The following is a 72,089-nucleotide window of genomic DNA, read 5'->3' as shown; positions in this document are numbered from 1 at the left end:
CATCCACGTCTCGATCCCTGAGTCAACAGATGGGGACGTTTGCAAGACAACAACCATCTGCACCAACAGTTCGACGGCGTTTGCAGCAACATGGACTGTCAGTTCGGAGACCATGACTGCGGTTACCCTTGACGCTGCATCACAGACAGAAGCGCCTGCGATAGTGTACTCATCGACGAACCTGGGTGCACGAATGGCTAAACGTCATTTTTCGGATGAATCCAGGTTCTGTTTACAGCATCATCATGGCCACATCCGTGTTTGGCGACATCGCGGTGAACGCACATTGCAAGCGTGTATTCGTCATCGCCCAACTGGCGCATCACCTGGCGTGATTGTACGGAGTGCCATTGGTTACACGTCTCGGTTACCTCTTGTTCGCATTGACGACACTTTGAACAGTGGATGTTACATTTCAGATGTGTTACGACCCGTGGCTCTACCCTTCATTCTCACCCCGCGAAACCCTACATTTCAGCAGGACAGTGCACGACCGCATGTTGCACGTCTTGTACGGGCCTTTCTGGATACAGAAAATTTTCGAGTGCTGCCCTGGCCAGCACATTCTCCAGATCTCTCACCAATGGAAAATGTCTGGTCAATGGTGGCCGAGCAACTGGTTCGTCACAATACGCCAGTCACTACTCTTGATGAACTGTGGTATCGTGTTGAAGCTGCATGGGCAGCTGTACCTGTACACGCCATCCAAGCTCTGTTTTACTTAATGCCCAGGCGTATCAAGGCCGTTATTACGGCCAGAGGTGGTTGTTCTGGGTACTGATTTCTCAGGATCTACGCACCCAAATCGCGTGAAAGTGTAATCACATGTCAGTTCTAGTGTAATATATTTGTCCAATGAATATCCGTTTATCTTCTGCATTTCTTCTTGGTGTAGCAATTTTAATGGCCAGTAGCGTAGTTATGTTCGGCTACGTGGAGATCATTTGAGGCCCTTCGAGGACATCATCTTCCCAAACAGCGGCGGAATTCTTATGGTTGATAATGCGTCATGTTACCAGGCCACAACTGTTCGCAACTGGTTTTAAGAACATTCTGACGATTCGAGTGATTGATTTGCCCACCCAGACCACCCAACATGAATCCCATGGAACATTTATGAGACGTAATGGTCAGTACCTGCACAAAATACTGCACCCTTGCAGCTATACAGACAGAATGGCCCAATATTACTGAAAGGACTTCCAGCGACTTGTTGAGTATATACCACATCCAGCTGTAGCACTACGCCGAGCAAAAGGAAATCCAACACGATATTTTGAGGTATTCCCTGACTTTTGTCACCTCATAGTATTGACTATGGTACGAGGGGCGGTGAAATGAGAACCAAAAACGCCCCACAACGGGACCACGGAATGGTTCCATTGAAAAGTAATCACCACACGCTTTTAAGACATTTGTCCGCTGGGAGACGACACTATCAATTTCCGTTTGTAGAAAGCGACCGGCCGCTGACGGATCCACAATCTCATGCACTCCTGCAATTCCTCGGACGGCTAAAATCTACATCCAAGTATGTCTTTCTTCAGGTCGCCAAAGATGTGAAAATCACGTGAGAAAATATCCGACTGTACGGAGGATGCTGTAGTGCTTCCCAACCAAATATCTGATGAGTAGCCTTCATCCAGTTGTGGTTTCAAGCCCGGAGTCCGTGTAGTGCAAGACTATTCTCTCTTTACTGTTGGGGTGGCAGTCACTGAAACAAAGGCGTTCTTCTTTGCGGCGAGATCTATTTACGAAATTTCAGTGACCAACTTTCTCTTCCAAATGCGAAAGTATTTTGCTGACATCCACCTACGTAGGGAGAAATGATGATCATAACAAAATAAGAGCAATCAGAGCTCGAACGGAAAGATTTATGTGTTCCTTTTTTCCACGCGCGATTCGAGAGTGGAGTGGTAGAGAAGTAGTATGAAAATGGTTCGATGAACCCTCTGCCTAGCACTTAAGTGTGAATTGCAGGGTAACCATGTAGATGTGGATGAGTAGAATGTAGAATAGCATCAGATAGTTTTAAAACGCTCGCCCACGTATCATCTCTGGATTCCTATGCGAACAATCAGAGATAGAGATAACGCAACGAACACGACCTCAGTAAGATACAAACGCGATCTACATAAGATACATTACAATACATGTATTAACACCTTATCGATTTCATTTGGTTTTTATAGTGTACTAGTGGCCCGTCCCGACTTCACCAAGACAGCACTAAGCGTTTAGGGCCCGCGTTAGTACCTGTGGTGTCAGCCCGCCAGATTGCTAACTGAAGGGACTCGGCCTCAATTCCCGGCCGAGTCGGAGATTATCTTCGCTCGGGGACTGGGTGTTATGTTGTCCTTATCTTCGTAACTGACACGAAAATTGCCTAAATTGTGACACGGGACAACTCTTAAGCCTATCAACGTTGTACCGTACCACTATTGAGATGGTATAACCGAAGGAACAGTGGCAGCTGTGAACTACCTGGATATTATTGCCGACCAGTTGAATCCCTTCATGTTTGATGTTTTCCCCGAAGGCGAAGCCATCTTCAGGATAACTGCGTTACAAGGCCAAAATCGTGCGGCAATGGCTTGAGGAGCATGATACCGAAGTCATCTGTATCGTTTTTCCATCAGATTCGAGTCGTTTAAACCTGATGGATCACATCAGGGATGCTTTCGGTATTTTCTGGGAACTCTGTAATCGCATCTCTACCCGAACAATTGACGTCCATACCTTCACTATGGAAGGACCCGATTTCGTTTCCCCACAGAACTCAGATTTTTTTTCTGGGCTAAGGAAATCTGGTACAGGGTACACACAGTCACTGCGAGGCGAAATGAGCAGCTGCTTAAGCACAGAAGTATCTACTGGAGGGATTGGCGATATGCTGGTCACGTCCCTCTTGATCACAGATCGCACTTCATACTGTTTAGTAGTTAGCAGTCGGCCTGTCGGAGGAGGCCTAAGGCCTAACCCGTGAGTGGCGCTTACATTGCTGATTTGTACGTAGACATCTGATGTCACATTCCTTTGGAAACCAACGCCAAATCGGTGCAACGGAGTATCGCTGCTGTATTGTATTCCAAAGATATACCAACACACTACCAAGCAGATGATTAAACTATTTCGTTTCATCATTGGAAACAGCTCGTTTGGTTCAGCTTTTCTGATGTAACAGGACGTGAACAACCGACCAGATTCGCCAATTCTGAAATTGTCGTTCCCAGGCGCAAGGCCATAACAATCTGTCCTTTGTCAACGTAGCAGGTATGGTGGCGATAATAATACCCCATTCGTCTCTGTTCCGGTTATATACAATCCTTGTCACACCGTGTTCTCTTAACACCACTATTTGGCATTCATTCTCATGGTGGACATTGGTCGTATCATATTGGCTCGTCTTTATAAATTAGTTAATTAAAAAGTTATAAGCTTCATCTGAACTGCACAAAATGGCGTCATGTTAAAAAAAGTGTTGTGAATACTAGAGTATTACCAAAAAATTGATCTGGTACGAGTAGAGCCCGCTCTCCGAGGGTTCTGTCTGACCTTAATTATGTATATGGACAGTTAATTCTTCCCAGGAATCGAGAAGCTCGATAATGTTTGGCTCTTATCGATATTGATACTGGCAAGATATCGGTTCCGTGAATTGCTAGACTTTCGAGAATGTTTTCATTTTGAAGCCGGGTAACAAATGACAAAAGAAATATTTTTGTGTGTCATACACCGTAATAACAAATCAACAATTTTGGACTTTCCCCTTTACGTATATACTGAACCCTTTCTTCTTGTAAATTGTTATGATTCTACGTCTACTGTCGTACAGATTCTGATGAGTGAGTTTACGAGCATCAAAATATGACCATATATTTCATAGCATTGACTTGGAAGCTTACGTTTTTTACACTGCCGAGGGACGACAGGCCTTAGTGTGTGACGTACGTTTTAACTCGATATGTGTACACGTTCCTGAGAACAAACGGGCAATACGAGATGGACAAACAGACAGTCAGACAACAAATGACAAGAAAAATATTTTTTCTTGTTATATAATTACACATCAACACTTTTCAGATCTTTTCCTTTACTTGTAGTGTAAAATGTTGCTTCTTGCCAGATTATACGATTCTAGGTCGTCGGGGAGTACGCTATAAGTTTTCATGAGTGAGTTGACGTGTATCGAAATATGTTACGTAAATGGTTGTATTTCTTAGCTGCATTGAGTTAGATGCTTCAGATTTTTGCATCGCTAGGGGACCGTAGACCCCAGTAGGCGACATAAATTTCAATTTGATACGCCTACCTGTTCTTGAGAAAAAGGGTTTTTAACAGACAGACAGACGGACTGACAGATCGACAGCAAAGTGATTCTATAAGAGTGCCGTTATTATTCATTGAGGTAAAAAGGTATGACTCCGATACCTATAACTGCCGGTATTCCTCAATGCTGATGCAATATTTATCTGCTCACACACTGTATTGTATCCAGGATGTCTGACAGTACTATTGCCTGGACCATCCACTGTAAGCACGGTGTCCTAAATACTCTGTCACCTAACCCAGACCAGTGCTAGGTTTTTAAAAAAATGGTATTTAATCCTAGTTTATCCTGCAAAAATTGGCCTACAACTTTATCCTGAGAACTGGCTAACAATAACACTTTTTTTCTATTCACTTCCTTCCATACATTTTTGTTCTTGAATTTACAGCTGAAAGTTGGCCGTGCCCTTTCTACACCTCCATCTACCTGAGGCTCCTCAGCTTCTAACTCAAGCAACAGGTCAAATGTATTTTTCATATTCATTTTAGAGCAGTCAGATGAATTTCTAAACTTGTTTCTTTCGTTGCCATTGCCGCTTCCCACTTCTCTTTACCCTTTTCCTCCTTAACATGTCCTGATCATCCCTTGCCTTATATGAAGAGCAAACATTTTCCCCTCCTGTTCCAATGTCTTGTTGTCTCTACTGGATAGTCGCAGGTTCGAATCCTGCCTCGGGCATGGATGTGTGTGATGTCCTTAGGTTAGTTAGGTTTAATTAGTTCTAAGTTCTAGGCGACTGATGACCTCAGAAGTTAAGTCGCATAGTGCTCAGAGCCATTTTTTTCTCTACTGGATATTCTACAAAACCAATGAAGAGTCTCATTTGGTCATCCTATTCTCAAGCTGCTACTGCCACCCCGATGAAACACCTGCAACATCAGTTACCCCAAAACTATGGAAAGACAGGCACCTGTCACTCATGGCAAACCAATATTTTAGTTAGAATAAGCCAACTGAATTACAACTAAACAAGAAAAAGCATTTACAAAAATTTCCTCTGTTACACAACTGTATGTAATCAAACTACTTGTCCGAAGTCTCTGAATCATGAAACTTAAAATTTACACTGCATCCTAGAAATATGAATTAAATAATGAAGTGATACGCTGTGCTTCATTTACTGAAAAGTAAAAATAAAAAATGAAATGAGAGTCTCTAAGTTTATGGTGGGAAAACGGAGACAAAAATACGACTACAACATGACTGAACAATACTGATTTGTGTTTCCTGGAATAATACGAAAAAGTAAGTGAATCCTTTAATAGCGCTCTTAAAACACACAGTAATAGACATATTTACTGAGTCATCTGTACGAAAGTGTTATTACAATCTAAATAAATTGGTATTTACTTAATGACTATTCTGGAAGCAAATCAAGCAATTTCTTTAAATGTTTCCTACACAATACTTTCGAAATAGTGATTTTTATTTAGCAGCCTTGAGTATCCAAAATGCAACTGTTTAGTCATGTAAATCCTATCTCCCATTATTTTGTACACAGTCATAAACTTTTTGTGTATAGTGGAAAGAGAGAGAGAGAGACAGAGAGAGAGAGTTTTTCGTATACCTGTTAACAGTCTCACAATTTGCTTAGATGTATTTCATTTTTCTTACGATACTCTACACAAATTTTTTCACAGTAGAATTGTGCAAAATTCAGAAGATCTTTAGTTTTAAGTTGTCATTTAAAAAATGCAGCTTTCGCTTCGTAACAGCAACATTGTGCAACTGTTGTACAATGGGAAGCATATTCGTATTTCAGAGACAGAATTCAGTACAGAAGCTGCTCTCCTTGCACTGTATGAAACTATATGTCTAAACTATCTGCTACGTCGCATCTGTAATTTCTCTGGTTAATTCATTTAATTATTAAAGGAGCAAGTCACATTCTAACCTCTTGGCCGCCTCACAAGCTGTTGCACGAAATCGCTAATGCTTACTGCCAAAAATAACCAAGGAAAAGGCGCCTTTCACCTGATGATGACGGTTAACCGTCGAAACTGGCAGTTGACGAAATATAACATCGTGAATCTCTGTTTATCGGAATGGAAAACAAAGTGTAATTCTGTGTCACAGTCCTCACAAAACATTCCATTATATTTGTGATGGATGAAAACTTGCTACTGAGTTTCACGAGAGCATTCCATTCTTCATTTGAGTGTTCCATTCATCATTAAACTGTCCGCTTTGTCGCTGCTAAATAGGTGAGAGACGTAATTTCACGAGGAAAATTTGACTTCAGCTAGAGAGAGAAACGAGCGCTTTATACTTCTGCGAGGGCTCTGTTCTTAAGTGCGGGTACTCGTAAATTCCCGGTCTGGAGTAAGGAGTGACAGGCGCCAGGGGCGCTGCGATAGCCGTGAGGCGGTGGCTCGTGTGGCGGATAACGTTTACGATCCATTTATCTGGGCCGCGCGGCTTCTCCTACTCGCCGCGATTGGAAGTGGAGTGGAGGAGCGCCCATCGCTGATACCGTCTGCCGGGCTTCCGCGCTCTGCCGCCTTATGTCGATACCGATATCGATACCGTCCGACTCCCCGTCCCCGAGGGTCGCGGCCGAAGGCCCAACCTACGCTTCGAGAACAGAGTGGACCTGAGTGATTGAGTAGAACCCATATATCTAATAGAAAGTTATACGAGGGCTGTCCAGAAAGTAAGTTCCGATTGATCGCGAAATGGAAACCACAGCGAAAATCAGAAATGTTTTATTTGTAACAGTTATCCAGCTACTTCTCTACTTAATCGCCGTTCTGACTTAGACATCTGTCGTAGCGCTGTATCAGGTTTCCAATACCCTCATCACAGAAGGCAGCCACCAGTGCTTTCCGTCAACTCTCTACGCTGCCCTACAGCTCGTCGTCTGTGTCAAAATGTTGTCTTCATAGCCAGCGGTTCATGTGGGCAGAGATGAGACTCAGAGGGAGACAATTACAGGCTGTAACCAAACAGTTCCAATTGAAAACGATGCAGGAGCATCTTCACTACGCCTGCAGAATGCGGCTGAGAATTGTCTTGAAGAAGAAACCGCACGACAGTTATGTAATGTTGGCTGCATAGCTTAAGGCGAAATTTCTCACCAGGCCCTCGTACTTGCTGGGAGACACTATTTTCTAGACATCTTTACGCACTTACTGTGAGCTCAGAAATGAGAAGAGCGACGTGATGCTGTCTAGGATCGTACTAGAGACACTGGCCGACAGATCTGTGCAAAGGTTTATCGGATTTTCATAGTCGTTTCCATTTCGCGACCGATCGGAACTTACTTTCTGGACACCCCTCGTATATCGGACGAATTTGTGGTACTCACGTTATACTTTGGTAGAATTCTCTACGATCTGTCTACCTCAGAACCGAGCAGCGTGTACGGGGCAGAATTTGACACTTTCCACAGAGAGTGGTTCTACGAACCACAAACCAACGATATTGTGCAACTGATGTACAGTAGGGAGCATGTTCGTATTTCAGAGATAGAATGCAGCACAGGTACTGCAGTTCTTGCACTGTATGTACGAGGGCTATCCACAAAGTACATTACGTTTTGGAATTAAAAATAAATAAAGTATTGGAAAATTTTTTTATTATATACAGATGAAAGCCACACTTAAATGCTACTTTTCTACATAGTTGCCATTTAAATTAAGGCACTTATCGTAGCGATGGACGAGCTTGGAAATTCCTTCGTCGTAAAATTCGGCCGCCTGCGCCTTCAACCACGTAATGACTGTCTTTTGGGACAGAAAAGGTGTGATTTTTGTGGATTTCTTGGAAAGAGGCACTACAATAAACTCTCAAAGGTATTGCCACAACCTTAGAAGAGCAATACAAAACAAGCGCAGTGGAATGTTGGGATCAAAGATCTTGCTGATTCACGACAACGCCCGGGCCCACACGGCAAATGCCACTCGTGAAGTTCTCGAATCTTTTAAGTGGGAGTTGTTTCCTCATCCGCCGTACAGTCTCGACCCTGGCACCGAGCGACTTCCACTTATTCCCAGCAATGAAGAAGTGGTTGGCTATGCAGCGTTTTCATGACGACGCACTGCTTCATGAAGAGGTAACCACGTGGTTGAAGGCGCAGGCGGCCGAATTTTACGACGAAGGAATTTCCAAGCTTGTCCATCGCTACGATAAGTGCCTTAATTTAAATGGCAACTATGTAGAAAAGTAGTATTTAAGTGTGGCTTTCATCTGTATATAACAAAAAAATTTCCAATACTTTATTTATTTTTAATTCCAAAACGTAATGTACTTTGTGGATAGCCCTCGTAAATATATCTCCAAACTAGCGGCTACGTCACATCTGTATTTTTACTGGCTACTTCATTCAATTACTAAAAGAGCAAGCCACACCTAACCTCTTGGCCGCCTCGCGTTATACTCTGGTAGCATCCTCTGCGATGTATCAACCTCCAAATTGACCGGCTTGTCTGGTGCAGAATTTGATACTTTCCACGGAAGGTGGTGCAACGAACCACGATCTTCTGTGACGGTAAGGTATGTGCGCCATCTTTAGGTGTTGCGAGATATTAAAAATTAACTGCTGTAAGATTAACGCTGAAAATTGAAAAGGTGTTGTGTAATATGAAGGGGAGACCGCTGTTAGACTCGCATAATTGAGGCCTTCGTAAAAAGGAAAGCCTCCTAGGAACCAGTACTGAAACACAGTTAGTTATGTACGAGAGTATCCCAGGGAATAATGCACCGTATTTTTTTTCTTCAACAATTTTTTATTGAACATAATGAAAATTACACACACGAAAGAATAGTGTTTTATCTACACACCCTATTGTTCCACGTCATCTCCATACTGTTCTACGGTCTTCCTCTAGCGCGAAACACGGACATTTGTGCCCTGTCACTACCAGTCCTTGTCCTGGTGCCGGAGCCAGTGCTTCAGTTTGTGAATCACCTCCTCATCGTCCTCAAAATGTCCTCCACGAATGGCATCTTTTAACGGCTCAAACAAGTGGAAGTCCGAGGGGGTTAGGTCAGGTGTGTCAGGTGTGACAGCCATCGATGGTCTCCCCGACCGCTGCAAATCATGAAGCTCCACCGAATCCCCTTCTGATGACATCACCCTCCGTGCCCAGTGACTAACTGTACCTCTGTCGACAGCAGATGCTCCAGAGACTTTGCACAAGTGTTTGTGAATATGTGAATTAATTTCTCATCAGTGAGACGTTCAATGACGGCACGTTGCTTATAAGTTACTAATCAAAAAGAGTTTCGCATCACCTGCGTTCCGATAGTTCCGGAACCTATACAGAAAACTGGAATAGAGATCAACATAAACATCATTTCCGCCCTTTTTACTGCTCATGATAACCACACATTGCATGATGTACCACCATACAGCGAGACCTTCGGAGGTGGTGGTCCAGATTGCTGTAACACCTTTAATATCCAGTAGCGCGGACTCTTGCATTGATGCATGCCTGTATTCGTCGTGGCATGCTATCCACAAGTTTGTCAAGGCACTGTTGTTCCATTATCCCACTCCTCAACGGCAATTCGGAGTAGATCCCTCAGAGTGGTTGGTGGGTCACGTCGTCCATAAACAGCCCTTTTCAATATATCCCAGGCAAGTCCGATGGGGTTCGTGTCTGGAGAAAATGCTGGCCCTTCTAGTCGTTATCCTGGAGGAAGTCATTCACAAGATGTGCACGATGGGACGAGAATTGTCGCCAATGAAGACGAATGGCTCGCCAATATGCGGCCGATATGGTTGAACTATTGTTCTGAGGATGGCATTCACGTATCGTACAGCCGTTACGGCCCCTTCATGACCACCAGCAGCGTACGTCGGCCTCACATAATGCCACCCGAAAACAGCACGGAACCTCCACTTTGCTGCACTCGCTGGACAGTGTGTCTAAGGCGTTCAGCCTGACCGGGTTGCCACCAAACACGTCTCCGACGATTGTATGGTTGAAGGCATCGGTGAAGAGAACGTGATGCCATCACTGTGCGGTCCATTCGGCATGTTGCTGGGTCCATCTGTACCGTGTTGCATGGTGTCGTGGTTGCAAAGATGGACCTTGCCATGGACGTTGACAGTGAAGTTGCGCATCGTACAGCCTATTACGCATAGTTTAAGTCGTAACACGACGTCCTGTGGCTGCACGAAAAGCATTATTCAATATGGTGCAGTTGCTGTCAGGATTCCTCCGAGCCTTAATCCGTAGGCAGCGGTCATCCACTGCAGTAGTAGCCCTTGGGCAACCTGAGCGAGGCTTGTCATCGACAGTTCCTGTCTCTCTGTATCTCCTCCATATCCTAATATGAGCGCTTTGGTTCACTCAGAGACGCCTGGACACTAAAGTTGTTGAGAGCCCTTCCTGGGACAAAGAAACAATGCGGACGCGATCGAACCGCGGTATTGACCGTCTAGTCATTGTTGAACTACAGACAACATGAGCCGTGTATCTTTTTCCTGGTGGAATGATTGGAACTGATCGGCTGTCGGACCCCCTCCGTCTAACAGCCGCTGCTCATGCATAGTTTTTTACATATTTGGGCGGGTTTAGTGACATCTCTGAACAGTGAAGAGGACTGTGTCTGTGATACAATATCCACAGTCAACGTCTATCTTCAGGAGTTCTGGGAACCGGGGTGACGCAAAACTGTTTTTGATGTGTGTACATCACATACAGACGCCATTTTGAAACAGCCCTGTAGCTACGCTGTCTTTCGAAAGTGACGGAAACTAGGTGCGCTCACTCAAATAATACACACGTAACGTTTCGCTGTCGTAGCATTGTTTTCGTCTGAGAAAAGAATTTGGTGCATTACTTTCTGGGTAACCTTTGTACACTATCAGACCAAATGTATCGGGATACCTATTAGTGGACATTAATATGGAGTGTATCCACCCTTCACCTTTACGATGGGTTGATGACACTTTCAATGAGTTGCCTGAATGCATGTGAAGAAATGGCACCCATTCTCCCTCAAGAGCCGAAACCAGAGAAGGTAGAGATGTTGGATGCTGGGGTCTGGACTGAAGCTGTTTGTTCTAAATCACCTCAAAGCTATTCCATTGGACTCAACGGGACTCTGGACATAACAATCGATTTCATGAGTGTTACTGTCCAAAAACCTTTAATTCAGAATTAGTGCTCAATGGGGCCCACTGCGTCGTATATTCATATAAAGTCATTATGTATTATGTTATGAGACTGAAGACAATTTCCCGATGTTGTTTTATTAAACATATGCTTTCCAGTGGTTATTTTTCTCACAAACCTCACGCACTGGAACACTATATAGAATAGCCAATCAGATTTAAAACAATAGCATTAAATTACACATGAATGTATTACGACATAAACATGAAACATACAACCATTACAAGGTAGCTGATAAGTACAAGTATATAACCTACAGAATACCAAAGAAGCAAACAGCCTATAACCACATAACATCGCTGACGCAACTGTCAATACAGCTCTTACAAAACGACATTTTGTAACAAACTTTCGTAATTCGACAACTAAACAAATAACTGTTCCAGCAAAAGTTTAACGTCTACTATTGCTCCAACAGCATCAAAGCAGCAAACTTACACACTAGTCCGACGGCAACTGAGATGTCGATGCCATATCGATATAGTCCACCTGATGTACATAGCAAACCATAGTGCTATACTGCCTTAAATTATATTTTTAAAAAAATTTGAAATATTGTATCAATTATGTACTTTTCATGGATAACTTTTCTAGTAATCAATATAATCAAACACAGCAGCGTCTCAGTCTCGTAACATAATACTGTTACACCCCAGGATACTACCCTTGGCAGTTCACGGAAGCTGAACCACCGGCCAGTGTGGCCGAGCGATTCTAGGCACTTCAGTCTGGAGCCGCGCGACCGCTACGGTCGCAAGTTCGAATCCTGCCTCGGGCATAGATGTGTGTGGCGTCCTTAGGCTAATTAGGTTTAAGTAGTTCTAAGTTCTAGGGGACCGATGACCTCACGATGACCTCAGATTTTAAGTCCCGTAGTGCTCAGAGCCATTTGAACCATTTTGAAGCTGAACCACCTGCGTCAACGACCAGTAGACTGCCAGCTAGGGTGAAATGCTGAGAGAGTTGCCGCAAACAGGGAGGCTATCGCTGTACAGGTGAACGACCGAGTGCCCAAGCCTGCAAGCGAAGGTTAATCATGTAATGGAACTAATGACGAAACAGTCGTAAGGAAGGTTAGGTACAGTTCAACAATAAGCGTTCAGATTCTGATACAGCAGGAAAGAGCCTCTGAGAGGTGTTGTGAAAGTCTCAAGCCACTAGGAGAGCCGGCTGTAAGGAAAACCGTGACATGAAGTCCTAGCCAACCCACCGCCACAGGTGCACTAGAAGCACCAACGAAAATATCCCACCCTTCGTAGCAAATTTTATTCTTGTGGCAGACACCGATGCTGTTGGCTCTTGACTCCTAGGTAGAGTACTTCAGATGGACCTCGGGCCTGACTTCTGAGTGCGAGTCTTCGACAGGAGATCAATATTAGAGCTAGAGGCCGCTGGAGTCCGCAGGTCAACGGCCACCGTGTGACGCAATAGCCGCCACCCAATGGTTCTCTGCAATGGTGGTACTTTAAGTCGAGCGCCAGCCAAGAGAGGCACTACTCTGCTGACCCAGCTGTGGTGCGGCGCTTTGGAAGGCAATCCTGGATTATTGCATAATAAATGTGTTATTGTCAATGATGTTTCCTCAGGGCTCTCTGCTGATGACGGTAGCTGTCTGGGGCCGGATTCCTATATCTGGTTTCAGCAAGTGGTTGCCAGTGATAGAGACATCTACACCTGCTGCTACACCCACACATCAAGGACAACAGCAGCCTACCGTCTATGCAGCTCTGACGTGAGGTCAACAGATACGACTGGATTTTCGTAACAATGCGGTGTGATGAGTGACTGATATTTGTTTGCTTTTTTATTTTGTATTTTCGTATGGCCACGTTGAGCCGTAGGTACCTTCACAATACGTTAAAAGTGTCGTTTGTTAGACCGCAGGAGCCTACAGACTCGTCTGCGTTCGGTGCGAACACTAGAGAATTTTACTAGCAGTCAGTGAGGTGTCGATATTGTAATTTTTCTGTGCACGACGTGCCATGTCTTCAAGACGTACCAGCAACCTATAGTATGTGTAGAAGGGTTGGTCACAAAGCACACCAGTTCGCAGAATTACGTTCGGCTATGGTACAGCATAAAGATTAAGTGTAGTTTAACTGATTTTCTTGTCTATAGCGTATGCAGTTTCCATGCTTTCTGGTAGGCTATAACGGTAAATAGAATTTACACAAATGCCAATCAATGAGCAGTGACTCTGAATGAGACAGTGGAAGCTTTAAAGGGGCAGATAGCCACTTTGTTACCAACCATAACGCAACAGGGGCAACACCGTGGAGCATTGCGTAGGAAAATAGAGTAATGCGAAGCCATTGGGGGCTCCTTGATTCTAGAGAAAAAATTGCGTTGAGTGCAACCAACCTTTCCATCGATCCCGCAGCAGCTAATTTCATAGCGCCATTTTCGGAGAAAGCAGCGACGTAAAAGATGCCGCTAAATTGGGAAAATAGTCAGGAGAAATGTCCTTGAATATGACTAAATTGAGGTCAGTGGGTGACGCGAAAACGTACGATATGTACCACGAGACCCTCAGTAAGGCCCAAACGTTTGATGAACCATCTAACGGTCTAATGCAGCGTTATCGAAAGCAGATCAGCGCGAGGTCCTTTAGGAAAAAGCTCAACGGCCTATCGCAGAAGCACGGCGGTGGAATTCTTCTCTGACAGGGTTAGGAATCTTAACTAGTAAACGTAAGAATTAAAAGAGTCTTCGGAGGCCGAGTGATTCTGCTTGAGGCAAGGAAGAGAGCCCCGTAGATGTTTCTAAGAGTTATATCTGCTGACATGTCTAGGGTGCAGAATGGAGAACCCAAATGATTTATTTGATGACATTAGGATTGCTACACAACTGGAGGAGATCGACATTGCTGCGAGAAAGAGTGATTGTGGTGTTTTTACCTTCGGAAGTGTAGTGTTTTAGATGTGGGCGTAGAGGTCGTATTTGGAATCAATGTCGTCAGTCCGAATGATACGAATGTGGGGCATTGGACCATAAGGCGTACGACTATCAGAAAAAAGCTTGGGACAAGTAACGTCCTAATAGCCCGTCGTTAAATTGGAACAGGGGTGCCTCATCCGTCGATGACAATTCATCCATCGGACAGCATTCCCAGTAGAATAAAGACAGAAACGTTTGCAGAGACGGAGTGTTGCTTGCTAGGCAACATAAATGATGGGCAACATGAATTTCTGGTTGTCACTGGGGCTCCCGTGTCAGTAATCCGTCCGAATCTCTTACGCAGAAAGAGACTACAGTCGCCACAGTGTAGAGAATGCAGAGTAGATGATAATGACGTGAAGTCATTGGGGACAACGCTGTTCAGTTATAACTTGGAAAATAAGTGATTTCAAGGTACTGCTGCGAGTGGGTGAGGAGAACTGTGCGATCCTGGGACTCGAATTTCTTGTAAAACATCACGCTGGAATTGACCTTTTCCAGCGTAGAGATGAACTTGATGGGACATTGTTTCCGGTAGGGGCAACAGCTACAAGTGCTACACCGTCCCAAGGTTCACCGATCATGAAGGTGGTGTATAATAAACTACAGACATAGGCACTAAAGATCAATTTGTGGGATACGATACCTCAAGGTACAGGAAAGTTATCGTGGATGAACGTAGATGTGGACCTACCTAAGAATTTTATTACATGTTGTAGATCCTTTGGAAACTAACGAAGAATTGGATAACTCATACTGTTTTGTACTCAGAAGTACAGTATACGTCAGTGACATGGAAGATTTTATGGTTCCAGTCAGTTTTGATAATTTTGGCAGGAACGAAGTGAGTCTACCAGAGGGTTTGCTAATGGTTAATCTGGATGTTTTGGTGGAAGATGACACGGAAAAGTCTAGTGAGGATCTCGGCCACAAGCAAACTGTTAATGCATCTGCAGTATATGAGAAAGTCAAATATTTAGAGGGAAATAGTAGAGAAGCAATGGAAGTTTTGTTACTGCAGCTCATGGATATGATTAATCCAAATGCTCTGTTACCAGTAACGCCACTCAAGCAACACAAAATACCAACAGGGAATTGTGCTCCAGTGTACAAGAGCCCATATCGAGTTTTGAAGTGTATGAAACCAATAATGGAAAATTTGTAGACCATCGGCTGGCTGACGGTATTACTGAGTACAATGATATTCCCTGGGGAGGAGGGGGGGGAGCACCACTAATTTTGGTCCTGGAAAAGTCAGCAGATGACATTAAAAATACAGACTTTGCTGCTGACATCACAGACCGTTTGGTATCAAGTGAAACGGCAGTGGTATAGAGGGAAAGTCCCTCGTCATTGGGGAAGAATTCAGCGTTACCATTTGGCGGTGCTTCCATGTGGTGAGACCAAAGCGTCGCAGCATCATACAGAAGACAGTGGCGGTATGCCATGTGCCAGCCGCGCACAAGCCCAGTTCCTCGTTCACTCGATAAGTACACTACTGGCCATTAAAATTTCTACACCAATAAGAACTGAAGATGATAAACGGGTATTCATTGGTCTAATATATTATACTAGAACTGACATGTGATTACATTTTCACGCAATTTGGGTGTATAGATCCTAAGAAATCAGTACCCAGAACAACCACCTCTGGCCATAATAACGGCCTTGATACGCCTGGGCATTGAGTCAAACAGAGCTTGGATGGCGTGTACAGGTACAGCTGCCCATGCAGCTTCAACACGATACCACAGTTCATCAAGAGTAGTGACTGGCGTATTGTGACGAGCCAGTTGCTGGGCCACCATTGACCAGACGTTTTCAGTTTGTGAGAGATCTGGAGAATGTGCTGGCCAGGGCAGCAGTCGAACATTTTCTGTATCCAGAAAGACCCGCACAGGATCTGCAACATGCGGTCGTGCATTATCCTGCTGAAATGTAGGGTTTCGTAGGGATCGAATGAAGGCTAGAACCACGGGTCGTAACACATCTGAAATGTAACGTCCACTGTTCAAAGTGCCGTCAATGCGAACAAGAGGTGACCGAGACGTGTAACCAATGACACCCCATACCATCACGCCGGGTGATACACCAGTGTGGCGATGACGAATACACGCTTCCAATTTGCGTTCACCGCGATATCGCCAAACACGGATGCAACTATCATGATGCTGTAAACAGAACCTGGTTTCATCCCAAAAAATGACATGTTGCCAGTCGTGCACCCAGGTTCGTCGTTGAGTACACCATCGCAGGCGCTCCTGTCTGTGATGCAGCGTCAAGGGTAACCGCAGCCATGGTCTCCGAACTAATAGTCCATGCTGCTGTGAACGTCGTCGAACTGTTCATGCAGATGGTTGTTGTCTTGCAAACGTCCCCATCTGTTGACTAAGGGATCGAGACGTTGCTCCATGATCCGTTACGGCCATGTGGATAAGATGCCTATTATCTCGACTGCTAGTGATACGAGGCCGTTGGTATCCAGCACGGCGTTCCGTATTACCCTACTGAACCCATCGTTTCCATATTCTGCTAACAGTCATTGGATCTCGACCAACACGAGCAGCAATGTCGCGATACGATAAACCGCAATCGCGATAGGCTACAATCTGACCGGAAACGTGATGGTTCGCATTTACACGAGGCTTCACAACAACGTTTCACCAGGCAACGCCGGTCAACTGCTGTTTGTGTATGAGAAATCGGTTGGAAACTTTCCTCATGTCAGCACGATGTAGAAGTCGCCACCGGCGCCAACCTTGTGTGAATGCTCTGAAAAGCCAATCGTTTGCATATCACAGCATCTTCTTTCTGTCGGCTAAATTTCGCGTCTCTGGCACGTCATCTTCGTGGTGCAGTAATTTTAATGGCTAGTAGTCTTGCAATATTTTGTGTGCTAATTGGTTAGTCTCGTATTTACAGACGTAGTCTTGAAAAGTAGGAGAAATCCAGTCAAAAGACCAATAAATTGCAATGGAAGGTTTTGTTACATTAGAGTACTTACAGAAAACGCCATTGTTTTTAATACAATGTGATGTCACACATTAATAATACAGCTTCCTCGTTAACTTTCTCCATAGCAGTAATTTCAGTAAGGCAGTGTGGTAAGTTACTCGTAGCAATAGTTTAAGCAATGCACTGGAGATTGTATTTTGTGTGTGTGTGTGTGTGTGTGTGTGTCTGCCACTAACATTGAAGGGTATACAAATATGCAAGTAATTCTTAGGCAACGTCAGGTAGTGACAATGCTCCACACATACTGCCTAAATAAGCGCAATACTCGTCGAAACTCTTCGCGAAAGTGTCCCCTAAAGTGTTCTGATGCGTAATGCTCTATAGGTGTGTTTCATACTCTCTGAGCAGCCAGAACATTATGACCATGCCGACCGCGACGTTGGATGGCGTTGCGGGCACGTGGAGCGGTAACAAAAGTATCTAAACAGAGCAGATGCGAGAAGTGTATCACCTTAACGAAGATATGAGCTTCCAATGGTGTAATCATTTGAGACAGGCGGGTTTGACAAAGGACACATTATTATTACGCTCCGCAGCAGACCACCCCTACGACCTCTCTTGTTCGACCATCGGGATTCGACCGTCGATCAATAGAAACGTGTCAGCCCTTCGGATGAATCACATTTTTGTTACACTACTTCGCTGTTCGTCTCCACAAACGTCGTCATCGAGATGAACGGTGGCTCGAAACGTGCAGCGCACCACGGATGCAGGCCTGTGGGAGCAGTATTATGCTATGGGAGACATTCTCCTGCGCTTGCATGTTACCTGTGGTAGTATCGAAGACACACTAGCAGCTGAGAACAACCTGCATCCCTTCATGCTTGATGACTTCCCTGACGGCGATGTCATTTTCAGCAGTACAATTGTCCGTGTCTCGGAGGCAGAGGCCGGCCTTTGTGGCCGAGCGGTTCTAGGCGCTTCAGTCCGGAACCGCGCTGCTGCTACGGTCGCAGGTTCGAATCCTGCCTCGGGCATGGATGTGTGTGATGTGCTTAGGTTAGTTAGGTTTAAGTAGTTCTAAGTCTAGGGGACCGATGACCTCGGATGTTAAGTTCCATAGTGCTCAGAGCCATTCGGAGCCAGAACCGTACTACAGTGGTTTGAGAAGCATTATAGTGAACTCACATTGATGTCTTGGTGACAAAATTCGCCTGATGTAAATCCTATGGAACCCATCTGGGTCGCTATCGGACGCGATCACCGCGTACACAAATCAGAGGCTCATTATTTTCGCGAATTACATGACCTGTGCTTAGACATCTAATGCCACTTACCTCCAAAAATCTATCAACAAACTGCCGGGACCCCGATACGCAGAATCAGTGATGTATTTCGTTCCAAAGACGGACAAACAAGCTATTAAGCAGGTGGTGATAATGTTTTGGCTTATCATTACATTTCCTAGCAAAGTGTTGTTAATGTGTGTACATGCTACAGAGATTCACTCGCTATTTACAGGTCTGCATTGGGAGTTCTTGATTTTTAATACTGGTGACGGCGGTTGCTTATAGTGTGCATTTAGTAGTATGTTGTGCGGGTATATGCTTGGATTTTTTCATCATTATTTACGAGTCCAATAGGAGAAGTCTTGTAATGTCATCACACTCTAACAATGCCGGGCGATGTAGGCTTGGTTCTTTGCAAATGAGTATTTGTTGTTCGACAACGCATTGTGGAAACAGAAGAGCATATCTTATTTATGTATGTGTTTTGGAATCCTGTGTGGTGCTTATTCTTCGTATTTCTTTCAAAAAAACGTCGCGACATTGTTATATTATAGTACGTCTGCCAGTAAGACAACTCGCCCCCTTTATCACATACCCTATGATATCACACACACTGGTAATGGAGAGATTACGTAGATTTGGTTTGTAGCAAGAATTTATTTAATTAAATATCGTGGTGTGGTATTTTATTATAATTTTAAGTTTCAGAACGAGAGTATTTGTTGTTAATAATACATTGCACAAAATGTTGACTGTGGAATGTTGGCTTAATTTGTTTAAATATCGTGAAATGGTATTTGTTAATCGCTCTATTTACAGGTATCTTAAGATGGAGACATGGCTATTTGAAATAATCGGTGAAATTGCAACGATGCAAGATGGGGAAGCTATTACAAAATGCCCAAGGCTTATTCTCGTACGTGATTTGAGATACACAACTTGAAGGCGATCATTCTGGAGCATTGATTATGGTAATATTGACTACCATTTTTAAGAAGGATAAAATCCTGTCACACATTTCGCCTTGATAACTTATTCCTTCCGTTATTTTCGCAGAATACGCCATGTTTCGATTAAACTGCAGTAATTAAGAGAGACACTGTAATGTCAAAGTAATTCACCTTGTAAATTACGTTAATGTTGACTGCAAATTTGTAGAATATGCCGATAATCCCTAATACTTTACTGGAAGTAATTTTAATTAATACCATAAATTTAATTATGGTAATATTGGCTATTAATTTTATGATGGATAGTACCCTGTCACACTGTTCATATACAGGACTAATATTTTCTGACATTTGTGTAGAATATGGCACCATGTCATTAGTTTACACTAATTTAGCCATACATTGTAATGTGAAAATGTCTTATCTCGTAAATTATAGTAATATTTCATGCCTTTTTAGCTTTGGTAATAAAAGGAGGAGGAGGAGGAGGAGGAGGTGGAGGGGAGCTTGATATGATCGAGAGAGAATGGAGCGGTAAGGAGAGGTGTGTATTGAGTGTACCACATACAATGGCTTCAGGTGCGCGGACAGGGCAAGGATCCCCTTGGGAGGGAAGGTGGCGGTGTAGGGGTGACGTTGAAGATAACAAGCGCAACTGCCTTAGGTATAACTTGATCCCACAGACGTGTTACCTCAACAGTGACCTTGAATCTGCGCCGAGAATGCATTCCTTCTGTTTCTCCAACCACATAGTTCGCGCTCTTCTGATTTCGCTTATGGTTTCTCCCGCATCAATATTGGTGGCTGTAGTCGCTGATCGTGACATAACACGACAGTGAGATTGTTGATGATGCTCCCCACCAAAACAGAATGAACAATGTCGTTATTGTAGGCTTCAGTCTCAAGAATTGTTTGCTCTATCTACGCTAGACTGCCCTGTGCAAGCCTCTTTATCTCTGCCACTGCCAATGCTGCACACATCCACTTGAACATGCTTGCTATAATGAAGCGCTGGTCTCACTCTATAATTTTCACCTTCCACACTTGCCCTTATTACTGATTCCCTCCATTAATAGATAAGTCTGGCTCAGTGGCGTGTTGCAAGTATTTCAACTGGATGCTACTTCAGCTGCTGAAGAGTTCATAACCTACCCCAATTACCCAGCTGGCGAAAGGGAGCCTACAGTTTAACGTGGAATGCGAACCACATGCCTTCCTGGCGAGATTTCTCATCACTATCAAGGGGAGGCCGCCAATTGTGAAATTCAGATTCGATTCATACTGCGCATAATAAATGCTCATGGCCAGAGGTGTAATGTGGCAAAGCACCAAGATGCACTTCTCAGCCGTTGTCGAGAAAATCGACAGTTAAAAGAAACCGTTGCCGTGAAATACTCTCTACGCTTAATAATTTTCTACAGCGTCGTGGCGCAGCAGGAAGCGCTCGGGTTCGTAATCCGAAGGTCGCCGGATCGAATCTTGCGTCATGCAACCCTTTTTTTGTATTTGTTTTTTGTAATTCATATATATATATATATATATATATATATATATATATATATATATATATATATATATTCCCGGCAATCAGTTGCAGCAATTACGCATATAATAAGTTGTTGAAAGTCGTTTGTCGTGCAAAAACTGGCGACTTCGAACATCATTATGTTTTCCGCAAACAAAGTTGTATTTCACAAATGTTATTAATTGTCTTCATAATGTTAACCACGTATAGTTAACGGAAGACGTAGAAACGGTATTCCGAAACGAATACGTGTAGCGTAAGTCAAACGTTCGAATTAGAATAGAGACCCCACGAGCACAAATTTGCTGCGGCATGTATGAAATATAAACTCCGTTACTCGCTCGTTACACTTGAATGACAGATGTTGAATGGGCCGAAACGAGCCGCCGCATAACAGCGTAGTTGCCTGCTAACTTCGAAAGAAGGTAGATGCGGTCCCTAGCGCAACTTATAACATTGTCGAAAATCAGTGCGGACCGGAGAGCTTTGGTACACCCTGTTAAAAAAACGGAAAATTGGAGGCGGTACAATTGGAGAGCGATCCGCCTTCACCAGTATGCATAAGCAATTCATTAATAATATATATATATATATATATATATATATATATATATATATATTTGAATTACAAAAAACTAATAATAAAAAAATTGCATGGCGCGAGATTCGATCCGGCGACCTTCGGATTACGAACCCGAGCGCTTACCGTTGCGCCACGACGCTCTAGAAAATTATTAATCGTAGAGAGTATTTCACCGCAACGGTTTCTTTTAACTGTCGATTTTCTCGACAACGGCTGAGAGGTGCATCTTGGTGCTTTGCCACATTACACCTCTGGCCATGAGCTTTTATTATGCGCAGTATGAATCGAATCTGAATTTCACAATTGGCGGCCTCCCCTTGTAAGAGATGAACGCTAGATTAAATGAAAATACTTCCGCGTTCGACAGAGATTCGATCCCGAGACCTGCCGATATTCAGGCTCCTACTTTACCTTTAGACCACCTTTAACAAACTAACAATTCCTTAATGCCTCAGGATGTGTCCTAAAACCGATCTTATAGTCATGTCGGCAACTTTATTTTCTCCAATTCGGTTCAGTACCCAAATATTACTTATCTGATTAGCATTCTTTTGTGGCATCACATTCAAAAATCTTGTATTCTCTTCATGTATGAAACGTTTATCGTTCAAGTTTCACTTCTGCATGTGGCTACACTCTACACAACCACTGAAATTTATATCCAGTGTTAACAAAAATCATTTTTAGAAACTCTTTTCTTGCATTTGCCAGTGTTTCTCTGTATCCTTTCTTCCTCGACCATCGTCACTTACTTTGCTGTCGAAATAGCAAAACTCATTTAATACTTTTAGTTTCTCATTTCCTAATCTAACTACCTATCCATCGTTTGATTTGATTCGACTACATTCCATTACCCTTCTTTTATTGATATTCATCTCACAACCTCTTTTCAAGACACTGTTCGTTTCATTCAGCTGAATTCCTGCTCCTTTGCCATCACTGGCAGTATTACAATAATATCAGAAAAAGTCAAAGTTTTAAGTGCCTAGCCTTCCATGACCAGTGTCAGTGGTGCTGTTTTAGAATTTCATAATGGCATAGACTCACGTTCAGTAAGGATTTTATCTACACCCACAAAAATATTGTTTATTTTTCCGCAAATTTAATTTTCTTTCTAAATGTCTCCTTTTCTGCTTTTTCATTCCCAAGCAAACAGTGACGGAGAGAAAAATGCAGGTAAAAGAAACAAGCGCAATTCAGGCCAGATATTCGACGAACTCTGAAAGGACTCAGACTAAAACAACGTTTGCTTTTGCCTGGTCTGTGTTTAATATTCGGTTTTCGACCTAGCAGTACTTGAAGTCTGATTGAAAATTTTATTTTAAGGGCCACAGAATGAGTAGCTGAATTTTCTTTGTAAATATATAGTGAATGATCGCACTACTGAACTTAAGAACGTGCACTGGACGAATATGTTTATGAGTCTGTGGGTTGCGTTCGTCGGTGGCTTAATGGCTAAGTGAGTAATGGCCAAACTGCAAATATGTTCTGGCGTTCGGTTCACAGTTATTCCTACAATTTTTCCTCCTTGCTGGAGGTACACATAAGACCAGGAGAAGATACCATACTGTCACCATCGCTTCTTTTACCCCCTGCAACAATTTGTTGATCTGGAAAATTCCAACTTGCATCGTGATTCGGAGACCATGCTAAGGTGTGGCTCCTCCTATTACTGCCTCCCTATCTCATCCTTAAGTCAGAGAAAGGAAAGGGTATGCTAGTTCCAAGACTACCATGTTTCGTAAACACTTTATTGTACAAAAGCACCCTTATTTGTTGACAACAGCTCCACTTACTGAAAGTTTTAACACTGAGAGACTTGAGGCGTCAAATTCTTTGCTTAGTTCTTGTAACTTATTTATGAACCAACCTAGCGTCTATTAAAACTACACCTCTGAACATTGGAATCCTGCTCCTCAATCAGAGAAGGCTCAGGGCTAGAACCAGCACTTTTACAGAGCTTGTCGTATATTGTGGAGACTGGCGCATTAGACGTTACACTTGACGTGGAAGTCATATTGATGGTCACATCCTTTACTGTCCTTATTCGGCTCGGAGCACATTTTATTTGAAACAGAGACAGTACATCTCTGGCGTCGCATAACTTTGTTAGGAGATGGACGCTAAAACTTTCGATATTAACAAGAAACATTTTATTACTCTTCATACGACACTATTGTCAAGCCCGTGCTGGCGAGGGATTTTCTGAACTTTACTTGCCGGTAACGCTTGTAGTCTACAGCCTACAACGTTCTTTGTCTCATGTTTCAATTGTAATCATTTGCATTTGAGCCATGTCATGCAGCGATGGAAACAAACAAGATATTACCAAAATCACACACGTGATCTAGCGCCCCGAACAAAACTTTCACTATGGTAGCGTGCTCTTTAGCGCTTAGTTGTCTTAATACGCTGAACATGTAAGATTTCATCTACTGGCGAAAACATCTGCACTTTAAAACTTCCACTTTTAGCCATGCTATAGACCCGCTTGTGAAAAGTTAGTAATCGAAATGAGGATAAACAATATGTTGTCACAAGTTACGCGTCTGAATTATAATTAATGTACACAAAATTTCATCTAAACAGCCATACATGGTAACGGTAAGCACTTAATTTCAGCGAGATGGAAAATCTTCTCAGCATGGATCATGCAGCAGTCGACGCAAACACCCCGATTAGTCACATTTGATTTATTGATACTGACACTGAAGCTTGTTTTACAAGTTCTAAGATTTGATTTGATCTGGTAGCAGCTGAACCGACGCTATAAATAAAGACATATATTAAGTGATCTAGATTCACAAAATGTTCACAATGATCGCGGACTCATACAGGGAATATATTTCCTTTATTAAAAATGTAAAACTACAAATCAACTCGCTTCAGGTTTACAGTATCTGTTTATTGTACCACTCGTACTGTAAAACAAAAATATTTATTTTAGAGTAGTATATGTTACTCTTATGAAACTAAGAACGTAATGTAAATTCCTGTAAGCAACGTATTTATCGCAAAGAGGGAAAGAAATGTCTGTTCCATGAATAATTTTTTCTGAAGGAAGGCATCTTAGGAATTTACAGGTATTCTACTTGTATTGTAAGAATTCAGTTTAGTGGGCATGAAAGAGAGATATACTCGTATATACTCAGAAAATCATTTGGCCAAAGATAAAGCAACCCTTATAAACTGAAACAAAAGCTCTTCTGATTACGTCGTTTATCTCGCATACGGGACGAGAGACTAAGATAAGAACATATATGAATCGAAGACATAAAGAAAGCGTATTAAGTATTTTATAAGATGATGCGGTAGTATAACCAGAATGATGTTAGTGAGGTACAAAAAATCATTTTTTGCGCTCGAGAATGAACCTGTGCTGGTTGTCTAATTTTGGTCCGCAGTATTTTCTGCTATACAGTATAGAATAGTCTTCTTTTTGTCACATGCTCTGACTTCATCCCTTACGTCAAACTGTTCACGTCTGAGTAGCAAAAATGGTTCAAATGGCTCTGAGCACTATGGGACTTAACATCTGTGGTCATCAGTCCCCTAGATCTTAGTATTACCTAATTAACCTAAGGACACCACACACATCCATGCCCGAGGCAGGATTCGAACCTGCGACCGTAGTGGTCACGCGGTTTCAGACTGAAGCGCCTGGAACCGCACGGCCACACCGGCCGGCTCTGAGTAGCACTTACACCAAAATTCCTCAACTATTTGCTGGATGTATTCCAACCTCTGTCTTCCCTTGCAGTTGTTGTCCGCTACAGCTTTCTCTGGTATCATGAAAGTTTTTCCCTGAAGTATTAATACATGTCTAGTCGTTCTGTTCCTTCTTATTATCAGTATTGTTCCACGTATTTCATTCCTCGCCTATTCTTCGGAGAAACTCCTTATTTTTTATCAGCTCTCTTTGCCCGTGCTACTTTGCTTATGTCCTTCTTCAAACGTCCATGATAGGTATTTTAGCAGAATTCCTTCATGGTCTCCAGGTCTGATGTATGGTCTGCCGTTAATCTCATTTCTGATACTCCCGTGTACTTCCTCCTGTCTTCGGGTTCCTCTGAATCCATATTCTGCGTTCAGTAGACGCTTAGTTCCGTTCGGTATTTCCTGCAATTCTTCCTCGCTTTCACTGAGGATAGCAGTGTGCTCAACGAATCTTATCGTTAATATTCTTTTGCACTAAGGATAGCAGTGTGCTCAACGAATCTTATCGTTAATATTCTTTTACCCTTATTTTTTGTTCCACACATGCATCTATATGTTATTTCCAACATTGTTTCTTCGACATGCAGATTTAAGATCAGCGGAGAAAGACTGCACCACTTCTTACGATGGTTTTTGGAGTGTAAATGTAGACGTCCTCAAAACTAAAATCTGTCATCGCAGAAACAGACAGACGAGCTCACACGGAAGAGAGGAAACAACGGCGTCGCACGCACTCTCGTCTGCTGCTGTCTTCCCCCAGAGCCACGGTCGCTTCACAGAGGCACGACGGCCTTCGACCGACCATTAGTGCGTGCGATAACGACGTCAAAACAACTTCGTGTAGGCGCTTCTGGCAAGCAAAGGCGCCCAGCGTCATGGCATATCTTGAGTTCCGATTTTGCTAGTAAGGAAAAAAAAACTCTTTCCTACTCGGTTTTGTTTGTGTTCACTGACTCGTTGCGTAAACAAATCGTTATAGCATATTTATTTTATTTTATTTTTTATTGGTCTTTAGCTTTCCGCACACAATCGACTTTCTCGTTCAGAAACATACAATATCGGTTTGCTTATTACATTTCATTACTATTACTGTCATTTTTTTAACTCGTGGACTACACTGAGTTGGTGTTAGATAGTCTGCAGGAACAGAATATCTGAAGATCACATAGAAAGATCCTCGTTTGCTAAGGTGCCGTCACACAGAACTGCAACAAATCAGTTATAAGTGTAAGAGTGGAACACTAATCTTATGTGACCTTGGACGTGCAATAAAAATACGCTCTGCGTCCTATTGATCCCTAGAAGAACAGACTGAATTCTCCACGTTGTAGAAACAGAGCAGATGTTTGCAAAAACACATGAAAAACTTGAGTCTAGGTACCAGAGATGTCAGGCGCCTGGAGCCAGATGGGATTTCGTGGTGCGAGGCGAGTTGATGTGTAGTTCTTGCCTGCATGTCCCGTTCTCTGCTCCCATTCTCACTGTGTCTTCTAAGATGTTTGTAAAGCGTACTTGGGATTTCAGTCTAATTTATGTCCTCTGACGGACTAAATACTTTGGCCAGGTGCTCAACAACGTCATTATCAGTAATTCCACTATATGATTTTACCAAAGCTTCGTCCTCTCATCGATACTAGAACCAGTACACAATAAGGTTTCTGTTTCGATGGTTCTATAGTTTTTCAGGATGTTACAGCAGAATGTGATAGCCTTCAGTGATACAAATATGTGTGGTGCATCTGTACTTGTTACTCGTTATGTGGGACGGAACGCTTGTATGTATTTGACCACGTAATCTTACAGTCATGTGAGGTAATGACTACCTTTTTTTTTCTTTTCTTTCCACGTGTTCAGACCGACATAGAAAAATTGTTTCAAAAGTAACGGAGAAGTACGAAAAAATTAGTATCAATTCCTCAGTACCAATTTTACTAATTTTATCACGTATTTTACGTAGAATTATAGCCCGCTGAATAGCCGCATCCGTTAGCTCGCCGCTTCCGACATTCAGAGAGGGGTGCCGGCCCCGGATCGAATGCGCCTAGCGGATCTACGACGAAGGCCAATGTACAGGCCAGCCTGGATATGATTTTTATGCTGTTTCTCACATCCGAAAAGGTGAATACCGGTCTGGTACCCACTTCCCTCCTCAGTTACACAATTCGCAAACATTTAGAAAACGTTCTCACACATACACGTGGGATAACAATAGGCACAAACACGAATTCAATACTGGGAACGAGGGCGGCGGGGGAGGGGGGGGGGGGGACTGGGGTAAGAGGTGGTTGATAGAGTGTTGATACCTAAGTTTTCAGATAATCTGCGTATCCAGTTATGCTGGGCACTGATGCGATATACATATGAATCGTATCAACACTTTCCGCATCAACTACAGCCTGAAGATGGCGCACTGAAACGCAGAAACTCGCTGTAAGAAAATAAATAAAATCATAAAGAAGGCTGTAGGCGTCTTATTTTCTCACAATAGTAAGCAGCCGTAGTCCCAAAGACGTCCTGCCAAAAGGATTGACATACAAAAATTTCACGACTTTCGTTTGCGTCAAATATTTCTGTTCTGTTTACTAACACTTCTAAATGACTGCGGATTATCTTCACTAACGCTTGCAAATATCTATGGATTGTATGTTCAATACCAGGATATTACTTCCACTTTGCGGTAGTAACACGTATGCTATGGAACTGATTCTGTCGAAATCCTACAACTGTAAGCACTGTCCGAGACGTGTGGTTCCACTAGTGCTGATACAACGTTATCACATGGAACTGTTGCGTTGGGAGTCGTTTCGCACACGAGCAGCTTACCGAAGTGCGAAGTGAAGGCACTAGTCACTAGTGCACCAGTCACAATCCAATAGTGAACGGGTCATCCAGATGACAACCAAATTACTCAACACGAATATTCGGATGGCTCTTTCAAAAAGATCACGGCCTCTTTCCTTTCCCATCCTTTCCCCAACTAGAGTTTATGCAGCGTCTCCAACGACCTCGTCGTCGACTAAACGTTAAGACTTGAATATTCCTTCACTCCGGTCCTTCAGTAATGAGCCAATTGGTTATGAGACTTGAAACTCTGATCTAACTTTCTTCAGAAGTAGGTCGTCTTCGAACATGTAAATGCTGCTATATGTCACGTCTGAAGTGGTCAATAGAATACACATGAGGTGCGAGAACGAAATTGTGTGGTAATCAGTTTACACAATGACAGGCCAAAGAAAATTCCTTGTGCAGGCATTATACAGTTGCGTAGAACTTTCTTCAATTTGAAGGAGATATAGTTTTAGCGGATAACCGGCTACATTTTGAAATTCAGTTTTATTCAAACCATTTTTGATGGCTAGCAGCGCCGGACGCCAGCGTTGTTTTAAATGTTGAATCTCGGTTCAGAATTAAATTGTCTCGGTTCATTATTAAGAGGCTCCGATGGCACAGCAGTACGCCGCAGACAGCCAATGTCTGCATTCCTGTACTCTCATTAGACATTTGCTATCAATATCATTTACTCGTTCACAAAGGTAATTCCACACTCATTTGCGTATACAACTGCGTGCATTGTGGCTAGCACGATGCCCTAATTCTTCCAAACAGGTCACTTTCCGGATCAAATCTGGAGCAATGTGGGTTTTGGGAATGTCCAGTACGAGCTACAACTTCTGTGATAAAATACTTTAGTAATTAATGAAACTGAATAATGAACGTGGGGAAGTCTGTTAGTGTTGTAACTTTTTTTAGCCAATGAAAGAATCAATCGACATTACAACACGGAAGTTTAAGGTTGAATATCTGCCTGTAAGCAATTCTAATACTGTCTGAAAAATATGTCCCCCGTTGTCTTTAACGTGGAAGAGTGTTGAAGCACTAGAGTTCGCCAAAGACGTAACAGATAGCGAGTCAACAATTTCTGTGGGCGAAGTGTCTCATTTCCGGTCGCAAAAGACGATAAATTTGCTACCTCACAAGTAACCCCTTGAGTGCGAGATCGCAATTTTATTGAGTAAGGCTCATTTGAAAGTGTTGTGTTAACAATTATGACAGGAAAAGTATTAGCTGCTAATCAGTCACCATGTGCATCAGGAGGGCAACACAAAATAAGTGACCGAGAGGTGCAGAGATCAACATTCTATGGGATGTACGTATTACACTTCACAAAATGGATATCACCGACATCCAAGAAATGTTCAAAACAAACCATTAACTTGCACCCCGAACACCGAATGAAAAATGGCATGGTACGAACATCCAGAGGCTGAATTTGTCCAGAGGTTCCAGCTGCTATGAACTGCAACGTCACACACTTTTCAGGAGGAATAGTTTGCTCTGAAGGAGTATAATTTTTATACGTAGACCAGCAATGAAGCAAAAGCAAGTTATTTTGACCATAAATTGACCAAAACCAGTACTCCTATCACAGCTGTAGTACTCTTACGCCCGTTTTCCCACTCTTGCTTGCGGTAACGCAAATATTTGCTACTGCCACTGCAAGATCACGCAGGTGAAAAAGAATCGCAGGGGCCAGGACACCTCCAACTTCTCACGGTATAACAAATAACTTTCCAGCCAATTTACCATCCAGTTTAATAGTCGGAATAATTGTATACGGATACGTTAAGGCATTGATGTTAGTTGGACTTCATGCGACTCTCTTGGTAGCTCTAATTTCCAGGGTTCCTTTCATATGCATTTCCTCTTTAAATCCTGATTGTTCGGAGTTGAAAATAAATTCCGTACCGAACTATTGGATAAGTTAGTTTATTTCATCCACAAATTTTGAGCCGATTCCGCAGTTTGACGCTGTATTTCAAATTTCTTTGTCTTACGTCTCCCAATTCTGTAGCACTGTTTGATATTATGCTACCATCCTCTGCTTCTCTTGAAATCGCTGTAATCTATGTCACGCAGTTAACGTAGTAGATCACTATCATGCATATCCTGTAAATTGTATCGATCGTCCTTGAAACGTGCAAACAGCAGTTTTTGTAACAAGTACGCCTTGTCCTTCCTTGAATATCGGCAGTTTTTCTTATCGTATTGCTGCGAACTTATTAGAAATCTGTTCATAATTGTTTCTTTACTATGCAGCGGATGACCTTCCATGTACGCCCGACACCACACATTCCACTAACTCATTTTGCAGAAATGCTAATATTTCATCTGCCACTTCTTTGTCGCTCTGCGAAATTCCTTGGGTTCTTTTCTGGCGAAATGTTAACTGCGGCAACTGTTATAGACATTATGCAATATTTGCTTTGTTTATCGTTCCACTGTTCAGCCTTGTATCAACACCACTAGCACTGAAGAGCTGTAGTGAGAAAGTCGTCGACTAAGCAGTTGAACTCCGCTTCGTAGTCTCATGCTGCGCTCACTACTGGATACTCCCAAGTCCCGCCCGATGGTACCATTAGCAGCTGATATTGTAGTTGAATGGTGGACAATATGTGGGGCATTTAATGCTGTAAACATCATTGACCTCTTACGACCTCCTACTCAAAGGGTTCCTTGTCAGCATTGTAGCATTGTTTTTGCTTACCATAAGCTCAGAGATCACGAGTAGCATAAGCGTTCAAGCAAAAAGAAGGAGATGTTAGTGTTTGCCGTCTTCACTGTTTCGTGAGAGACAGAAGATACTCTCGGATCTGACAAGGGTGGGGAAGCATATCTGTCGTAGCCTCTCTGATGTGACCACCTCGGCATTCACGCTAATCGATTTAGGGATCCACGGAAAACCCAAATTAGGATTGGAGCAGAATGTAAGTCCAGTAGCCTTGCAGCTGCGTCACGTCGCTTGTTTTGGATTCGACGCCAAATGTGTTTCGTGACTAATGAAGATTACCTCGGAGAAAGAAGGACACTTAATTTGTTTTTCTTGTATAAAATGTTTTTAACTAATCTATTGAACCCAGCATCCTGGATGATGGTTAATAACCGACACCGGTAGATCACTAATAGGACAATTAACAGCTGATGGGTAAAATGCACTATATAAAATACTTTACGGCTGTTGAACCTCACCTTATGGAAACATTACTTAATTTGTGACCTCTGTTGACTTTTTTCTTATCGTTTACAGACCTTTTTGTACCCACCTTGTATTGTAGGTAGGTGTTATTTCGCACAGTGATTCTACTGTCTCTATGGATGCCGTTTTATGCAACTCCCATTGTTATATATGGCCATATAAAAACCACGCGCGAGATTTTCATATTCTATCGCTCGCTACGCGCAAACGTCTACAGAAAAAAGTGAACAAGAACTTTTTCTAGGAAGTTTAATATACACTCCTGGAAATGGAAAAAAAGAACACATTGACACCGGTGTGTCAGACCCACCATACTTGCTCCGGACACTGCGAGAGGGCTGTACAAGCAATGATCACACGCACGGCACAGCGGACACACCAGGAACCGCGGTGTTGGCCGTCGAATGGCGCTAGCTGCGCAGCATTTGTGCACCGCCGCCGTCAGTGTCAGCCAGTTTGCCGTGGCATACGGAGCTCCATTGCAGTCTTTAACACTGGTAGCATGCCGCGACAGCGTGGACGTGAACCGTATGTGCAGTTGACGGACTTTGAGCGAGGGCGTATAGTGGGCATGCGGGAGGCCGGGTGGACGTACCGCCGAATTGCTCAACACGTGGGGCGTGAGGTCTCCACAGTACATCGATGTTGTCGCCAGTGGTCGGCGGAAGGCGCACGTGCCCGTCGACCTGGGACCGGACCGCAGCGACGCACGGATGCACTCCAAGACCGTAGGATCCTACGCAGTGCCGTAGGGGACCGCACCGCCACTTCCCAGCAAATTAGGGACACTGTTGCTCCTGGGGTATCGGCGAGGACCATTCGCAATCATCTCCATGAAGCTGGGCTACGGTCCCGCACACCGTTAGGCCGTCTTCCGCTCACGCCCCAACATCGTGCAGCCCGCCTCCAGTGGTGTCGCGACAGGCGTGAATGGAGGGACGAATGGAGACGTGTCGTCTTCAGCGATGAGAGTCGCTTCTGCCTTGGTGCCAATGATGGTCGTATGCGTGTTTGGCGCCGTGCAGGTGAGCGCCACAATCAGGACTGCATACGACCGAGGCACACAGGGCCAACACCCGGCATCATGATGTGGGGAGCGATCTCCTACACTGGCCGTACACCACTGGTGATCGTCGAGGGGACACTGAATAGTGCACGGTACATCCAAACCGTCATCGAACCCATCGTTCTACCATTCCTAGATCGGCAAGGGAATTTACTGTTCCAACAGGACAATGCACGTCCGCATGTATCCCGTGCCACCCAACGTGCTCTAGAAGGTGTAAGTCAACTACCCTGGCCAGCAAGATCTCCGGATCTGTCCCCCATTGAGCATGTTTGGGACTGGATGAAGCGTCGTCTCACGCGGTCTGCACGTCCAGCACGAACGCTGGTCCAACTGAGGCGCCAGGTGGAAATGGCATGGCAAGCCGTTCCACAGGACTACATCCAGCATGTCTACGATCGTCTCCATGGGAGAATAGCAGCCTGCATTGCTGCGAAAGGTGGATATACACTGTACTAGTGCCGACATTGTGCATGCTCTGTTGCCTGTGTCTATGTGCCTGTGGTTCTGTCAGTGTGATCATGTGATGTATCTGACCCCAGGAATGTGTCAATAAAGTTTCCCCTTCCTGGGACAATGAATTCACGGTGTTCTTATTTCAATTTCCAGGAGTGTAGTTAAATTTCGTACCGTTTTACGTTTACGCTGGAGGTTTCGGTTTGTGAGTTATTCAATAAAAACGTGCAAATGTAAGCTTCAAACGTACCTCCAATCCCATACTCATCGCTCACCACTCACAATTTCTAGTATGTTGCTAGTGGCACTCTCTCCTAGTACTGTAGAAAAAATTACGACCTAAATTCGAACTTTTTTGGTCTCAAATGATGACTATTACGCCACCAGAATAATCGGCTATTTCGTTCGCGTTATTAATTTAAGTGTGCCTGTGAAAGTAACGAAACAAGAATGACTTTTGTAAATGTTTCGCTAAAATTAATTACACACATCATTCGGATCCGAGAGTTCCGGAACCTGTACAGAAAATTGGACTAGAGATCAACATAAACATCATTTCCAACCTTTTTATTGCTCATGAAAACCACACATTGCATGTTGTACCATCATACAGTGAGACCTTGAGAGGTGGTGGTCCGGATTGCTGTACACAAAAGGTACCTCTAATACCTAGTATCACGTCCTCTTGCATTGATGCATGCCTGTATTTGTCGTGGCATACTACCCACAAGTTCGTCAAGGCAGTGCTGGTCCAGATTGTCCAACCTCTCAACGGCGATTCGGCATAGATACCTCAGAGTGGTTGGTGGGTCACGTCGTTCATAAACAGCCCTTTTCAATTTATCCCAGGCATGTCCGATAGGGTTCATGTCTGCAGAACATGCTGGCCAATCTAGGCGAGCGATGTTGATATCCTGAAGGAATTCATTCACAAGATGTGAACGATAAGAGCGCGAATTTTCGACCACGAAGAAGAATGCCTTGCCAATATACTGCCGATATGGTCGCACTATCGGTCAGAGGATGGCATTCACGTACAGCTGTTACGGCGCCTTCCAAGACCACCAGTGGCGTTCTTCGGCCCCACATAATGCCACTAGCGGCGTTCTTCGGCCCCACATAATGCCACTCCAAAACAGCACTCGCTGGACTGTGTGTGTGTAAGGCGTTCAGCCTGACCGGGTAGCCTCAAAACACGTCTCCGGGCATTATCTGCATGAAGACATATACGACACTCATCGGTGAAGAGAACGTGATGCTAATCCTGCGCAGTCCATTCGGCATGTTGTTGGGCCCATCTGTACAGCGCTGCATGGTGTCGTGGTTGCAAAGATGGACCTCGCCATGGACGTCGGGAGTGGAGTTGCGCATCACGCAGCGTACTGCGCACTGTTTGAGTCGCAACACGACGTCCTGTGGCTGCACGAAAAGCATTATTCAACATGGTGGCGTTGCTATTAGGATTTATTGGGAGACTGTAAGGAGGCAGCGCACAGAACACTAGTGCGACCCATTCTTCAGTACTGCTCGAGTGTTCGGGATCCTCACCAGGTCGGATTAAAGGAAGACATCAAAGTAGTTCAAAGGCGGGCTGGTACATTTGTTACCGGTAGCTTCCATCAACAAGCTATTGTTACGGAGATACTTCAGGAAATCAAATGGATATCTGTGGGGGGAAGACGACGTTCTTTTCGAGGAAAACTACTGACAAAATTTAGGAAACCCGCATTTAAATCTGACTGTAAAGCAGTTCTACCACCGCCAACGTACTTTCCATGTAAGGACAATAAAAATAAGGTAAGGGAAATTAGGGCTTGCATCGAGGTATATAGACAAATGTTTTTTCCCTCGCTCTGTTTGGGAGTGGAACAGGATAGGAAATGACAGTGGAAGCCTACAAGACAGCCTTCACCACGAACCATACGGCTGCTTACAGATTACGTAGTAGATGCAGAAGAAGATGTTTTTGGAGCACTGAAGAAGACTTCGTGGCCGTCGATTTGCTTCAGTCGGAAAGGTGCACGCCTTGGTACAAGTATGGCTGCATAGGCAACCGCAAACATCCATAATATCACGGATCGCATTGGAAAAGTACTAGCCAAGTTTCAGGTAGAGACCATTTTTAGACCTACTAAGAAAATTAGTGAATGCCTAAGATCAACAAAAGATGCTCGTCACCCCCTAGCCACCCCAGGGGTATATAAAATTCCGTGTAGTTGCGGCAGGGTTTACATAGGAACTACCAAAAGAAGCATCAATACACGGTTGACGGAGCACAAAAGAAACTGTCGCTTGGGACATATCGACAAATCGGCAGTAGCGGAACATGTTTTTAAGGATGGAGATCACGACATAAAATTTGGTGAAACAAGCGTGCTAGCGAGGACGTCGCACTATTATACACGTATGTATAGAGAGGCAATTGAAATCCACAAACATCAATACAATTTTAATCGTAAAGAAGAAGGATTAAAATTGGATAAGATATGGCGGTCGACGTTGCATCAATCACGTGACAATCGATTGCCTGCAATCGAGAGAACAGACGATAGCCAGAGATAGCTGCACATCGACGCCATGTGACGTGTGGTGGCGCCCCCTACGATCTCTATATAAGCGGCGGCCCCAGCTCCTAGCAGCCAGTCGTCGACTCACCTCGGAAGATGTTCTCCGTAGTTGAGAACGAAACGTCAGGGAGAAGAAGTTCTACAGATCGACCACGGCAACTTAGCCCGGAAGAGTTTACTGATAAAGACGCCGGCCGTGAAAGCCTACATGGAATGAGTTACATTTATATTCGATTTTAACAAACTTCTATTCTTCAGAAACGCATTTCTTGCATTTGCCAGTCTACCTTTTATGTCCTCCCTACTTAGCACATCATTAGTAATATAGTTACTCAAATCGCAAGACTCATCTACTGCTTTAACTGTCTCATTTCCTAATCTAATTCCCTCAGTATCACCAGATTTCATTCGACTACGTTTCATTATCCTTGTTTTGCTTTTGTATATGTTCATCTTACATCCTTCTTTCAAGACACTGTCCGATCCGCTCCACTGCTCTTCCAAGTCCTTTCCTGTCTCTGACAGAATTACAGTGTCGTCAGCAAACCTTAAAGTTTTTGTTTTTTCTTCCTGAACTTTATTTCGTTCTTCAATTTTTTTTTGTTTCCTTCACTGATTGTTCAATGTACAGATTGAGTAACACGGGGATAGGCTGCAACCCTGTCTCACTCCCTTCTCAATCAATGCTTGTCCTTCGTGTCCCACGACTCTTTATAAGTACCGACTGGCTTCTACACACGTTGTAAATAGCCTTTTGCTCCCTGTATTTTACCCCTGCTACTTTCAGAATTTCAAAGATTTGTGAAAAGCTTTCTCTCAAGTCTACAGATACTATAAAAGTAGGTTTGTCTTTTCTCTCTCTAAAATAAGTCGTAGGGTGAGTATTGCGCGAATGTTCCTACATTTCTCAGGAATCCAAACTGATCTTCCACAAGGTTCCTTTTTTCCAATTTTTCCATTCTTCTGTAAAGTATTTGCGTTAGTTTTTTGCAGCCATGACTTATTAAACTGAGAGTTCGGTTAATTTTCACACCTGTTAGCAACAACTTTCTTTGGAATTGGAATTACTACATTCTTCTTGAAGACTGAGGGTATTTCACCTCTCACACACACTTTGCACACCAAAAGAAAGAGTTCTGTTATGGCTAGCTCTGTCAAGGTTATCAGTAGTTCTGACGGAATATATTCTATCGCCGTGGCCTTGTTTCGATTTAGATCTTTCAGAGCTCTGTCAAATTCTTCTCGCAGTATCATACATCCCATCTCATCTTCAGCTACATCCACTTTCTATAATATTGCCTTCAAGTTTCTCTCCCTTTTATAAATCTTCTATGTACTCCTTCCACTTTTCAGCTTTCCCTTCTTTGCTTAAGACTATAGAAGAGCACCGCAGTGTGCCATTAACCGTGTCATTAACATCGTTGTAAAGTGGTAATCGCTGACAGTGTTCGAAATTCTGAGGAAAATAGAGGTAAGCTATAAGGAGACGAGTAATGTACAACATGTACAAGAGCCAACAGAGAATAATAAGCATGGAAGACCGACAACGAAGTGCTCGGATGTTTCTGAGAAAACACCCTTACAACAGTGAAGAAGCTTGTAATATGTAATAACCAAAACTTGCAACACAAAACACTGAGTAGTGCAACAAACCTCGGATGAATGCAAAACTACGGTAACGTTTTTGTCCCCGTTGTGGGAACAACTCAGCATTGCGTCGTGTGTTGTGCCGCTCTCCCACCGCACTCAGCCAAGCCCCAAACGAGGTGCAGGTCATCAAACTCTTCAGCAGTAAACGGGTGCTGATGACCTTGCTGTTTGGCGCCCCAGCAGTAAACCTCTCCATACATATGTGTTTCGCTGTTAACGCACACCCGACACTGCCCTACTCTAGGCAGAGCAGAGCAGTGCTGAACGCAAGTTTGATGGCAACGAGTTAAGGAGGGAATTATTGTTGCCAACAACACGTGCCATGAGCGAATGGGAACAAGGCACGTAACGCATGCCACTGACATTTGCACTGTTCTGCACTATTTTCAGTGCAATACAGATACGAAGCGAAGGGGGAGAGGGGGGGGGGGGGACGAAATGCATTAACTCTGTGAAGTGCCAAAATACTCAGAAAGTATTTCCGAACAACATCTGTGAGCTTGTCGGTGAATTTGATATAACCCGATTTTGTTGGTCTATGTAAATACTGGATAAACATAAAGTTATGTTATAGTCAAATCTTCTTTCCTTCTGTGCGAGTATGAAATTAATATATGAATTGCTTTGCAAAACTACGCTTTGAAACATACCGCTCTTGATATTCAAACAACTGCTTATTTTTTTCCCAAAAAGCCTCTTTAATCTTCCTGTAGGCGATATCTATCTTTCCCCTAGTGAAATATGCTTCTAAATCCTAAAATTTGTCCTGTAGCCGTCCCTGTTTAGCCATTTCGCATTTCCTGTCAGTCTCACTTGTTTAAACGTTTGTATTCCCTTTCGTGAACATCAGTTGGTGTATTTTTAAATTTTGTGCTTTCATCAGTTAAATTCTGTATCTATTGTGTTATATCTATTGTGTTATCCAAGGATTTCTAGTGGCCCTGGTGTTTTTACAAATTTGATCCTCTACTGCCTTCACTATTTCATCTCTTAAAGCTACCCATTCGTCTTCTGCTGTATTCCTTTCCCCTCTTCTAGTCAACTGTTGCCTAATGCTCCCTCTGAAACTCTCAACAACCTCTGGTTCTTTCAACTTATCCAGGTCTCATCTCCTTAATTTCCTACCTTCTAGCAGTTTCTTCAGTTTTAATCTAGAGTTCATAACCAATAAATTGCGATCAGAGTCACGTCTGCTCCTGGAAATGGCATACGATTTAAATCTAGTTTCTAAATCTCTGTCAGACCATTGTATAGTCAATCTGAAACCTTCCGGTGTCTCCAGGTTACAAACCGAATAATTCATAATTAAAGTACTTCTCTGTAACGAGCTGTTGGAAACAGTGTATCAGCTGCACCAAAATAATTATACGGCATCCCTCAACGACTTCTTAACTATTGTCGCTGTATATAAATGATTTAAAGGATAACGTCGATATCTCCTGTTTGCAGATGATGCGTTTGTCTGGAAAAAAGAAAGCAACGCCAGAAGACCGTGCGAACTGCTCGAATATCACCAGAGGATTTATTAATAGACCAGGAACCGGTAGATAGCGCTGTACGTAACTAAATGTAACATATGCGCATAGACAGGGGAAGAAATCCTTCACTGTTCACTTGCACTATTGGTGATGAACCGGTGTAAACAATACCCTATAGTACCCAGGAGTAACTAACTATCAGGAGGGACCTATAGTGGAATAATGATCTCAAAAATCAAATGTTAGGAAACGCAGATGCCAGGCTGAGATTTATAGAAAGAAAGTTAAGAATATGCAACTGATCTCCGAAACAAATAGCGTGCAACACAGTTTTTCCACCCATTGCCATTGCTATCAGTGTGGGAGCCTTATCAGGTTGGATCATTACGTATAAGAGATAGACAAAATCCTACAAAGAGCAGCTCGTTTTGTCGCGAAATCGTTTAACCTGTGCGAGATCATTACGGAGGTGCTTAACAAAACCCAGTGGCAAAAGTTACAGGAGAGGCCTTGAGCATTAGGGAAAGGTTTACTATCGAAATTCTTAGAGGAAGAGTTGGCCAATATGTTATCTTTTTTTCTATTTGTCGGTTTTCTAAACGGGCCCGTACTGCCATCTCAGCACTGCAAATCTTATACCACAGCTTGTTTTTCACAATTCAGAGTTTAGATTGTACCCTTATACGAAGTTACACACATTTAACAAAAGACAGATTCTGACAAAAAACATTTTCACATCTACGATATACTGAAACGAGTAAACAAGATGGAAGTGTTAACACAACACTTCCTCGCACAAACGGATCGCGAAATGACCACGAGAAAAATCCGAAAAATTAGAGCTATTACGGAGGTTTTAGCAACAATCGTTGTTTCCACGAGCCATTCTCAACTTGAGCAGGAAAGGATGGAACACATTGTGGCACAATAAGTAACTTCGGCCACACACCATGATCTGGTTGACTGAGTACTGATATACTATTCTTTGTCTGGATTACTCCTACGTAACCACTTACGCAAGATGGTTGCGAAGTATGTGTGATAATTTTCTTTCGTGGTTTTTCTGGTTTTAACAGTATGTCTTGTATTTCTCAGGCCGAAATGGGATTGCGACTCGAGAAAACTGCGGTTCAGATCTCTGTTCGGCCAGTCGGATATAGTTTTTCCGCTTAAAGCAAATATCGTGGATGTTTTCTCTTAAAAGGATCCCGCTGATTTCCTTCCACAAACCGAGCTTGTGGTCCACCATCGGTAGTGAACTAATCGCGGACGGGACGCTAAGGCCTGATATTCCTGCTTTCCTTCTTCGAAGTAGAAACGCAAATTCTTGGGTGTACCTCACACGGTACAAAATCAGGCAATAACGCTCTACGAAGAGGAGCCAAGGACCGCACCATGAATGGAAAAGCATCTGTTGTGACCTGCAGACGGGGCTCCTTATCTCAGGCCCCTCCCCCCCCCCCCTTTTCATCTTGGTGGATTCGACTCCATGTGCTGATTTTTTATATACCACTGGTTGAGTTGGTATGCACTTATAACAAACTTATCCATTGAGCACCATTGGGATGCTTGATTTCGGTGAATCCCCTGGCCTCTCGCAACTGGGAAGCTTGATTTCGATGAATATCCGTGCCAAGTGCGCCTATCATTTTATGGACATTTCACCTTATTACCACGGTTCTGGTTTGTTTCCCGCCGGTAACGGCCAGCGCGAAAGTTTACGGTGGTTGATGGAAAGACACACCGAAATCAGTCCCCTGATGGTGGGATTCGAGGGCGGCCACCGAAATCAAGCATTCTGATGGTTTGCGGACTCGCCACAATCAACCCCGTAGGAAACAGAGAAAAAGTTACCATACAAATGGCTTATTTTCCAGAAATATCAATGTCTAGGCGTATTGTGTGTAGGGTACAATCACATTTGCAACCCTCAAGCAACGTTTGAAGATCAGCATCAACCATTAGATCACAATTATTTACGTTTACATCCTAAATGAAATGTAGGATCAAATGCGTCGGTTCTTAACTGCAAAAACAGCCACAGAGCCACACCTGATATTTGTCTATAATAGCGCCATCTAACACGAAAGGGAAACAATGGTTTGAATGAACCGTACGCATTTTTCTAGTGTAGAACCCGAATATGCAATAAAAATGGGAGATTTCCATTCGAAAATTCTAAGCTGACGCCACGAACGCAGAAGTGGTGGATAGGAGGTGACCAGTTGTAGCACGGACAGATGCCCCCGTTATTAATATTAACTTTTCACCTATAACATTTTTTTCGTACGGTGGGTGTTTTCGAGATATTTATTTGTCTCATCTTAAAACAAACACCCTGTCACATATGTCAAATGGTGCAAATGGCTCTGAGCACTATGGGACTTAACATCTGAGGTCATCAGTCCCCTAGAACTTAGAACTAATTAAACCAAACTAACCTAAGGACATCACACACATCCTTGCCCGAGGCAGGATTCGAACCTGCGACCGTAGCAGTCGCGCACATATGTCAATAACTGTATCTACCGCTCATCTGAGGACAGGGCTGACGTCTGTTGCCTGTAGGACTTAGAAGGGAACCGCAATGTGCTATGGTTCCGTTATAATACCAGTTAACGTGACATTAACATCAGTGTAAGATAAGGAATGAGGAGGTTCTGCGCAGAATCGGATAGGAACATATATGTGGAAAACACTGACAAGGAGAAGGAACAAGATGATAGGATATCTGTTAAGACATTAGCAACTAACTTCCATGGTACTAGAGGGAGCTGTAGAGGGCAAAAACTGTAGAGAAAGACAAGATTGGAATACATACAGCAGATAACTGAGGACGTAGGTTGCAAGTGCTACTCTGAGATGAAGAGATTGGCACAGGAGAGGAATTCGTGGTGGGCCGCGTCAAACCAGTCAGAAGACTAACGACTCAAAAAAATCACTGCAAAGTGTTAATCACTGAAGATGTTCGGAATCCTGAGGAAAATAGAGGTAATCTATAGCGAAACGAGTAATATGCAACACTAGCGTACAATAGCCAAGAGAGAATGGAAGATCAAGAACGAAGTGCTCTGATTAAAAAGGGTGTAAGACAGGGATTTAGTCTTTTGCCCCTACTGCTAAATCTATACATCGAAAAGGCAATGATGTACAAAAAGAAAGGTTCAAGAGTAGAATTGATATTCAAGGTGAAAGGAATGATACGATTCGCTGATAACATCGTTCTCCTCCGTAAAAGTGAAGAAGAATTATATGATCTGCTGAATGAATAGTCTAACGAGTACAGAATATGGACTGAGAGTAAATCGAAGAAAGACGAAAGTAATGAGAAATAGCAGAAATGAGAACAGTGAGAAACATGAGGATTGATGGTTACGAAGCAGATGAAGTTAAGAAATTCTCCTAACTAGGTAGCAAAATAGCCAATGACGGACGGAGCAAGGAGGACATCAAAAGCAGATTAACATTGGAAAAGGGCATTCCTGCCCAAGAGGAGTCTGCTAGCAGCAAACATATGCCTTAATTTGAGGAAGAAATTTCTGAGAACTGGAGCACAGCATTGTATGGGAGTGAATCATCGACTGTGGGAAGAGAATCGAAGCATTTCAGATGAGGTGCTTATAACGGCCCCCTGCCTTAATATGATGAAAATTCAGTTTTATGTTTCTAAATAAAATGTCACATGCTTTAGGAGAATATAACTACTTATTAAAACATTTCAAAGATGTTCTCAAGGTGGTCGTCACTACGCTGATTAATACTGTTTTAAAGACAAAGTTTATGGCTCTTCACTTTTTTTGTCTAGGGTATTATATATTTGTAAGAGGTACGGATTTTTAAAAAAGGTAAGGCTGGAGACATCTAGTAGTTTTATAAAAGTCATCATACGTTTTTATTCCTCTTTAAAAAACACACGTAAAGTTCACATGACGTCTCTGACAAAACAGTTACATCTTGTGCATCAACCTCTTTGGTTCTGCGATTCACACATGTTTACATACAATGGAATTAGCCGGCACTAAAAACACTGACCGACGTGACTTTCACAACTACGCTGAGCCAACTGCCTGCCGGTCTTTGACAGTGCTCGTGTTTATAACCTTCCAAAGAGATCAACAAATTATCTCTTTTTTTTAAGTCAATTAAATTATTATTAAATGAATTATTTACGTGAAATAGTTATGAATGATTCTGGTTCTCAGGTGTTTAGATTAAAAATATAAATGGTGCATTTTACAAATAATTACAAGTGTCAAGCAAGTGAAATAGCTGGATTACGCAGTGTTGAATATGACCTTTCTCATTTGCATAATATTGGGGTTAAAAAGTGCACATCTGTAAATTAGGTGAGTATACAGTACAAAAATATTATTAAACTTATTTGTTTTTCATACTAAGTGTAATGAATAATCAGGTTTTCCTGGCAAAATTTTATAACGAGGAGTTTCGTAGTCACATATTTTGATACTTTGAATAAGCCTATGTGAGCAAAACATAACAGTTCCTAATGAAATATTCGTGTTAAAACAGTTTAAATAAATGTACCTTGCTTTTGCAATCTATTTTGGATCGCAATATTATTTATTAATGACAATGAAAAACATTGCATCATAATTGCACCCATACGAAATTTAACCAATTTGAGTTTAATTTACAGAAAAATCGTAATTTATCATCAGTATCGTATACTTCCATACTTCTTTTCCCTTCTATCGGGATCATTACATGCTACAGACGAACGTTGAAAATTAGGTACATTTGTAAGGTTTCCCGCAGAATCAGCGAGGAAAAGAGTATGTGGAAAACACTGTGACAAGAAGAGGGGACTGAATGACAGGCCAGGTGTAAAGACATCACAAAATGACTTCCAAGGTAACAGAGGGAGCTGTAGAGCGTAAAACCTGCAGCCGAAGACAGAATTTGGAATGCATCGTGTCGATAACTGAGTAACTGTGGAGGTAGGTTCCAATGGTACTCTGAGATGAAGAGCTTGACACAGTTCGCAACAATAGGTGGAGAGGCACGTGCATGAGACACGGCGCTTCGTATGACCATCATAAACTGTAGGAGAATGGACCGATGGCTTGTGCTACAAGCACGAACAGTCCCAGCTGCCACCATGGCTGTCTGTCGGGCAGCCAGCGCCGACAGCTACCGGCTGCGCGACATGGCCTTAACCACCGTAATGAGTCCCATAACGCCACATACATCAGTGTTGCCATGAACGAAGGTCGTGGACTGTGTAAAGTGGCATCGGCTCATCATTATAGTTGCGCGCGTTGGCAGGTCGCTGATGGGTGATGTGCTGTGGCGGGGAGCAGTGTACCACATGACGCTCCAGCCAATAGCGTCGTTCTGTTGCGTCTGCCTGCAGCGTGCGCTTCAGGGCGCCTGTCGAACATTTGACGTTGATTTTCATGTTAGTTTAGTTATGGTGAAGATACTTAGTCACTGTACAGTTCTATACAGGTGACATAAAGCAAACATAAGAAGTATTAATAAGCGCCAGCATATACAGTTTTACAAGCAGAGAGAGAAGCCAATACAGTGCCCCGACGTGTCGCTTATCCAGCGTTTCCCTTCTCCAAGGTGATCAACAGCTACAGCACGTGGCGTGGCTCAAAAAGAGCACGCTAGCGACGCCACAGAATATTCTCCACCCCTTCTGTGCGTAATGCAACACACATGCGCCTTCTTACACTGAAGATAACACTCATTCATATGTCCGTATTTGCTTATCAATAAATTTGTTTTTGGGTAGGTTCCACCTTGAGAAAACTCGGTTTTTTGTCTTCGTTTCTGTTGAGACATTTATCAAAATGGTTCAAATGGCTCTGAGCACTATGGACTTAACTTCTGAGGTCATCAATTCCCTAGAACTTAGAACTACTTAAATCTAACTAACCTAAGGACATCACACACACCCATGCCCGAGGCAGGATTCGAACCTGCGACCGTTGCGGTCGCGCGGTTCCAGGCCATAGCGCCTAGATCCGCTCGGCCACCCAGTCCGGCTGAGACATTTATCGCTGAAGTTACAGCAGCATCAGTATCTTTTTATTTTATTCCTATTAAATAACAGGAAAAATTGCTGCCGGCCGGGGTGGCCGAGCGGTTCTAGGAGCTACAGTCTGGAGCCACGCGACCGCTACGGTCGCAGGTTCGAATCCTGCCTCGGGCATGGATGTGTGTGATGTCCTTAGGTTAGTTAGGTTTAGGTAGTTCTAAGTTGTAGGGGACTGATGACCTCAGAAGTTAAGTCCCGTAGTGCTCAGAGTCATTTGAACCATTTTTGAAAAATTGCTTTTTACTGTCTGTGCATATAGAATCTTAATTTCTGAGTGAAGTATTCACAAATATGAAAACAGAAATGATTTTTATATTGAAGTTTATTCTTGAAATTCACCTTAATATAGATAGAGATGGACTACTTAAAGCGAGGTACGAAAATCTGTGTCAAATGGGGGATCGAACGCTGATTTTTCACTTATCATGAGCAGTCGTCTAACTACTTGGGATATCCGAGCACGACCCTTGGATCAACCCAAACAAATTTCCACATATCACGTTAGGTAGTACATCTACACCAATGACAGTGAAGTTGAATTTTAGGAATAAATTTCAGTATTTGATAATGAATTTTGTCATCAAATATAAACATGCATCGTGTAATGGTGTAAGTACAGACATTTCTGTTGGTGAGTGAGGACAGTGTACTGAACATCACCTCATTTTACGTCACTTGCAGATTAATCTATACAGCTATTACAAGCCATACGTTTTTAGGTTGGTTACTATTTCCTAGTACCTGTGGCAAGAGTATGGCATTAACGTTTATTTTCCCCTGGGCAGCATTTCAGGTGCTGAAGTGTGGACGCAAAACGGTTAGTCCATACCGACAGGTGTAGCCCATTTAGTGGTGGAGTTACAGTCGTGCAGAAAACACTTGGACTTAAGTTTTTTGACATATTTGTGGAAAGACTGTTCGATTCAGAAAAAATGTTGTGTACGACTCTGCACACAATGGTAAGCGGGGATTGGCTACAGAGTGGTACAGCAACTGCCATCGTAGGAAAGCTGGACAGTAGCAGAAATGATTAGCGAACAAGTAAACAGGAGATTTACTTAACTTGTATTTCTCCAAGTCTAGGAAAACATTACAAATAATGCAGCAAGAAGTAGAGTCCAGCTATCAATATTAACAAGGATGATGCTCTATGAACTAAAGCATGAACAGTGGTGTCGGAGCCGTGACTTGCATCGTCTTCTTAGCGTCACGGAACGAAGAGGCTCTGAGTGCGAGTGGGCTGTGGGGCTGCCATCAGCCATCCTGTATCGCGGTGGCGGAGGCCGCTCATAGTCCATAGCCTCTGGAGGCGTGACTCAGTGGGCGTGCACCATTGGGTCCGCGAGATCCTGTACGACCACTGTCGGCGTCTGATGGAAACTTGCACTTCCATTACGAACTTTGACGCCTGTGCGGTTCTATCGATACATGACACAACAGAAAAAACAACCACCGCAGTGATGTGTGTACAGATTGAGGTACCGCATATAAAAATATCTACATTTGTACTCATTACACTCTGTATATAAGGCGAAGACGGGCCTGTGACGAAAGTTACAAGTATTATTTCTGGTTGTTTTCACTCTAAAACCTGTACGGGTATCAGGAAATGTACAAGTGTGGGTAAGTGAGTTAACAATTTATGAGAAGAAACATATAGTTGCATGACTATGGAAGTTTGTTGGCCAAATGACGCATGAGTGGAGCCATGTGAGCACCACTGTTGTCATCTTGTAAGAAGGAAGTATCTGCAGCATACCCATTATAAACACATAAAAGGTTCAGGCAATATCAAGTCACTGAGAATGTTGAAGTAAACATCCTTCTTCATAGTCTTTGATGTCGCTGAGCAAGTCATTTTTGAATGAACATTCCGTCATGTGACGGTATTGTTATTTATTTAATTACCACCCAGGTTTCGGCCTTTTATGACATTTTCATGTGATTGAGTTCATATCATTAACATATATTGCAGAACATCAAGTTCAAAATTGGCACTAAATTAAGGAAAATATTCGCTCATCACGAAACAAATGGTTCAAAATGGTTCAAATGGCTCTAGGCACTATGGGACTTAACATCTGAGGTCATCAGTCCCCTAGACTTAGAAATACTTAAACCTAACTAACCTAAGCACATCACACACATCCATGCCCGAGGCAGGGTTCGAACCTGCGACCGTAGCAGCGACGCGGTTCAGGATTGAAGCGGCTAGAACCGCTCGGCCACATCGGCCGGCTACTCCACACGAAACGCAAGATGTAAAATCATCTCCTGTATAAACATCAGTAAATAATAATGGAAGCACGTCATATGTGGTCCCACTCTTTTCATAAGATGATGATTTCACATCTGACATTTCGCGGGGAACGAATATTTTTCTTAAATTATGGCCAATTTTGAGCTTGATGTCCTGTAAATATGTTAATGACGTAAACTGAGTCACTTGAAAATGGCATAAAAGGCCGAAACGTGGGTCATAATTAAATAAGCAACAATACAGCCAAGTAACGGTGAAGTCATTTAAAAAATAAAAAAAGTCCTTCTTCACGTTCACAGAAAACAAAACAAGTGGGACTAACTCATGTTACGGAACACACGTGTGAAAAATCACAGATCACAGAACCACTTCCGTGCTATCTACACCCTCCACAATGTGTCTATTTAAGGCATCAGTGGTCCGTCAGTTCTCTTAAGGGACTGTGTAATTAGGAAAGAGATAAAATCGTGACTTGTCGGATCACACTACATTCAACTATTGTCCAGTTTCTGTATTGTTTTGCACAGTGAAGCGTGCAGCTTCATGTGCCGCTGTGAGCATTGGCTTTTTGCGAGGTACCCAACCACATCTGTAATACGCGCTGTCCCCTTTGCAAGTTTGCTTGGAAACTGGTCAAGATAGACCTGCGTTTACCGACAGCAGCAGTTGCATTCGGGTTTTAAACACACTGCCAATAATCTATTAAATTTCGGGTATACACGGGCGGAAATGACATTTCTGCCACTGATATTTCGGCAGCGTATCGTCCCACCATCCTGAGGGTGACGACAAGGTGCCAAGCGCGGCTTTATGTGCTCCACCTCGGCGGTACTGCGCATGTGGGTCACAGACGCTTATCGGCGGCAAAGAGAAACGTTTACACACGCGCCGCCTGTGGCGAAGGCATACAGACATTCGATTCGTTTATCGATGAATGTTCGGCGGCGGTGACACCTAGACGACTTCTCTGCAGTTTAAATACCCCAAGCCGCATTCCATGCTTTGTCCACATTAAAACCATTATCTCTATTTATTAAATTATTAGCTAATCTAACTACACTACTGGCCATTAAAATTGCTACACCACGAAAATGACGTGTTACAAACGAGAAATTTAACAGACAGAAAGAAGATGCTGTGATATGCAAATGATTAGCTTTTCAGAGCATTCACACAAGGTTGGCGCCGGTAGCGACACCTACAATGTGCTGACATGAGGAAAGTTTCCAACCGATTTTCCAAGAGTAGTGACTGGCGTATCGTTATGAGCCAGTTGCTCGGCCATCATTGACCAGACGTTTTCAATTGGTGAGAGATCTGTAGAATGTGCTGGCCAGGGCAGCATTCGACATTTTCTATATCCAGAAAGGCCCGTACAGGACCTGCAACATGCGGTCGTGCATTATCCTGTTGAAATGTAGGGTTTCGCAGGGATCGAATGAAGGGTAGAGCCACGGGTCGTAAAACATCTTAAATGTAACGTGCACTGTTCAAAGTGCCGCCAATGCGAACAAGAGGTGACCGAGACATGTACCCAATGACACCCCATACCATCACGACGGGTGATACGCCAGTATGGCGATGACGAATACACGCTTCCAATGTGCATTCACCACGATGTCGCCCAACACGGATGCGATCATCATGATGCTGTAAACAGAACCTGGATTCATCAGAAAAAATGACGTTTTGCCATTCGTGCACCCAGGTTCGTCGTTGAGTACACCATCGCAGGCGCTCCTGTCTCTGATGCAGCGTCAACGGTAACCGCAGCCATGGTCTCCGAGCTGGTAATCCACGCTGCTGCAAACGTCGTCAACTGTTCGTGCAGATGGTTGTTGACTCAGGGATCGAGACGTGGCTGCACGATCCGTTGCAGCCCTGCGGATAAGATGCCTGTCATCTCGACTGACAGTGATACGAGGCCGTTGAGGTCCAGCGCGGCGTTCCGTATTGCCCTCCTGAACCCACCGATCTCATATTCTGCTAACAGTCATTGGATCTCGACCAACGCGAGCAGCAATGTCGCGATGCGCTAAACCGCAATCGCGATAGGCTACAAACCGACCTTTATCAAAGTCGGAAACGTGATGGTACGTATTTCTCCTCCTTACGCGAGGCATCACAACAACGTTTCACCAGGCAACGCCGGTCAACTGCTGTTTGTGCTTTCCTGATGTCAGCACGTAGTAGGTGTCGCCACCGGCGCCAACCATGTGCGCATGCTCTGTAAAGCTAATCATTTGCATATCACAGCATCTTCTTCCTATCAGTTAAATTTCGACTATGTAGCACGATGGCGTGCGCAGGCTCGTACAACGGCGTTATTCGTCACGTTATGAGGTTACACGGGGCTGGGGTCAGAAGGGAGGGGAGGAAGGGGCGTGGGAGGAAGGTCCGGTTCCGGAGGCCGGAAGCGCCGCGCGGCACCGGAAGCGCGGAGGGCGTGGCCGCTCGTTAGCGGGTGCGCCGCTGCGGGATGGCCGCCACCTTACACCGCCGTCCGGCGCCGGGGGTTCAGGTCGGGCACGTGGGCGGCTCTGCCCACGCCTCTCACTCATTTTTTCTCCAAAAAGATCTTAGAGCGTGTTATTTTTCGTCCCATATTTTTTTTCCCTGCTCCTTCAACTGCGTTTATTCTGACCGGTTACTCGATCAAGATACCATCGTACGGAGTTTCTTCGCAGATAAAACATCAGATCAAAAGTATCCGGACACGTTTTGCAATGCGCAATTGCCCACTGGATGTAGCAAGAGGTACACTCCCTAGTACAAAACGAGGTAGGGAGTATTGTGATGTCAGCACATGAACAGTAATAGCAGACTGCCTCGGTCGGGAGATCTCAATGACATCAAGTAAGAAATCTACCAGAGATATTTCAACCCTTCTACAGCTGCCCAAGTCGATTTTTGGTGATGTGATTCTGAAGAGGAAAGGAGAAGGAACAACCGCGGCTAAAAACAGACCATGGGCCGTCGAGTATTGTGAAAGATGAGTAAAAAAATGTCGTGAAATCAGTGGAAGGAATGACTCGTGGCTTCCAATGTGCTACCAGTAGTCCAGTTAGAGCGCTAGCGTGCGTAGGAAGTTAAAAAAATCAGATGGCTCTGAGTACTATGGGACTTAACATCTGAGGTCATCAGTCCCTAGATTAAAACTACTTAAACCTAACCAACCTAAGAACATCACACACATCCATGCCCGAGGCAGGATTCGAACCTGCGACCGTAGCAGCAGCGCGGTTCCGGACTGAAGTGCCTAGAACCGCTCGGCCACAACTGTCGGCTAGGAAGTTAAAAAGTACGGGTTACAATCGAGCAGCTCCTCATAATCCACACTTTTCTGTAGACAAGACGCTTCGAGTTGTGTTAAGAGCGACGCGACTGAACAGTAGATGCCTGGAAACGACAGAGAAATCACGGTGTACCCTGCGGCAGTTCGAAGGAAGGCCAACAGTCAAGTAACCAGAAGCTGCGGTATGCGGGTTTTTTCGTGATTAGGGTGTGGTCCTATTACTTCGCTTAAGAAGACGCTAAATGCAGGATGATATGAGCACATTTGAAAGCATTGCTTAGTGTGTTCAGTAATGGAAAGCCGTTTAATAAAAAGGGGGAAAGAGATAATGTAGACAATTTTAGACCTATTTCTTTGCCATTAGCGTTTGCTAAAGTTTTTAAAAAGGCTGTATATGTAACGGTAATTGATCAGTTTGTACCAAATAATTTGCTTACAAATGTACAGTGGTTTAACAGTTGAAAATGCTATATTCTCTTTTTTCTGGGAGGTGCTGGATGGATGAAACAAAAGGTTTCGAAAGCTAGGAAAATTTTTAATGTAACTAAGGCGTTTGATTGTGTTGATCACAAAATATTGCTCCAGAAGTTGGAGTCGCTCAACAACAGACGGCAAAAGGTTATTATTCACAGCGTTGAGAATGGCTGTGATGTGTGGTCTGAATGCGGCACAGTCAAATTTGGCGAGGGGAGGGGGTGCTACCAGGGATCAGTGTTAGGGCCACTCCTATTCTTTATTTTTATAAATGATATGCCCTCTATTATTACAGTGAATTCTAAAATATTTCTGTTTGCTGATGGCACTAGCTTGGTAGTAAAGGATGTTGTGTGCGACACTGCCTCTGTTTCAAATAGAACAGTTCATGACATAAGTTCGTGGCTTGTAGAAAATAAACTAACGCTAAATCACAGTGAGACCAGTTTTTACAATTTCTAATACACAGCTCAACAAAACCCGACGTTTTAATTTCACAGAATGGGCATATGATTTGTGAAACTGAACAGCTCAAATATCTATGTGTGCAGATAGATAGTAAACTGTCGTGGCAAGCCCACGTTCAGGATCGTGTTCAAAAATTCGAGCGGTAGCTGGAGTAAGGGATAGTTCGACACGAAAATTAGTCTGCTTATTTTCATTCACTTATGTCATATGGTATTATATTTTGGGGTAACTCTTCCCATTCTCAATGAATATTTTTGTCTTAGAAATGGGCCGTTCGGGCAATATGTGGTGAAGTTCGTGAACCTCTTGTCGAGCCCTGTTCACTAGTTTGGGTACTCTGACATTCGCCTCTCAATATAAATATTCTTCACTGTTGTTTCTTATTAACAATGTCAGCTTATTCCCAAGAATTAGTAGCTTTCACTCAGTTAATACTAGGTAGAAATCCAATCTGAATTTGGACCGCACTTCCTTAACTCTTGTGCAGAAAAGTATGAAGTATACTGCTGCCTCCACTTTCAATGAGCTACCACAATAATTCAAAAAACTTAGCAGTAATCCATGCGCTTTCAAATCTAATCTGAAGAGTTTCCTCATGGGTCACTCCTTCTATTCTGTCGAGGAGTTCCTTGAAAAATTAAGCTAATTCCTATGTCCTGTGTACTGCGTTTACTTAAACTTATGGCTTGACTTTTGCCGTTCCACCGGCGTTTGTCTCTAAAGAATTTAAGAGGTTCAAAAATGGCTCTGAGCACTATGGGACTTAACATCTGTGGTCATCAGTCCCCTAGAACTTAGAACTACTTAAACCTAACTAACCTAAGGACATCACACACATCCATGCCCGAGGCAGGATTCGAACCTGCGACCGTAGCGGTCCCGCGGTTCCGGACTGAGCGCCTAGAACCGCTAGAGGATGTTCTGTTTTGGTAGTGGGATATCTCACATAACCAACCACCCCCTATTCCAACAGCCGTATTTTCCTGAGCTGGTAAAACAAAATTTGAAGGCGGCGCTTACTATCTATCACTCATAGTCACAGTCCAAATGGGGTCAATTAATCAGTTGGTTAAATTTTGCATTGAACACTGCTGTGCATGAGGCCCACAAGACGACTCCTGCCAGGTTAATGTTTACTTACACAGGTAATTCTCTCCTCTCTAACTCGTAGGGAACCAGTGATTTGCTCCCGGCGGGCAGTAATTCCGAGACCACAAAGAAAAATTGGGAGGTCGCGAAGAAGAATATTCAGCTGGTGCATAGAAGGGAAGCCGCTTGCTGCTCGTCTAATCATGGGAGGCGTCTGGTCTCGTTACCGGTGGGTCGCACGGTATTTTCGAAAAATTTGTGAGGACTAAGTACGGACGCTCAGAAGGCCAGCCACGCGGAGTGGCCGCGCGGTTGGAGGGGTCATGTCAAGGATTGCGCGGTCCCTCTTTCCGGAAGTTTGAGTCCTTCCTCGGGCATTTGAGTGTTTGTTGTCCTTAGCGTAAGTTAGTTTAAGTAGTATGTAAGTCTAGGGACCGATTACCTTAGCAGTTTGTCCCCTTAGGAATTCACACACATTTGAACATTTTCAGAAGGTCACCACCCAGATGCTTCCAAGGTTCGTCGAGTTTTGTAATTTCATTAAGGCCGTCTTCCCGGTCAGTTTCATGATCGAGGATACTTCTTCGCAAAAACTTATTAGGACCCATATAAACCAACTAAAAGTGGCCATGGTTAACCAGGATGCCCGGGCAGAGCCAAGCTGTTCACGCCCTGTCCAAGCTTAAGGGTGAGGGGGTGGAGAACTGTGAAGGGCCGGCACGTTTTAACATCGGTAGTTCCCGCTTATTATTACCCTCCCTGGTCGCAATAGCTTCTCGAGCGATTTGTTGCCTGCAGAGGGCAGGTCTGTGGGCCAGGAGGCGCTCTGGAAGTGACGGCCGGTTGATCGAAGTGTTTGACAGCGGCTAGAGTAAATGCCGTAACGTCGTGGCCGACAGTATCCTCGACCCGCAGCTAAAAGTTACGTTTTTGTCCACTGCTGGTTCGGTTGGATTGTCCCCTGGGACCGTGAAGATTGCTCATTGAAAAAGTGTCTCTGTGTGATGCACTTGTTCTTGGCATTTGAATTTGGGTTCCTGTCTGCCAGTTTCAAGAACCGGGTGCAGGGGTATCTGCTAAATTGCATCCGCTGGTTCCTGATTCTTAGCAAACTCGTCATAACACCTACTTCATTACCGAGCGGGGTGACGCAGTGATTAGCACACTGGACTCGTATTCGGGAGAACGATTGTTCAAACCCGTCTCCGGCCATCCTAATTTAGGTTTTCCGTGATTTCCCTAAATCGTTTCAGGCAAATGCCGGGATGGTTCCTTTAAAAGGGCACGGCGGATTTCCTTCCAAACCCTTCCTTAATGCGTGCTTGTGCCCCGTCTCTAATGACCTCGTTGTCGACGGGACGTTAAACACTAATCTCCTCCTCCCCCTCCTCCACCTACTTCATGGCAGCCCTTGGTCGAGCGATTTTCAAGTTAAGCTTTGATCTGCAAGAAATTATGGTGAGCATCCAATTACTGTGCGCATGTTTATAGTGTCTTGCAGCGGCTATTCTGTCATCTTGGTTATCCATCGTGACATGTAAACGTCTTCATTCACGAATACATTAAATGATCTCAAGTTACGTTTCTGTTCAAAATGGTTCAAATGGCTCTGAGCACTATGGGACTTAACATCTGAGGTCAACAATCCTCTAGAACTTAGAACTACTTAAACCTTACTAACCTAAGGACATCACACACATCCATGCCCGAGGCAGCATTCGAACCTGGACTGTAGCGGTCGCGCGGTTCCAGACTGTAGCGCCTAGAACCGCTCGGCCACTCCGGCCGGCGTTTCTGTGAATGTGTGTGACTGAACTAGTGGTGCTCGAGTTGTTTGACTAAGCTTGGCCGCCCCTGTAATTAAAATTTGTTGTTTATTTTGGAATCAGGTGCTTCGTGCGCAACGTTCGCCGTTTTGAAGTGTACTTACAGTGTCTACTTGTGATGTGTTAATTATTGGTTCGTACGTCAGATGATAGCTTGTATCTGTTGTTCATATGGTGGGTCCAGCTAAGGAGGCCCGGATACGATAAATGCCTTTACTGAGAGTGTCTGTGGAGATCGCGATCCACACTTCAGTGAAGAAAGATAAATCGCTGGGCTCTGAAAGTGTCACTGGTTTCATACTCTGAATTTATGTTGCGCTTGCTTGGAACCAGTGGTCTTCCTTCTGATTATCTGGAAACAGTCTCGTGATGGTCGATGGATAATGTTAATGACTTGTTAGCTATTTTGGGTATGTTTTTGAAACTTGTCATGTGGAATATGCAGGTTAATTTTATAGAACAGTGATATAATTATACCTCTGTGCTAAGCATCTATCAATTTCGTTTTATCTTAGTGTTGTTCTCTAAAAATATATAAATTTTTAACTTCATCTACCCATTTTTGAAACTCATGTAATGTGTTCCAACAGTTCTGTTGTTGGAAAGAAATTTAATTAATTCCGGGGGTAGTTGCTCAGATTGTCTTTCATCGTTTCTATGTTTCAATAAATTGGTTTGTGTTTTTAATAAATATGTTAGTAAATTTGTGGTCCAGTACTCTTCCACTCAACACTAGCTCCCTACCATACTGCAGTCATGTCTTAGAATTTCTTGGCGATTCGTTGTCATCTTGTTGAGATCAGGTGTTCAGCCGGTGATCAGCGTCTTCCCAACAGCCTCAGTGAACACCTGATGATGACTTCGAGTTGCAGCATCTAATTACCGCTTGGGAAAGTGCGGATCATCGACAGAACACCCCATCTCAACGGGATTACATATACGTTGTGCTGAATCCAACAAATTATCTTAAATCATTGTTCGAAATTTTTTATTTCGGCTTCTGTGTACAGATGTTTGTGTATGTACCAAGCTGTTCGCCGTATGTTCATAAAACACTCCTTTCCCGCAACCAAAAAAAAACAAGCTTCCGTAATTTATTATAATGGATGATGTGGTCCGACACTGATGATAAGAATATCGTTGGGACGTGAAAATCTAATCTCCGTCCCAAAGAAATGCCTCTTACGAGGCCAAATTCGATGGAAATCGCTGACGCAGCTACTAGTAAGAGAGGTATCAAAAGATATGTAGGCAGATTAATTACTGTGGTACAGAAATTTGTCTGTAATAGAAACGATTCGGGAAGAGTTGCCTAATGACCGATGGTCACAAGTGTGAGACGAACTCGTTATTGACGGAAGTCTGAGATCAAAACACAAAAAAAAGAGTGGTCTCGAAAAAAGCGACAGTAGGGAGAAGAAGAATGCCAGACTACTTTTATATTTGTTTTACGCGCCCGTGAAGACGGCGTTACTCGGTTCGGAATCGCCGCGGAGTTATTTTTAACAGTTCGGATGTACGGCCCAAGCTCCGCCCGAGGGCGTTGCGGCACCGCGTTTAGCGGCGATAAAAGAGACGCCAGCACTGCTACCCTCGCCGCGAGCTGCTAATTGCAGCCTTAATATTAACAACCGCCGGCCACCGCCGCCTGAATTTCACTTCCTCTGTTCCCCGCTAGCGGTAGCCGTCCCCGTCAAAGCGCCGTTCGCGCGCTGTATACCGTAAAAGTCTGCGCTAAGGTCAGTTTCTCGGGTTACGGGGCTAGTGTGGGGATGCCGTTAGCTACCATGTTCAAAGTTGTACACTGCCGCTTTTCGCGGATGATGCTGTAGTATACAGAGAAGTTGCATCATTAGAAAATTGTAGCGAAATGCAGGAAGATCTGCAGCGGATAGGCACTTGGTGCAGGGAGTGGCAACTGACCCTTAACATAGACAAATGTAATGTATTGCGAATACATAGAAAGAAGGATCCTTTATTGTATGACTATATGATAGTGGAACAAACACTGGTAGCAGTTACTTCTGTAAAATATCTGGGAGTATGCGTACGGAACGATTTGAAGTGGAATGATCATATAAAATTAATTGTTGGTAAGGCGGGTACCAGGTTGAGATTCATTGGGAGAGTGCTTAGAAAATGTAGTCCATCAACAAAGGAGGTGGCTTACAAAACACTCGTTCGACCTATACTTGAGTATTGCTCATCAGTGTGGGATCCGTACCAGGTCGGGTTGACAGAGGAGATGGAGAAGATCCAAAGAAGAGCTGCGCGTTTCGTCACAGGGTTATTTCTTAAGCGTGATAGCGTTACGGAGATGTTTAGCAAACTCAAGTGGCAGACTGCAAGAGAGGCGCTCTGCATCGCGGTGTAGCTTGCTCGCCAGGTTTCGAGAGGGTGCGTTTCTGGATGAGGTATCGAATATATTGCTTCCCCCTACTTATACCTCCCGAGGAGATCACGAATGTAAAATTAGAGAGATTAGAGCGCGCACGGAGGCTTTCAGACAGTCGTTCTTCCCCCGCGAACCATACGCGACTGGAACAGGAAAGGGAGGTAATGACAGTGGCACGTAAAGTGCCCTCCGCCACACTCCGTTGGGTGGATTGCGGAGTATAAATGTAGATGTAGATGTCATATTATTGCTACCAGCAACTGGTGTGCAAAATGAGAACCGAACGCAGCAGCTAGTTGAACTGCAAGCAAATTCCAGAATGAGAGTTTCACTCTGCAGCGGAGTGTGCGCTGATATGAAACTTCCTGGCAGATTAAAACTGTGTGCCGGACCGAGACTTGAACTAGGGACCTTTGCCTTTCGCGGGCAAGTGCTCTACCAACTGAGCCACCCAGGCACGATTCACGCCCCGTCCTCACAGCTTTACTTCTGCCAGTATCTAGTCTCCTACCTTCCAAATTTTACAGAAGCTCTCTTGCAAACCTTCCAGAACTAGCACTCCTAAAAGAATGGTTCCCGAGTTCGAGTCTCGGTCCGGCACACATCTTTAATATGCCAGGAAGTTTCATATCAGCGCACACTCAGCTGCAGAGTGAAAATCTCATTCTAGAAACATCCCCAAAGCTGTGGCTAAGCCATGTCTCCGCAATATCCTTTCTTTCAGGAGTGCTAGTTCTGCAAGGTTTGCAGGAGAGCTTCTGTAAAGTTTAGAAGGTAGGAGACGAGATACTGGCAGAAGTAAAGCTGTGAGGACGGGGCGTTAGTCCTACGTGGGTAGCTCAGTTGGTAGAGCACTTGTCCGCGAAAGGCAAAGGTCCCGGTCCAGGACACAGCTTTAATCTGCACGGAAGTTTTGTAAGCAATTTATTTAGGAAACGAAAGGACTTCGCGAGTAACTGTTAATGCGTCACAGCGTTCTTGAATTCCTGTCGCGGTAAGTCCGTATAGCGATGGTGGAAGTCCCACAGATGTAATTTTCCGAAGATTCCAAGAGGCGGGCGAGAATTAACTCCGTATGGAAAATTGTTTATAACTTTTTCAATACGTAGCTAATTTTCATGGCATAGAAAACACAAAGGTAGAATTTAATATGTAATATCTTATCGATGTGTATAAAATGCATATTTGAACATCAGTTGTTTTTATTTTGAACATAAACATCAAACGGTTTCAGTCACGGACAATCTTCACGGATAAGGACTCCAATGGTTTAAGCCACCACATTACATTTGCCATTACTTCTATAATGCGTAGAACATTTCGTGAATATCAATATACGACAGTGGACTTTTAAAAGCAAACTTACTAACATATACTTAAGGTACAAAGAAACTGGTACACCTGTCTAATACCGTATAGGGACCGGCGAGCACGCAGAAGTGCCGCAACACGACGTGGCATGGACTATACTGACGTCTGAAGTAGTGCTGGAGGGAACTGCCACCATTAATTCTGTAGGGCTCTCCATAAATCCATAAGAGTACGATGGGGGTGGAGATCTCATCTGAACAGCACGCTGCAAGCCACCCCAAATAAGCTCAGTAATGCTTATCTCTGTTCCTGGAGCCACTAAGTAGCAATTCTTTACGTGTGGGGTGTCGCATTGTCCTGCTGCAAATTGCAAAAGTCTGTCGGAATGCACAATGGACGTGAATCGATACAGGTGATCAGGCGTATGTAAGCATACATACGTATCACTTGTAAGAGTCGTATCTAGACTATCAGGGGTCCCATATCACTCCAACTGCACACGCCGCACTTCATTACAGAGCCTCCACCAGCTTGAACAGTCCCCAGCTGGCATGCAAGGTTGGATTCATGAGGTTGTCCCTATACCCGTACACGTCCATCTCCTGGATACAATTTGAAATGAGACTCGTCCGACCAGGCAACATGTTTCCAGTCATCAACAGTCTAGTTTCGGTGTTCACGGGCCCACGCGATGCGCAAAGCTTTGTGTCGTGCAGTCATCAAGGGTGGGCTTACGGCTCCGGAAGCCCATATCGATGATGCTTACTTGACTGGTTCCCATGCTGACACTTGTTGATGGCCCAGCACTGAAATCTGCAGCAGTTTGGGGAAGGACTGCACATTTGTCACGTTAAACGATTCTCTTCAGTCGTTGTTGGTCCCGTTGTTACAGGATCTTTTTCCGGCCGCAGCGATGTCGGAGATTTAATGTTTAACCGGATTTCTGATATTCACGGTACACTTGAGAAATGGTCGTACGGGAAAAATCTCCACTTCATCGCTACCTTGCTGTGTCCGATCGCCCATGCGCCGACTACAACACCACGTTCAAACTCACTTATATCTTGATAACCTGCCATTGTAGCAGCAGTAACCGATCTAACAACTGTGGCAGACACTTGTTGCCGACCGTAGCACAGTACTCTGGCTGTTTACATATCTCTGTATTTGAATACGCATGCCTATACCAGTTTCTTTGGCGCTTCAGTGTGGTAAGTCCGGTGTCGTATATATTCATGATACGTTCTACACATTATTTAAGTAATGGCAAATGTAATGAGGTGGCTTAAACCATTTCAACCCTTATCCATGAAGATAGTCCATGACTGAAACCGGATGATATTTGGGCTTAAAATGAAAACAGCTAATGGCTAAACATGCATTTTATTCATTACTTGACAGCGGTTGAGAGTCACCTTCCAAAAATCTTACGGATGTCGTTATAGATATAAGTGGCGGACTATGCCGCAACGTCTAACTTTCCGTAAGCGGGTTCGGCTGACATTCCCGCACTAAGTATGGCAGTCCGTGGTACAAGTACAGAGATGGTGGCGAAGTTTGAAAGGGGCTTGTGCCTCGGTAGATGCAAACACCGTAAGGAATTTCCACAGGTTGTGTATCAGATTTTAGGAGTAGCGGTCAGCACTCACCATCCAGGACGGAGGGAAATACGAAAGTGATTCGGGAAATGTTCACTCTAAGTCCTCGGAGATAACAAAATCAGGCATCTCGCAAAAGCGGTTTAACCCGACACACAATTCGAACTGTTGCAACGATAGACTTGAAGTTTCATCCGTGGAAACCACATTTTTACCAGGAAGTATCGCCGGAAGACAGTGATTATCTGATGGAATATGGGGAGATGATGCTTGCTTTGTACGAAGACTGGTTCGATATTTCCGTAATCTCCTGCGGGCAGATGAAGCCGACCTTCATGTTGGGGGGCTTGTTAACCGACACAGCTGTTATTATTGGGCAACAGAGGATCCGAGGGTGGTTGCTGAACGAAGCCAACGTCGGCGAAAGGTCACGGTGTGGTGTAGCATTACATCCGCCGAAGTTGTGGGTCCATGTCTCACTCGCGACACAATGAATGCAGAACGGCATCTTGATATGCTTGGAAATCAAGTCCACTGTGTTGCATTCACAAGGGAAAATTGCGGAGACTTAATCTTTATGTGACCTGGGGCCTCGCCTAACTTCGGTCCACGCGTTGTTCAACACCCATTTTCCAGGTCGCTGATCCGGACGTCGTGCCCCCCCCCCCCCCCTTGATACCAGCAAGTAGTCCTGATCTAGCGCTATGTGATTTCTTCCTCTGGGGGTTGGCGAGAGAGGTATTTTATCGCAAAAAAACAGCAACTCTTGATGAAATGGAGGAGCAAATACGCCAAGTCTTCGAAACGTACAGTTAGATTATCTGCAGATGTCTGTCGTAAATATGGAAACGGGTAGATAATACTAGTGCCTACACCGAATTTTGGCAATGCATGTCAGTTATAACATTACAAGGAAACGACGTTTTTTGTTTCATGCTGCGCGGGTTTAGCCGAGCGGTCTCAGGCGCTGCAGTCATGGACTGTGTGGCTGGTCCCGGCGGAGGTTCGAGTCCTACCTCGGGCATGGGTGTGTGTGTTTGTCCTTAGGATAATTTAGGTTAAGTAGTGTGTAAGCTTAGGGAATGATGACCTTGGCAGTTAAGTCCCATAATATTTCACACACATTTGAACATTTTGTTTCATGGAAACTGATTTAGTATTTAAAAAGTTATACAAAATTGTAAAGGAAGTTAACTATTGCGGACCCTGATGAAATACGGCCTTCAGGTCCTATCCCTACACAAATGAGGTCGCTACGGGCGCAATACTTTTCGCATTCTAGTTTGATCAAATAATTTTAATAAATTTAATCTTTTAAATAATGATAATATTACATTAAATCGATAACTCGAACAAGTTCTGATTATATTTAATGGAGATCCGTTCTATTAATTCCACTATCATTAACAAAATTAATGCCATTTTGAAGCCGGCCGGAGTGACCGAGCGGTTAAAGGCGCTACAGTCTGGAACCGCACGACCGCTACGGTCGCAGGTTCGAATCCTGCCTCGGGCATGGATGTGTGTGATGTCCTTAGGTTAGTTAGGTTTAAGTAGTTCTAAGTTCTAGGGGACTTATGACCACAGCAGTTGAGTCCCATAGTGCTCAGAGCCATTTGAACCATTTTTTTTTTTTTTGCCATTTTGAAAAACAATATTAACTGGAAACTAGTTAGAATGATAATATTGTTGCTACTATTACTACTACTACTACCATACACTGTAAACACTGTCGACAAGAGGATGTCAGATCTATTCCATATTCCTAGATTTCCAGAATGCTTTTGATACCGTTCCTCACAAGTGACTGTTAATCAAACTGCGTGCATATGGAATATCGTCTCAGCGACTGGATTCGTGATTTCCTCTCAGAGAGGAGAGACGGTAAATCATCGAGTAGAACAGAAGTGATATCTGGCGTTCGGCAAGGTAGTGTCATAGGCCCTCTGCTGTTCCCGATTTACATAAATCATCTAAGTGGTAATCTGAGCAGCCCGCTTAGATCGTTTGCAGATGATGCTGTAATTTACCGTCTGGTAAAATCACCAGACGATCAATTCCAGTTACAAAATGATCTAGAGAGAATTTCTGTATGGTGTGAAAAGTGGCAATTGGCACTAAACAAAGAAAAGTGCGAGGTCATCCACATGGATACTAAAAGAAATCCGATAAATTTTGGGTATACAATAAATCGCAGAAATCTAAGGGTTGTCAATTCGACTAAATACCTAGGAATTACAATTACGTGCAACTTAAATTGGAAAGACCACATAGATAATATCGTGAGGAAGGTGAAACAAAGACTGCTCTTTGTTGGCAGAACACTTAGGAGATGCGACAAACCCACTAAAAAGACACCCTACATTATACTTGTCCGTCCTCTGCTGGAGTATTGCTGCGCGGTGTGGGATCCTTACCAGGTAGGATTGACGGAGGACATCGGAAAAGTGCAAAGAAGGGCAGCTCGTTTCATGTTATCGCGAAATAGGGGTGTGAGTGTCACTGACATGATACGCGAGTTGGGGTGGCAGTCACTGAAACAGAGGCGGTTTTCTTTGCGGCGAGATCTATTTAAGAAATTTCAATCACCAACTTTCTCTTCAAAAATGTGAAAATTTTTTGTTGACAATCGCCTACGTAGGGAGAAAAAAAGAAAGTCGTGTGACGAGGGCCTCCCGTCGGGTAGACCGCTCGCCTGGCGCAAGTCTTTCGATTTGACGCCACTTCGGCGACTTGCGCGTCGATAGGGATTAAATTATGATGATTAGGACAACACAACTCCCAGTCCCTGAGCGGAGAAAATCTCCGACCCAGCCGGGAATCGAACCCGGGCCCTTAGGGTTGACAGTCTGCCGCGCTGACCACTTTTTTTTAAATCTCATTTTGTTCGTTTTCGTTCGTTTCATCTGTTCGGTGCGTTTCAGTTCGTTGTTGACCCATTAACTCAGTTTTTTTTTTTTATTACAGAGGGCAGCTAACCCTCTGACCGAACACGCTGAGTCACCGTGCCGGCGACCACTCAGCTACCGAGGGCGGGCGTAGGGAGAAATGATCATCATAATAAAATAAGGGAAATCATAGCTCGAACGGAAAGATTTAGGTGTTCCTTTTTCCCACGCGCCATTCTACAGTGGAATGGTAGAGAAGTAATATGAAAGTGGTTCAATGAACCCTCTTCCATGAATTGCAGAGTAACCATGTAGATGTAGATGTAGATGAAACCCATTGTTATTTAGGTTTTGAGCTGATCTGTTCTGAGCTGTGTTATTCTCGTTAACTCAATACATTTGCCGTTAATACACTCTTGTCACTTAACCGTAATTCGCAATCTTCGGAGTTTCAGAAACACTGTACACGGGGTACGGAAGCTGGTCGCTAAACCGTGTCCTTCCTCCTGGCAGCAGTGCTCGAAATACGGACGGACAGCCTGTCAGCCCCTTACATATCTAGTTAGACGTTCTGTATCACATGACACGCCCTGTAGCCGTCACATGGTGGTGAAGGTCACAATAATTCGACTCGACATTGTACACATCTAATTACCAACGAGAGAAGCCTTATCTCCGTCTCATATACCTGGTACTGTGGCTGTATGCGCACCAAAAGCTAGTGACTCCTCTAACTGGTGCTCCATTATTAACGTGTGGAATGAATTAAGCGGAACGTCCAATATCGCACCACCATTCTGATATCATGCTGGTAACTTCACTCTGGATAATACTACAAACGCTTCCTTTCGGCCCTAACAGCGAAGTTGAGCTTTCTTCTTCAGTCATTACTATGACTCTTCGTTTTTTCCCCTTCATCAGTCCCTAAGCTTACACACTACTTAACCTAAATTATCCTAAGGCCGAACACACACACCCATGCCCCAGGGAGGACTCGAACCTCCGCCGGGACCAGCCATACAGCCAAGGTAGTTATTCACAAGGTTTCCATGGGTCCACGAATCATGTAGTTTCAAGAACATGATTCTTTTCATTTCTGGAATATGATGACAAGGTTTTTTTTCTTTTTTGTCATCAATCTTCTGACTGCTTTGATTCGGCCATCCATGATTTTCTATCCCGTGCCAACTTCTTCGCCTCAGAGTGACACTTAGACAAAATGCTCTTAAATATTAATTGGATGTATGTCTTCCCATACAGTAAATATGCCTTGCAAACAGATTCTACCTTGAGAGAACACAATCATCTTCTTGTTCACCCATATATGTTTTGGTGAAATCTCACGTACGTCAGCGAGTATATTTTATTTTCTTAAGAGCTCAAACTGATGCTCTTGTAGCTGTCTGCTGTCTGCAATACAGCTGATATTTTGGTACAGCTTATCTTAAATTTTTGTGATTTCCACGGTGTCATGACTACATGAAACTTTACTGAAACATTTACGGGTACGAATTCCTTTCCTAAACTGAGAGAAAACATGCATTATAAGTGAGCTCTAACCTAAAAATGAATTACTCTACAAATTTTGCCTCTGCAGCTCCTAATATCATGGATGTTATTCTCTAATACACCCAGACATTCCCTGTTATCCTATTCGTTCTTGTAGTCAGTGTTATGCATGTATTGCTTTTCCGGCCAATCTTGTGGAAAATTTCTTTTCTTGTCTTATCAGTCCACTGAATTTTCAACACAGACCTGCAACACGAAATCTCAAACATATAATCAGGTGGCCGCACCAGTTGCACGTTTTATTTTCGACCACCTGTTTGTCTCTGTACTCTCAAGACGATAGACTGTAACCAATTTAAAGTGGCCTTGAGGGCCGAAAACGGTTGCGGTGACCGAAAACAAAAATGCGGCTGCTGCCGTTATTTGATTCCAAGTGATACTACAGTTCCGACACCTGCACCATGGTGTCAACACGCTGGAAGTGAAAATAATTCTTAAAAACTTCCATACCCTTATTTTTACGGCTTTCCTACACTTTACGATTTCCTTCCGTACAATGTTGTGCTCCAGACGTACGTTGTCAGAAATGATGTCATCTGTTCTTATTTTCTTAATCTTTTCTCATCCATATGCCACCTTCGTAATCAAACACTCTGACGCATGTCAGTATAAACGTAGGTAGCAGCTTGTAACTCTGACAGTCGAAGGAATTATCATCACTGAGATTTTTCCAAAATGGAAATGAGATTTGGTGGTTTATTTCTTCTGGTGACGTGGAATCAGATCTCTTATCTTTAGTTTCAACTCGTCAGTATCGTTGTTAAAATCCTAAACTGCTCCCGAATGGCTGACCTGGTGAAATCAAGAGGCGCTATTAATGATGAGTTGTTCGTCGACTGATGATGTTAAGATGAGGAGTTTGTATGGTCCTCTCCAAGGGAAGTGGTCTCTGTGGCGTCGAAGTCTGTCTCTCCCTTTATATCGTCGTAACACATACACAATACGACACTGTTCATGTGTTCATGCACTCATCACAGCCCTCTACAAGATGCACCTTTACACAATTCACACCAATTAACTTATAATAATCAGTCTTCAGTGCTACGTAAATAAAGACAGTTTTCCGATTTAGGCAGCTGAATTCTTAAGAGCCATCGCACCTAATATGATGTTGATGTTTACTCCTACGCAAGTTGACTTAGTTGAAATGACATTTCGGCACATAAGTCTTCCGTTCATACACTGCCCGTATATTTTCCTGCAGATACACTACTGGCCATTAAAATTGCTACACCAAGAAGAAATGCAGATGATAAACGGATATTCATTGGACAAACATATTATACTAGAACTGACATGTGATTACATTTTCCCGCGATTTGCGTGCATAGATCCTGAGCAATCAGTACCCAGAACAACCACCTCTGGGCATTGAGTCAAACAGAGCTTGGATGGCGTGTACGGGTACAGCTGCCCATGCAGCTTCATCACGATACCACAGTTCATCAAGAGTAGTGACTAGCGTATTGTGACGAGCCAGTTGCTCGGCCACCATTGACCAGAGGTTTTCAGTTGGTGAGAGATCTGGAGAATGTGCTGGCCAGGGCAGCATTCGAACATTTTCTGTATGCAGAAACGCCCGCGCAGGACCTGCAACATGCGGTCGTGCATTAACCTGCTGAAATGTGGTGTTCCGCAGGGATCGAATGAAGGGTACAGCCACGGGTCGTAACACATCTCAAATGTAACGTCCACTGTTCAAAGTGCCGTCAATGCGGACAAGAGGTGACCGAGACGTGTAACCAATGGCACCCCATACCATCACGCCGGGTGATACGCCAGTACGGCGATGGTGAATACACGCTTCCAATGTGCGTTCACCGCGATGTCGCCAAACACGGATGCGACCATCATAATGCTGTAAACAGAACCTGGATTCATCCGAAAAAATGACGTTTTGCCATTCGTGCACCCAGGTTCGTCGCTGAGTATACTATCGCAGGCGCTCCTGTCTGTGATGCAGCGTCAAGGGAAACCGCGGCCATGCTCTCCGAGCTGATAGTCCATGCTGCTGCAAACGTCACAGATGGTCGTCGTCTTGCAAACGTCCCCATCTGTTGACTCAGGGATCGAGACGTGGCTGCACGATCCTTTACAGCCATGCGGATAAGATGCCTGTCATCTCGACTGCTAGTGATAGAAAGCCGTTGGGATCCAGCACGGCGTTCCGTCTTACCCTCCTGAACCCACCGATTCCATGTTCTGCTAGCAGTCATTGGATCTCGACCAACGCGAGCAGCAATGTCGCGATGCGATAAACCGCAAATGCGATAGGCTACAATCCGACCTTTATCAAAGTCGTAAACGTGATGGTACGCATTTCTCCTCCTTACACGAGGCATCACAACAACGTTCCACCAGACAACGCCAGTCAACTGCTGTTTGTGTATGAGAAATCGGTTGGAAACTTTCCTGCTGTCAGCACGTTGTAGGTGTCACCAGCGGCGCCAACTTTGTGTGAATTCTCTGAAAAGCTAATCATTTGCATATCACAGCATATTCTTCCTGTTGGTTAAATTTCGCGTCTGTAGCACGTCATCGTCGTTGTGTAGCAATTTAATGGCCATTAGTGTATATGAACGGGAAGGTATCCGCAAACAAATTGTAGCAAGATAATCTAGATTTCTGCGCACCGACTAACTTTTGCAAACATGTTTGAGGCATGACAGATGTCTCAAATCATCGTTTCATATATCAGTGGTTATGTTTCCTCAAACATTTTTCAGAAATAATGGTTCAAATGGCTCTAAGCACTATGGGACTTAACATCTGATGTCATCAGTCCCATAGACTTAGAACTACTTAAACCTAACTAACCTAAGGACATCAAACACATCCATGCCCGAGGCTGGACTCGAACCTGTGACCGTAGCGGCAGAGCGGTTCCGGACTGAAGCGCCAAGAACCGTTCGACCACAGCGGCCGGATTTCAGAAATAAATCCCACATTGTCTTTGCCATAAAATTGGCCTGCTTTCCAGATTTTTCCAGATGGATCGACAGATAATCTTATTTGGTTGCTTGACATAAGGAAACGCCGTGACTTTGCTTGCCATTAAGTGTCGATAACAAGCACTCATTGTTTGAGGATGAACATTATCTGCTGACACCAGATGAAGGAAGCACCGAAAGACACTCAGCATCACAACGCCTAATGATGAATGGGGGATTTCCATTTCACTAATGAATCCACCTGTTTTCAGTGATCGCTTTGTTCTTTTTTGTCGACGTCACAGTGGTACACGCAGAACCCCTGGATGATTAGGCACGGAGCAAAGAAGTGCAATGGTTAGCATACTGGACACGCATTCTGGAGGACGGCAGTTCAAACCGGCGTCCAGCCATCCAGATTTAGGTTTTCCGTAAGTTCCCCGAATCGCTTGAGGCAAATGCCAGGATGGTTCCTCTGAAAGGGCATAGCCGATTTCCTTCCCCATCCTTGACACAATCCGAGCTTGTCCTCAGTTTCTAATGACCTCGAAGTCGACTGGAAGCTAAACTCAATCTTCCTTCTTTCTTTCCTTTATTTCTTCCTTCGATGATTAGGCTTCTAAAGACATTAAACAGTTGCAAAATTTACGCTGTTACCCGGTTTTGTGAGGTTTTTGAAGAGTTGTAGAACGCAGTAGACCTTCACAATTTTTGGGAGGATGTTGGAAACGATCGATGCCTCACTTTCGCGTTCTCCTCTTGTGGTACGGCGATCTTCGACCGCAACGCTCTCCATATCTTCTTCATAGACAAGTAGTCTGCCCCTTCGTCCATCCTCGATCAAAACGTTTGACCACAGCTCTCTCAGCTGACCACTCTCGCATATGATGTGACGCTGTTGCCGTACACTTCCACCAATTCAACATGGATTGTTGCAGCGGTGTTTCCATTTAAAGAATACGAATTAATGCTCGATATTCCAATTAACAATGTACGGCATCATTCGTTTTGTTTTGGCTCCGCTAGTGGCATGCTGCGATACTGTGGACCGAGAATTTCAAAGTATACCATGACTGCAGACATGAATCTAAAAACAAATAAAAAATTAATTACGTTATTTTTTTTTTGAGATTATGACCTTTATGACCATCCCTCGTAGCTATCTTCGTTCATAAAAACTTCTGTTAAAAATAATGAGCGCAACTTCAACGGATGACGCCAAGAGTGAAACCACCAAGTTCGTCACCAGCCCGACGCCTACTCATGTCAGTGTTTTATCCAAACAGCAGCTTCTGTGCGACATTTCCATCTCCGTAAGTCTACGGCAGCGTACACACAACGTACAGGTGAACTTCCTGGCAAATTTTTTGTAAGCTAGCACTCTTATTCCATGCCAAATGTGGTCGGTTGTAAATATCATGAAGACATGAAAATGATATGAAATGAGGTGCGTCAATAAAGCAGTAATTCACACGTATCGTCCCACGCTAAGACCATTGCTCAACAAGAGGTTGCCTGCAGAAACATTTCTGGTGCGTTACGAGTAACAGTTGCTTCACCGAGTGCAACAGTAACGGCGTGGCAAATTGAAACTTACTTCAAAGTCGAAGTATGCGGGACAGAGCGATTCTCGTGGGGAATAAATTGCACAGATTCACCGCGAAATGATATCGTTATATGGACTAAATGCGAAGTCGCGTCCAGTCGTAGTGAAAGGGTGCCAACTATCTCACCGAGATCGCACATACGTGGGTGATGCTGATCGGAAAGTCAAGATCTTGCACCATGTGGGTTCCATCTTTTCGGCGAGTTGAAAAAACACGTAGGCCAAAAGCGAGTTTTCAAAGATATGTTCACACAGCCGTTCTAGAATAGCTGAGCGACCAACAAGCGGGTTTCTGTTGTCAAGGAAGTGAACGATATGAAACTTCCTGGCAGATTAAAACTGTGTGCTGGAACTAGACTAGAACTCGGGACCTTTGCCTTTCGCGGGCAAGTGCTCTGCAAGATACGCAGGAGAGCTTCTGTGGAGTTTGGAAGGTAAGAGACGAAATACTGGCAGAAGTAAAGTTGTGAGGACGGGGCGTGAGTCGCGCTTGGGTAGCTCAGGTGGTAGAGCACTTGCCCGCGAAAGGCAAAGGTCCCCAGTTCGAGTCTCGGTCCGGCACACAGTTTTAATCTGCCAGGAAGTTTCATACCAGCGCACACTCCGCTGCAGAGTGAAAATCTTATATTGAAGTGAACGATAGTTAGAAGGTCCCAACAGTTCTTTGCAGAGAGCTGGTAACTACATTGAAAAATAATGTCATGTATCTGTGTCTGTGAAATGTATTCCCCTAGTACATGCTTCGATATGTAAATGATTAGCAATACATCGCATTCTGTATACAAGGAATCATAACACAATCCGTTTTCCATCCGGAAATCGCAACTGAATGTTGATTATTTGCGAGAAGTTCCTGTTACACCCGAATAAGAATGAGAAGCGTATACCAGTACATGTTGGAGTTTGATAACGGCAGGACCACGTCATGTAAGGCCTGCGAAACATCCTGTGATATTGCTCCTTATGTTTGACAAGATCCCATGACCGTCAAGCGTCTATAGAGTCGATGGCCCCGCGACTGTAGCGCATGAGAGAACAGACTTATTGTTTTCTCGGACGAGCGGTATCGTACAGGCACGTGCCTTTAATCAGAAAGTGGGCTTGCTTTTGGGAAGACAAGTATCCGTACGGACAGTGCGAGCTTCTCGGGATGACCATAGACTGTTAGCACGGTAAGAATTGATATGGCTTCCTTTAATATGGCAGCATAGAGAAGCGCACCGACAGTGGTGATGCGCCTGGTAACAACGGATAGGGACTAGCAGCTCCATCGCCTTTTCAGATGAGTACTGATTCAGAATACGGAGTCACTATGGACGCGTGCGTGTGTTGAGGGTCTGAGGAGAACGAACTTTGCCAGACCGCAGTCGTCATCCTCATATCGGCTCAGCAACCAGCGTAATGGTATTTTGTGCCATTGGGTACGCAATACAATCTTATTTGGTTCGCTTAGCTGGTAATTTCGACAGCAGATGCTACATTTCTGACGTGTGGTGGCCGGCGGTAGTGCGCTGTATTCCGTGACGTTATCTTCAACAAGATACTGCAAGGCTGCGCATTGTCCGCGCTGTCCTGACCTGCCTCGATGCAGAGGGTGTTCGACTGCTGCTGTGGGCAGGAAGCTCTCTACACTTCTGATCCACTGAAAATGTCCGGTCCTGGCTTGCTGAGAGAGCGGTACGGCACCTACTCGTCAGCCACCACGATCGGTTAACTCTGGCATAGTGGTGAGGCAACATGGAATGACGTATCCGTTCCTGTCATCCAATCTCTGTTCGATTCGATGGCCAAGCGTGTTGGAGCTGTTGTTTCCTGCCACAGATCACAGTTCTGTGTACTAAATTTCGCGTCCTTTACACCCAGAAATAACCTACGAATCTAATCACTTACTTGCTATTGTGTTGTACACTTAGGTGACAAAAGTCACGCGATATCTCCTAATATCGTGGCGGACCTCATTTTGCCCAGAGTAGTGCAGCAACTGAACGTGGCATAGACCCAACGAGTCGTTGGAAGTCCCCTGCAGGAATGCTGAGTCGTGATGCCTCTATAGCCGTCCATAATTGCGAAAGTGTTGTCGCTGCAGGATTTTATGCGCTAACTCACCTCTCGATTATGTCCTATAAAAGTTCGATGGGATTCATGTAGGGCGATCTGGATAGCCAAACCATTTTCTCGAATTGTCCAAAATGTTTTTCAAACCTATCACGAACGATTGTAGCCCGGTGACCTTGCTCACTGTCATCCATAAATATTCCATCGATGTTTGGAAACATATAGTCCATGAATGGCTGCAAGTGGTCTCCAAGTAACTGAACATAACCATTTCCAGCCCACACCATTGTGAAACCATCACCAGCTTGCACAGTGCCTTGTTGACAAATTGGGTCCATGGCTTCGTGGGGATCTGCGCCACACTCGAACTCTACCATCAGCCCTTACCAACTGAAATGGGAACTCATCTGACCAGGCCACGATTTTGCAGTCGTCTACGGTTCAACCGATATGGACACGAGCCCAGGAGAGGTGCTGCATGCAATGTCGTGCTATTAGTAAAGGCACTCGCGTCTGTTTCATTCAGTAATAGTTATATTACAATGTGATGCAGCAACATATCCAGAATAATTTTATGTAAACTAATGTTTAATATCCTCCTATTTCCATAGTCTGTGCACATTATTTTCAACTTACTACTATTAACCCTCAGATTTGCTATCATACTTGCTCGGTTTACCCACATCTCTTCTTCTTCTTCTACTTTCCAGTTTAATTATCTGAAAACCTCTTCTAAACCTGCAGACAATAGTTTCGCTGGGAAGGAGCCCCTTGCCAAACTTCGTTCGCAGTTCCGAACCTTTCACCCTCTCTGTAATCGAAGCTCTAGCGTAGGTGTAAATAATCTTCAAAAACCTCATGTGAGCAATTCTGTTCCTTGGTCTCAATATTGCCAGCACACATATAGTATTACGACAACGTCAAAGTCCGCCCCTGGTAGCTGTGTGGTCAGCGCTATGGAATGTCATACCTAACGGTCCGGGCTCGATTCCGGGCTGGGTCGGAGATCTTCTTCGCTCAGGGACTGGGTGTTTTCTTGTCCTAATCATCAGCCCATCCACACCTCATTAACACCAAATTCACCGCACCGTACTAACGGATACGTTCGTCGTACGTCCCACATTGATTTCTGCGGTTATTTGTCGTAGTGTTGTTTGTCTAGTAGCACTGACAACTCTACGGAAACGCCTCGGCTGTCGGTCGTTAAGCGAAGGACGTCAGCTACTGCGTTATCCGTCGTGGCAGACAATGCCTGAAATTTGGTATTCTCAGCAAACTCTCGACACTGTGGATCTCGAAATATTGAATTCCCTAACGGTTCTGAAATGGCATGCGCCATGTCTCTAGCTCCAGTTACCATTCCGCATTCAAAGTCTGTTAATTCCCGTAGTGCGGCCGTAACCACGTCGGAAACTCCTTCGCATTAATCACCTGAGTACAAACGACAGCTCCACCAATACGTAGTACATAGTGTCGGAAGTTCCATGCGGCTTTTCGCGGATGATGCTGTAGTATACAGAGAAGTTGTAGCATTAGAAAATTACAGCGAAATGCAGGAAGATCTGCAGCGGATAGGCACTTGGTGCAGGGAGTG

The sequence above is a fragment of the Schistocerca piceifrons genome, chromosome 2, assembly GCF_021461385.2.
Source record: "Schistocerca piceifrons isolate TAMUIC-IGC-003096 chromosome 2, iqSchPice1.1, whole genome shotgun sequence".
Classification (NCBI taxonomy): domain Eukaryota; kingdom Metazoa; phylum Arthropoda; class Insecta; order Orthoptera; family Acrididae; genus Schistocerca; species Schistocerca piceifrons.
Note: the sequence above shows the minus strand (reverse complement) of the source record.